General features: G+C 35.4%; 1 protein-coding gene, 1 long non-coding RNA gene and 2 pseudogenes across 2 annotated transcripts; 3 read left to right on the top strand and 1 right to left on the bottom strand.

Annotated features, from left to right (window-relative positions):
• Positions 1-3,445: 3,445 nt before the first annotated feature.
• On the bottom strand, positions 3,446-4,765 carry LOC140182600 (uncharacterized). The gene is made up of 2 exons (XR_011878523.1): positions 4,409-4,765; positions 3,446-3,768 (listed from the first exon to the last, which is right to left on the bottom strand). It is a non-coding gene; the product is annotated as an uncharacterized lncRNA (long non-coding RNA).
• Positions 4,766-4,932: 167 nt separating this feature from the next.
• LOC140183186 (uncharacterized) lies at positions 4,933-7,961 on the top strand. Its single transcript, XM_072231207.1, has 7 exons — positions 4,933-4,939; positions 5,031-5,119; positions 5,509-5,882; positions 6,064-6,464; positions 6,582-6,973; positions 7,170-7,377; positions 7,510-7,961. Exons 1-7 carry the CDS (start codon positions 4,933-4,935, stop codon positions 7,959-7,961), a joined length of 1,923 nt encoding a protein of 640 aa, XP_072087308.1.
• Positions 7,962-16,203: 8,242 nt separating this feature from the next.
• On the top strand, positions 16,204-22,765 carry LOC112786237 (pentatricopeptide repeat-containing protein At3g09650, chloroplastic-like; annotated as a pseudogene).
• On the top strand, positions 21,367-32,774 carry LOC112786238 (flowering locus K homology domain-like; annotated as a pseudogene).
• Positions 32,775-72,089: the final 39,315 nt, after the last annotated feature.

Raw genomic sequence — 72,089 nt, forward strand, 5'->3', positions numbered from 1 at the left:
GATTCTGGTCTGATGAATCAAGCATGCATTCCTATTAAATTTCATAACTTCTTCTCAAATACCTCAATTGATGAGGTGGTATTTCTTCCAAACCATCTTTTTAGCTTGGCTGCTCAACAAACCTACACTTTATCAATTTCTTCCTACTAAAGATACAGTTAATCCAGAAATGATTTCTTGCATATGCTTCATTACTGACCATCAAATTCGGTTAGGTTCGTTGGTAATTGTTTTAGATCAACTAATTATTTATGTTGTACACAGGTTCTTAACCACAAGTAGTTTCTTTAGTGTATCATGACAATTTTTTTTCAGGTGCTCCCCTATAATTTTGTGTACAAAGCATTTCTGTCCCGATACAATGGGATTAGTTTGGTACAAGTTCCATAAAAAAATGTATACCACCTGGGGTTGAAATGGATCAAGGAGAAGATGTACTTTGAGGTGTTAATCACAACTGGCTGGATGGATTTTGCTATTGACAACTCTATTCATCCTGGAAGTGTGGTTCGGTTCTCTGTTTCACCAAGTGATGAGAAGATCATGTTTGTTGGGATTTTAAGCTCATGAGTATAATGTGTCTACATTTCATGCATTATCACCTGGGATTTATGTTTGCGCTAAAACATTTTGATTTCCTCTTAGGGACTTAAGAACGATGTTTGTAATTTATAAGTGCATATGTCAATGCTTTGAGAATGTTTTGCTATAGTTATTCATGTGTTGTTTATCATTAAATATTGCAAAGTATATTTAAGTTTCTGTTATGCAATGTCATCATTTTTAATAAATGTATTGATATAACTTCCCTTAACTAACACAAATTATTATGAGGGAAATAGATTACATTTCTAACATATTAAATATATTAATTTTTGTTTCTCATGTGTTAAGATGCCTGACCATAATTTTACATCAGCTATAGTGGTGAAAGTATATACTTATTTTTTAATACCAGTAACCACTAGAACAAAGTAAATCAATAGAATTTCGTATTACTATATTGTCCCTTTATTACCATTAAGGCTCATTTATCTTCAATTTCCATCCCTATTGGATAGGTAAGAAGATCATATAAGTAAGACTTGCCTTTTTAGACCAAAAGCTATAATTTCTATACCATTTTCCAAAAAAATATTTTCTATATAGATTGTTTCTATTTGCATTTTGCATCTGATTTTTCCCTCCCAAATATTATCTGGAGTTTGTTCAACTCTATCTTTATACACATTTTTTATGGTTAATGATATGGTGCTCACATCATTGAAGTAGTATCACAATCATCATCATCATAGATAGGCCAGATTCTTTATGGTATAACTCTATAGGAGCAATATATGAAACTTTTCTCACTAACAACATGGGTTCAAATGAACCAAGGATCTCTCCGAAGCTTGCTAGAGCTAGGAGGTTCATTATTATTAAAGAGAAGAGGATTATGAGTTCTCAATCCCCAGGTAACTATCAATACTTATACTTAAGCGTCTAACTTTCTTCCATGGTACTTTATGGATAATATAGAACACTTTTCTTTAGATTTTTTTATTAAATTTTATATATGAAAGGAACGGATGATTATACAGTTTTACCCCAAAAGAGGAATGCAACATCAATGACACAATTTAATTGCAACCAGCTGAACATCAAACAATGTAATTTAATTGAGAGTGTAGCAAATACTCAAGCAGATACACACCATTTCACATATAGCAAATATTCGTCTTCAAATCCTAATACACATACCACTGCCACTCTCAGGACCCCACTAGCGAATATCTTAAATAGTGTGTTACTTGATCTGTGTGTACTAACACAAACTCCCTTTCCATCTTTTATATGATCAATAATTAAATCTATTATATCAGTTTTAACCAATAATAATTATTCATCTGTTTTGTTATAGCAAACATTCTGTATTCTTTATCAGCAAAACAACCTCAACGATACATCACTAGGCGCAAGGTGTGTAAAACTATTAGGACAAAGGATAATATAAGGTGCTCTTTATCAGGGGGAATTCGATCCAGCTCACAACCATCAAATGACTTGACAATAAATCAAAGGTATGTCAAAAATTACATTTTCAATTATGTTACATTGCATGGACTAATACATATTAATTTGGATTATCTATAAAAAATGTCCTAAAATTATTTAAGCGCTGATAAAAATACACTCGAATTTTACTATCAACAAAAATACCTTCAACAAATTTAAAAACACAACAAAAATATCTAACAGTCAATATATATTTTCAAAAAATATCTTAAAAATTGAATTTTGATACAACTTTTTGCAATATTAAACTTAAAAAAAAGACATTATTATACTTAAAATTGGGTGATTTTTCGTTAAGTGTATTTTTTTTATAATTTTTTTTGTTCAACCAATAATACTTTTAAAAAATCAAAAAATAATATATACTTAACAAAAAATCACCAAATTTTAAGAATAATAATATCTCATTTGTCTAATTATTCTTGCAAAGAATCGTATCAAAATTCAATTTCTAATGTATTTTTTGATAAATACATATTTAAAGTTAGTATTTTTGCAAGATTATCTAACATTAAATATGTATTTCTCAAAAAATACACTAGAGATTGAATTTTGATACAATTTTTTGCAAGCATAATTAGATAAATGAGATATTATTCTTAAAATTTGGTGATTTTTTATTAAGTATATATTTTTTTTGTAATTTTTTTGTTAACTACTAATAATACTTTTAAAATATTACAAAAAAAATATATTTAGAAAAAATTACCAAATTTTAAAAATAATATATCTCATTTTTTAATTATATTTGAAAAAAATCACATGAAAATGTAATCTCTAAGGCATTTTTTGAAAATATATATTTACTATTGGTCATTTTTATCACGTTTTTAAATTATTTAAAGGAATTTTTGTTGATAGTAAAATTCGGGTACATTTTTATCAGTATTTGAATAATTCGAGGATATTTTTGGTAGTTAACCCTATTAATTTACAATTTACTCAGTTGGTATTCATTTTTCGCGATTATTATCCTCTTAAACATGATATAGCATACTTCACAGTGATAACATTCTAGCTCAGCAAACACCATCCACCATGTCGATGGATGCATTTGTATTATTCAAGGATAGTATTTTTACTACAGGCCAGTCATCTAATCCATCTAATCTTGTTTTTATGACCAATACAAGATACGACTATTATCAATATGAAGGTAATAGATTTCTTAAAGTTAATTATTTTGTCCTGTTATGTCTTTTATAAAATTCCCTAAGTGATAGTTGTTCTCTTTAGCCAATTATCTTTTATAAAATTCCCTAAGTGATAGTTGCTCTCTTTAGCCAATCATCTAATACAAAAATAGACATAAAATAGTCACTACTACAAAAATATCTTAACTTGACACCATAAGAATATCAAGAAATATACTCGGCTAACAGAATAATTAAGAACATAATTTGATTACAAAAAAGAAATATTCTCTCAAATAACATGTCCAACTACAGAAACAAGGAACATTAAGTTCTTTATATGATCCTTTCTCACAATGATTCCATACATTTAATTAAACTAATGATCCGCTAATTTTTCACTCCAAAATTGACCAACTCAATCACTGATTAGACCTTACTAAATTCACAATGATTTCCCCCCAACATTGCTCAGAACAAAGAATCCACATATTCTCCAACATTGTTCATAAGCAAAAAGCAAAATCAACACAAATAAAATTGTGACAATCACCATACATTTCCAATCCGCTTGGCACTTCGGTACCTCATAAATAAAATCACAAATTTAAGACTAATCTAGAGAAAAAGCAGGAAAGCCAAGCCAAAAAATTGAAACTTGATTTGAAATTTGAGGAAAGAATCAAACAGTCACTCCCTTTGGAGGAAAAAATCCCAATTTTTCGGAGTACGAAGTGAAATTTTGGAGAAAAGGGCCAAATGTTGCAAACAAAAGGGAAGAAAAAAACCCAAGTTCTCTTTTAGTTTCCTATTTATCCCAGAAACCTTAGGACTTTTGCCTTTTTTTGTTTTATTTTTTTATCCAAAACTATTAAAATAAGCCTAAAAATAACATAAGAATCAGGCTTTCACACAGACTCTGGATTTCACAACAATCATGAATTCATACAAAGAACTTCCAGTCTTTATCTTCTCTTCCTCCACAAAAATTAGGATTTCACACAAAGCATTAAAAGCTTTTAAGAATAGTTATATAAAAACGAGTAACTCAAATCTCAGCCAAAGTGCCAAGAATCAACAAATTACATTCAAGTTATAATCATCGACAAGTTATAATCAACAACAATAAAAATAAATAGATTCCTAAAAATCACTTTCTCACTTAATCAAATTATAACCCAATAAATGAGTAAGAGAAAAAAAATAAAAAGAACTACCTGATGCACCAAGTTGCAAAATGCGGGCAGAGAAGAGAGAAACCAAGATGTTCAACCATGGCAAACGGAGGAGGCATCAGTGACAGCGATGAAAGATGCACAGTAGCAAGGATCGAGACGCGATGACCCAGTGCATGCGAGACATAGACAGAGACGACGAGACAGTGCAGGCGAGCCACAGCGGAGGCAACGATGCAGTGACGGAAACGCATAGGGGCAAGACGAGACAGGCCACTCAACTGAGTGTGAGAGCGTGCCTCTGCGGAGGCTCAACGGGATAGAGAAAAGTTCAGCTTCAGGAATCATGGGGCTTCACGGACGGGAGTTGGGGTTAGGACGTTAACTAATGGTCTTTGTTGAAGGGGGTTAGAAAAAGTAGAGCGAACCGGCCATTCTTTTAAATTGCCAATTAACTGGTATATGACCAACCGCTCGGTCCAAATCGATTCTTAAGGGTTCTTTATCCTCCACGGTTGGATATTTTAATTGGACTGATCTTTTGACCGGTCCACAAGTTTTTCGGCATGACCGGTCGGTTTGGTTCGATTCTTACAACTATGCTCTTTAGGTTTGATATCTTTGAATAATATATTAACTTCTTTTTTGTTTTTGTTCTTTCCAGCTGTTGATGGATTCGGTGACTTTACTATTGGGCATGATTATGAGGCTGAGTTACCTGGGAAGGAGATTCCAGGTAATGTAAACTATTTGGTATATTGTATATTTATTTGGAACAACACAATAATAAGTGAACTGTCTTAAAAATGTATTACTTTGCTCTTTTTTATAATTTAATATTCAATTCAAATGAATCATGCTGAGTCATCCTTATTATTGCATGTTATTTTTGACTAGATGAGTATGATATTCCTCAATCACAAAGTGACTCATTGATTGAAGAGGAAGGTTAGTTATTTAACAACAATTATCGATATATGAATCTAGATTAAGGTATATCACATAATAACCATGATTTAGTTAAACTCATAATTAAGTTACGGATAATTTCAACAGTTATATTTACGATCATATTTCAAGAATTAATGAAGTTTTATTATGCATTAGTTATCTATGACTTAAACCATTTCTCATTATGATAGATTTATAGGACGCTGGTGACCCTATTTGTTGTTGTACATATTGTAATGCGAAAATGTGGGAGCAAGAAAGACTATCTCGCACAAAGGGGAATGCAATACCACTTTGGTTCATGTTGCATGGATGGGAAGGTTCAACTCCCTTTCCTTACAAACGTTCCCAAAGTTCTTACAGACTTGCATCTAAAGGATGATGAGAAAGGACGTTTGTTTATGAAGAATATTAGATCATTCAATTCCATGTTTTCATTTACATCTATGGTTGGAAAAGTTAATTATGGCATTAACAATGGTTCTGGTCCTCCAAGTTTTGTATTAAGTGGTCAAAATTATCATTCTATTGGAAGTTTGGTCCCTAATGATAATGAGAGACCTAAGTTTGCCCAACTTTAAATAAATGACACAGAGAATGAGGTTGATAATAGGATCAATGCCGTTAGGTAAAAATTATACAAATCTATGTTATGTGACTAATCTTCTTTTATGTGTAATATGATTTGTACTTTTTAATGTAATACTAATAAAAATTACTCACACCATTTTACTTAAATTTTATAGGTCAAATAAGAATGTTTCTAATATTGAAAGGGAAATTATCTCAACCTTGAAAGACATGTTAGATGCACACAACCCTCTCGCCAAGATGTTCCGTTATGCCAGGGATAGATTCAAGTTAGATAATGTTCCTGATGTTAGGCTTAAGTTGATTTGGAAAAGAGATACGGATGGAAGGAGGTACAATCTGCCAACAGTATCTGAGGTTGCTGTATTGGTTGTCAGTGATATTGATGACTCAATTATTGACAGAGATATCATCATTGAGTCAACTGCAAGACAACTAAAGAGGATTGATGTATTGCATCCTCAGTACCTTGCCTTACAGTATTCATTACTTTTTCCCTATGCAGAGATTGGTTATAGGAATGATATAGAGACATCTTTTTGGTACAACATCGATGGTTCTAAAAAGAGGACAAGGATAAGCATGAGAGAGTTCTTTAGTTATCGTGTTCAGATGAGAGGAAAAGATTGCCCTATGTTGTTACAATCACGTAGGCTTTTCCAATAATTCTTAGTTGATGCATACACAATGATAGAGGTTCAAAGGCTTAATTTTCTTGGATTCAACCAATGCAAGTTAAGAGTTGAGAATTACAGAGTCCTACACGAATCATTTGCTAGAGGTGAAGCTGATGTTGTTGTCACTAGCCAACGTATTATTCTTCCGAGTAGCTTTACTGGTGGTCTTAGATACATGTTTAACAACTGTAAAGATGCATTTACCATATGTAAGTATGCTGGCTACCCAAGCTACTTCATAACTATCACATGCAATCCCGAGTGGACTGAGATTAAAAGATTGCTACAAGGAACTGGTTTACAAGCACAAGATCGGCCAGATATTGTATCTAGAGTGTTTAAGATAAAACTTAACAATCTGATCAGAGACCTAAAGATGGTAAATACGGTAAATACTTTGGTAAGATAAGTGGATGTAAGTATTACGTTACTTATATACATTATATATTAATTATTAAGAATCATAACCTTATTATTGAAGTACTCATATTTGCTTCATGTAAATAGATGTTTGCACTATTGAGTTTCAAAAAAGAGGGCTACCACATGCTCATATTCTTTTATTCATGCATCCATCTGCAAAGCCAAAATCACTCTCAGATATTGATAGGCACATTTCTGTTGAGATACCTGATCAGAGGTCTAGGCCTAAATTATATGCAGCAGTGGAGAAATTCATGGTTCATGGCCCATGCGGGAAGTACAACAAGGATAGCCCATGCATGATTAATGGCAGATGCAGTAAATTCTTCCCTAAGCCATTCCGTGTTAGGACCATTACTGATGAGATTGGTTTTCCGAAGGACACACCATAATCAATGTAATACATGCAATATGTAGAATCCTATATTTACTTTACATTAAAAATTTAAGAAATTGTTTTTTCACAATATCTGTGTTCTTTTGTACTTTTTTTGGATGTAGAGTTATGCTTAACAGATGAACAGATTCTGAACCTCACTCTCATAAAGGTTGAAGAACAGATGCAAGCAAATGGCAGATCACTTAGAGATTTTAAAACCATGCCATACCTATCTGAAGATGATATTGATGGTTTAGATGATAGAATGATTATTGATGAGCTTAATTTTGATCATGGTATCTTACATTCACAATGCAATAAGTCAATACAGAAAATGACTGATGAACAACGCCATGCATTTGATGAGATTGTTATGGCTGTTCAGTTAAATTTAGGTAGATTCTTCTTTTTATATGGATACGGTGGAACTGGTAAAACATTCCTGTATACAGCACTCTCAGCTACAATAAAAAGCAAGGGTGATATTGTTCTAAATGTTGCATCAAGTGGTGTTCATACCCTGGCCCAACACTACGGCCCAGGACCAAACGAAAGGCCCAATCCAAAGGATTGAGCCTCACCCTACGCCGACCTCTGACCTACTAAGTTGGTGCTTGTCACGACTTGCTCTAAAGAAGTCGAGAACGAAGATTAGCTGGCAGATAAACACTCATTCAAATGAGTAACTGCCCCTAAAATCTCTCTACCCACTTCCAAGAGCCATATCCCAACTTTCCTAAGATAAAGAGACGGTTATTCCTCCTTAGATGGTGGAACTACTCCAACGGTGGTTATGGGTTCACCACTATAAATACCCTGACATCCCCCAGGTATCACTAAGCCCAATACTCTCTAAACCTACTTATTCCCTTGCTAACTTAGGCATCGGAGTGTCTTTACAGGTACCACCCCCCGCTCATTCATACTCACAAGTCGACGGAGGCCCGAGGACGTGATTCTCTTCAAAGGCTCCCCCTTTTTGGCGATTGGGCCAACCTAACGAGTCCAGCCCATTAATCTCTGGTTACCCACCGTAACATTGGCGCCGTTGCCGGGGACCCGAGAGATCAACCAGTGATGGCAGACAATTCACCCGAAGATGGTCATACAGTGTCCGATTCTGAACAAGAAAACCTAGACACCGGAAACAACGACACGGACCTAACTCTTCATCAGGGAACCAACGATCAACAAAGAAAAGGCACCTCCGGGTTGAAAAACCCGAAGGTAAACTCCTCAGAAGGACGCGAACAGGGAAGGAAGGACCACCCCATGCCGCCGAGCTAATGGGGTTGGTCCATGGCCACCAAGGTCGTCTAGAACAATTGGAACAGGAGTTAAAGCGATAACGAGAGGCAGACCGAAATCTCAGGGAAGAAATAGAGCGACGAAAAGAGTTAGAGGAAAAACTCTTGAGGCTAGAATCTTCCCTTAGAAGTCGGAACTCCCGTAACGACCGAGAGAAATCGCCCCTGGGGGGAGAGGATCCATTCTCTGAGGACATAATGAGGGCAAAAGTTCCAAGAAACTTTAAAAGCCCTGACATGAACCTCTATGACGGAACCACAGATCCGAAGCATCATCTATGCAATTTCAAAAGTCGGATGTATCTGGCTGATGCTTCTGATGCAACTCGCTGCAAAGCTTTCCCGACCACCCTATCGAAAGCGGCAATGAAGTGGTTTGACAGCCTCCTTCCAAGGTCGGTCACCAGCTTTGAGGACCTCTCGAGAAAGTTCTTGATGAGGTTCTCCATCCAGAAGGATAAAGTAAAGCATGCCCCGAGCCTCCTGGGAATAAAGCAGGAGGTCGGAGAACCTCTATGAAGCTATATGGAAAAGTTCAACAAAGCATGCCTGGAGATTCAAGACCTGCCCACTGATGCAGTCATTATGGGGTTAGTAAATGGGCTTAGAGAAGGCCCCTTCTCGCAGTCCATATCAAAAAGGCACCCCACCTCCTTAAGCGATGTATAAGAGAGAGCTGAAAAGTACATCAATATGGAGGAGAATGCCAGATTACGAGAGTCGAGTTGGCGACCTGGGCACCCTCCCCCAATAAAAGAGAGGGAGAGGGAGCCCAAGAAAAAAGAAGAGGTCGGTCTCCACAGACCAAGAAAATATCACTCTTATACTCCTCTAAAGGTTTCCATGGTGGACGTATACAGAGAAATCTGCAACACTGAAAGACTGCCACCTCCCAGGCCCATTAAAAATAAAAGGGAGGAAATCGCAGCGAGTACTGTGAGTACCATAAGATCTATGGTCATTCAACAAATGATTGCTACGACCTCAAAAATGTGATAGAAAAGCTGGCCAGAGAAGGTTGGCTTAATAGATATCCCATGGAACGGTCGGACAATCACGGGAAGAGAAAGCGAGAGGATGGGGACAGAAGAGACCCACCACCTCAAACCCCCGAGAGACACATACATATGATCTCGGGAGGATTTGCGGGAGGAGGACTCACCAAGTCCTCTCGCAAGAGACACCTCAAGCGAGTTTACTAGGTCGGGAGTGAAGCTCCCGATCTTCCTACTATCTCATTTACAAAGGAAGATGGGCAATGAATAATCCCTGGACATGATGATCCAGTGGTAATAACCATGATCCTAGCCAATGCCCATCTCCACAGAACTCTAGTAGACCAAGGGAGTTCAGCAGATATCCTTTTCAAACCCGCGTTCGACAAACTAGGGTTGGATGAAAAGGAGTTAAGAGCCTACCCCGATACCTTATACGGATTAGGCGACACGCCAATAAAATCACTAGGATTTCTGCCCCTCCACACGACCTTCGGAAAGGGGGGAAAAATCCAAAACTCTGAGCATAGACTTTATAGTCATCGACGTGGGGTCAGCATACAATGCCTTGATTGGCAGAGCTACCTTAAATCGACTCGGAGCGGTGGTGTCTACCCCTCATCTTTGCATGAAATTCCCGACACCTGCGGGGATAGCAACGGTACGGGGAGATCAGAAATTGGCAAGAAAATACTACAATGAAAGCCTGAACCTGAGGGGAAAAGGCAAAGAAGTCCACACCATAGAGCTCGGTGGTGCAAGAGCCAAAGAAGAGCTGCGACCGCAGCCAGGAGGAAAAACTGAGGAAATACAGGTCGGCATAGAGGAAGGAAAAAATACCAACATCGGGGCCAACCTAGAGGAAGTCTTAAAGCAAAGGTTGACCAAGCTCTTAAGAGACAATTCCGACCTCTTCGCCTGGAAAGCTTTCGACATGCCAGAGATAGACCCCGAGCTCATGTCTCATAAACTCTCGGTGTATCCGGGGGCACGACCTGTGCAGCAGCGAAGACGTAAGCTCGGTCCAGAACGAGCCCAAGCGGTGGAGGAGCAGTTAAAAGCACTCTTAGAAGCCGGCTTCATCAGAGAAGTTAAATATCCAACATGGCTAGCGAATGTAATGCTAGTCAAGAAACAAAACGGCAAGTGGAGGATGTGCGTCGACTACACCGACCTGAATAAGGCATGTCCTAAAGACCCTTATCCACTCCCCAACATTGATGCTCTAGTAGATTCTAGCTCGGGATATCAATACTTGTCGTTCATGGATGCTTACTCGGGATACAACCAAATCCTGATGTACAAGCCGGACCAAGAGAAAACATCATTCATCACGCCCAGAGCAAACTACTGCTACGTGGTCATGCCTTTTGGATTAAAAAACGCAGGGGCGACATACCAAAGGCTGATGAACAAGGTGTTCGCTCCCCACCTCTGGGATTTAATGGAAGTCTACATAGACGACATGCTGGTGAAAAACTGGGAAGAAACCGACCTCTTAACAGACCTTTCGCAAGTTTTCAACACCATAAGGTCGCATGGGACGAGGCTAAATCCCGCAAAATGCGCCTTCGCGGTGGAGGCCAAAAAATTTCTAGGATTTATGCTTACCCAAAGAGGGATCGAAGCAAATCCTGACAAGTGCAAAGCCATCCTAGAAATGAAAAGCCCGACTTGCTTAAGAGAGGTTCAACAACTGAATGGCCGACTTGCAGCCCTCTCCAGGTTCTTGGCAGGGTCAGCATTAAAATCCCTTCCATTGTTCTCTCTACTAAGAAAGGAATGTCAGTTCGAATGGACTCCAGAATGCGAAGAAGCGTTTCAGGAGTTCAAAAGGTTCTTGAGCCAACCTCCAATCTTAACCCGACCTCTAGTTGGGGAAGACCTTGTCCTATATTTGTCTGTAGCGGACAAAGCTGTCGCATCAGCTCTGATAAGAGAGGACGAGGTCAGACAGCATCCAGTGTACTTCACCAGCAAAGTTCTACAGGGCCCCGAACTAAGGTATCACAAACTAGAGAAGTTTTCCTACTCCTTAGTAATAGCCTCACGGAGGTTACGACCTTACTTCCAAGCCCACACGATAAGAATTCGAACGAACCAACCTATGAAGCAAATTCTCCAAAAGACGGATGGCAGGTAGAATGGTTCAGTGGGCAATAGAGCTCTCCGAATTCGACTTAAAGTATGAAACTCGGACAGCAATCAAAGCCCAATGCCTCACCGACTTTATAGCAGAATACGCGGGAGACCAAGAGAAAAAGCCAACTATGTGGGAACTATACATAGATGGATCCTCAAACAAGACCGGAAGCGGTGCAGGCATAATACTGGTTAATGAAAAGGGAACCCAAATAGAGGTCTCCCTCAAATTTGAATTCCCAGCTTCAAATAATCAGGCAGAATATGAAGCCCTGATTGCAGGATTAAAGCTGGCAGAAGAAGTCGGCGCAACAAAAGTGATGATATTCAGTGACTCTCAAGTGGTGACCTCCCAGATAAATGAAGAGTATTAGGCCAAAGACCCAAATATGAAAAAATACTTGGAGAAAACTTTGGAATACCTCGGGCACTTTGCAGAAATCGAGATCAGGCATATAACTCGGGATCTTAATAGCAGAGCAGACGCCCTCTCCAAGTTAGCAAGCACTAAACCAGGGGGAATAATAGAAGCCTGATCCAGGAAACTCTCCAAGAGCCCTCTGTGGTGAAAGCAGAGGACAAACAAGATGTCCTTGAAATAATCGGTCTAAACCTCGGATGGATGAATCCCTTGGTCGAATACCTAAAATTTGACATCCTCCCCAAAGAGGAAAAAGAGGCCAAGAAAATTCGGAGGGAAGCACAATACTACACTCTGGTAAAAAATATCCTCTATAAAAGAGGAATATCAACGCCATTGCTGAAGTGCGTACCGACCTCAAGGACCACGGAAGTACTAGAGGAGGTTCATAATGGGATCTGTGGAAACCATCTCGGAGCCAGGTCGCTAGCCAGAAAAGTAATCCGAGCTGGGCTCTATTGGCCGACCTTGCAGAAAAATGCCACGGAATTTGTGAAAAAGTGTCAACCATGCCAAATGCATGCAAATTTCCACGTGGCTCCCCCCAAAGAGCTCATCAGTATAACTTCTCCATGGCCCTTCGCAAAATGGGGAATGGATTTGTTAGGTCCTTTTCCCCAGGCCCCAGGACAAGTCAAATACTTAATCGTAGGAATAGACTACTTCACAAAGTGGATAGAAGCAGAACCATTAGCCACCATCACAGCCCAGAGAAGTCGAAAGTTCCTCTACAAAAATATCATCACAAGGTATGGGATACCCTATTCCATTACTACAGATAATGGAACCCAGTTCACCGACTCTACCTTCAGAAGCCTAGTGGCCAGCATGAAGATCAAACACCAGTTCACCTCGGTGGAACATCCACAAACAAATGGACAAGCTGAGGCAGCTAACAAAGTCATACTGGCAGGTCTAAAGAAAAGATTACAAGACACAAAAGGAGCTTGGGCTGAGGAGCTCCCACAAGTGTTATGGGCCTATCGGACGACGCCACAATCTGCCACAGGAGAAACACCCTTCCGACTTGTCTACGACGTAGAAGCTATGATACCAGTAGAAATCAGCGAACAAAGTCCAAGGGTGACCCTCCATGATGAAATCGGTAACATACAGGGGCACAAAGAGGGGCTTGAATTGCTCCCCGAAGTCCGAGATCAAGCCCAGATAAGAGAAGCAGCATTGAAGCAAAGGATGACTACCAGGTACAACAAAAAAGTCATTCGAAGGAGTTTCACCCCAAGCGATTTGGTCTTGATCAGAAACGACACCGGAGTCAACAAATCGGGGGAAGGAAAGCTAGCTGCCAATTGGAAGGGACCATACAAAATTAGTGAGGTCCTAGGAAAATGTTATTATAAGGTGACCGACCTAAACGGCACCGAGTTACCTAGGTCGTGGCATGCTTGTAACATGAAAAGGTACTACAGTTGAAAGTGAACTCTACTCTCTGATGTACTCTTTTCCCAACTTCATGATTTTTTCCCAAAATAAAAGGGTTTTTTCTGAAGAAGGGTTTTTAATGAGGCATCACAGTAGAGGCTAAGGGACAATAGACTATCAAAAACCCTTAGTAGCAGTAAAGTACCTTCCCAAATAAATAAAGATCTTTTATGATATCTCTTATAAATTCCTTCTCGTATTTTTTCCCTTAAGCTCGACAAAGCGTGAAAATCCCATGAACCGACCTAGATGGTCGTCAGGATAAAACGACGAGGTACAAGTCGGCGTGAAGAGATTATAAAAGTCGATCATGATAAAGTCGGAAAGTATCTGACTTACAAGTCGGAAAACCGAGACACAACGAAATGCATCGCAAAAATAACCTAAGTCATAAAGGCTCAATAAATCCAAAAATTGGGTATAAGGAATATCAAAAAGAGACCAGAAAACCTATCGAAAACACTAAGGCAAAGGCTGTCCCAAAGGAAAACTTAAGAGAAGGGGCAGTCAGCCAAGAAAAAGGTTTTTAAACGCAAAGATCAAAAAAGGTTTTTTTTTTTCCGAAACCTAAGACAGAAAAAGCATGCACACAACAGACAAGAGGTAACTTAAAACCCTTATCGAAAAAGGGTATTTTTTAACTTAAACCCTTATCCAAAAAAAAAAGGGGTATTTCTAAATATTTTGTTTACAGCATTAAAAAGGCCAAGGAAAATGTCAACAGACCATCACCACACAAATAAATAGTTTAAAAAAGAGGGGACCCACAGGCCGGGCCCCCATATAGCCAGAATCAAATTTTTTCAAAGAACATCACCACCAGAGCCAAGAGGAGTCGTCGGAGCATCACCAGAGTCAAGAAGAGTAGTCGGAGCGCCATCAGGACCAGGGAGAGAAGTATCCATAGGAGATGGAGTGGAGGTTCTGGGAGCTTTCGAGGAACTCGGAGCATCCTTTGGTCAGGGAGGAGACTCCATTATCCTTTACCCCCGAGTCTTCAAATCTGACTTGGTGACATATTGGGGAGAGGGAGGAGAGATTATAGCCCCGTCAATGATGACCTTGTCCGGATCCAAGGGAGAGAGATCCAGGTCGGGAGCAAGAACTCCGACCTGTTTCTTAAAGATCCTCCATGCTTCCTCGGCCCCTCAGCAATGGAGTCCTCCAACTCAGTATAAGCATTCCGAGCATTCAACAAATCCTTCCTCACCGCCACGAGGTCCTCGAACAAGCTCGAATAACTCTCCTGCGCCTTTAGCCTCAAGCCCTCCTCCATGTTGCACTGGGCCTGCAACTTCCTTTCCCTCTCCTGGAGGCCATCCCTCTCTTCCTTCAATTTGGCAACCTCCTCCCTCAGCACCTTCTCCTGCCCTTGATATAAGAGAAGCCTCCCCTCCAGCTCTTCAACCTTTGAAGGTGAACTCAAAGAGCTGAGGGGAACCTTCTCAAAAATATCTAGGAACTTTGTACACACCCCAGCCGCCCTGATACTCTCCTGAGCCAGAATAGTAAGGTGGTTTCGAACGGAAGCATCATCCATACCTATACGAGTATGAGGATAGATGTACTTCCGAACAAACTGAGGCGCATCCACTTTAGCCTCACCTTCAAAAGAAGAGTTAGACTCTAAAGTCTTGCGCTTCTTCTTTTCTGGCTCAGGGGAAGATCGGGGAGGAGGGGACGGCTGAGAAGAAGCTAAGGAAGAAATAACAATAGGTCGGGCAGGGGGTCCCCAAATTGTGGGAAGGAGGGGGAGGAGAAGGAAGAGAAGAGCTAGTTACCCTGGTGCCGCTGACCCTGGCGCGAGATTTCGCCTTGGCCTCCTGAACTCGCTGGTAAGACTCCCTGGAATTCTTCTTCGCCATCTCTGTAAAAAATAATTGGTACCCAAAGTCAGCAAAATAAGTCGGAAGAAACAAAGTCGGAAATATAAACAATCCAAAAGCTACCTAATTGTGTCTGGACGAAGGTCGGAGCCCCCTGGAGAAACTTTTTGGTATCCAGATAGGGGGCCCTCCCCCACACTTCTCGGAGGAACCCCACAATGGCTGCCTCCACTTCATCCAGGTCATCCAAACTATATTTCTCACAGGGGGAGGCCTCTAACCAGTACAGAGGAAAGCGAGGGGAAGAACTCTCATCCAAGAAAAAGGGGTGGTGACCCTCTACGGCTTGAACTTTGAAAAAATAATTTTTGAAGTCGTGAAAAGATTCATCAAAAAGGGTGAAGACTCTTCGACCTTGTATAGCTCGGAAAGACACCCACTGTTGCTTGTTGTTTTGCCCACTAAAGGGCTTAGTCATGTGGAAGAGGAAAAAGAAAACCCTCAAGGAAGTCGGAAAGTCTAAAGCGTGGCTAATGAACTGGTAAATTTTCAAAAAACCCCAAGAGTTTGGGTGAAGTTGGGTAGGAGCAACACGACAGTGACGTAACACAGCCATTTCAAAATCAGAAAAAGGAAGAAAAACACCCAAACGGGTAATCATGCTCTCATACATATAGAAAAAATGAGGGGCTGCCTCAGCAGCCCTCGCGAAGCAAACCCGGTCTTCAGGACCCGGGACAACCAACTCATACTTCGGCTCATCCTCATCAAAAGTACAAATTCTATGATGAGTACGGAGGTTAGTAATAAAGTCAGTATCTACAAAGGGTTCCTCCCCCAGAACGGTAACGTCCACCCATTGAGCAAGGGTCTCTATGGAAGACATTCTTTCCTAAAAAGGTATGACGAAACCTACAAAGGAAAAAAGAAAAGGATAAAAAACAGGGTCTTTAAGGGGCCTGGAATCAAACAAAATCACTGGAAGCCTATCCTCCTCTCTAAAATGAAAAACGTGCAAACAAAAGCACTTCATAAAAAGAGAGTAGAGAAAAACTAACCTTTGCTTGAATAAAGAATAGGGGCAGAGAAAGGTGAATTCCTTCGAACAAAAGCTTCTTCCGAACAGAGGAGAGGAAGTGTGAAAGTTTTCAGAAATGAAGCAAGGAAAGAGAGGGAAAGTATTTATAAAAACGTTGGGGGCATAATGGTAAAAACGGAAGCCGTCATTTAAAGAGAGGCACCGTTCCCAATGTAACTAATCCCCGCGTATGAATACACAAATCCCTAACGGACGCGATATTTGATTAGACGCGATTGTTGAAAATTTTTAAAACACGTCGGTTCTGAAACATCACGTCGGTTCCTTATCAGGTCGGCTACGATCCTGAGTTACATACTTGACCCTAACTCTTATAAGAAATTGGGCTCGAGTAGGGGCACTGTTCATACCCTGGCCCAACGCTACGGCCCAGGACCAAACGAAAGGCTCAATCCTTTGCCCAATCCAAAGGATTGAGCCTCACCCTACGCCGACCTCTGACCTACTAAGTCGGTGCTTGTCACGACTTGCTCTAAAGAAGTCGGGAACGAAGATTAGCTGGCAGATAAACACTCAGTCAAATGAGTAACTGCCCCTAAAATCTCTCTACCCACTTCCAGGAGCCATATTCCAACTTCCCTAAGATAAAGGGACGGTTATTCCTCCTTAGATGGTGGAACTACTCCAACTATGGTTATGGGTTCACCACTATAAATACCCTGACATCCCTCAGGTATCACTAAACCCAATACTCTCTAAACCTGCTTATTCCCTTGCTAATTTAGGCATCGGAGTGTCTTTGTAGGTACCACCCCCCACTCATTCATACTCACAAGTCGACGGAGGCCTAAGGATGTGATTCTCTTCAAAGGCTCCCCCTTTTTGGCGATTGGGCCAACCCAACGAGTCCAGCCCATTAATCTCCGGTTGCCCACCGTAACAAGTGGTATTGCTGCTCTTTTACTACCTAATGGGCGCACTGCTCATTCGAGGTTCAGGATACTACTTAATATTAACGAATACTCTGTTTGCAGTATTAAACAAGGTTCATCATTAGCCCGTCTGATTTGCAAGGCAAAACTTATCATATGGGATGAGGCTCCAATATTGAGTAAGTACTGTTACGAAGCTTTAGACAAGTCGCTGAAGGATGTCTTGAGGTTTGAAACTAACTACAATCAAGATGAATCTTTTGGTGGTAAGGTTGTGGTATTAGGTGGTGATTTTAGACAAATTCTACCCGTCATTCCTATGGGTTCACATCAAGACATCATTCAAGCATCAATAAACTCATCATCTCTATGGAATTGATGCAAAGTATTGAAACTCACCAAGAACATGAGGCTTAATAGCGGGATAAACTTACTACACCAGGTAGAAGTCGATGAATTATCAAAACGGATTCTCTTGATTGGAGATGGTTTAACTAGTGACTTAACAGATGGTGAATCTGAGGTATTGATTCCAAATGAGTTAATCATACCTGATGAAGACAATTCTTTCGAAAGGTTGGTACGATTTGTTTATCCAGATTTATTGTCTGGATGTAAAGAACCTGATTATTTCAAGGAACATACCATCTTTGCACCTACGTTGGAAGTAGTGAATGAGGTAAACAACATCACGATGGAATCACTACCAGGTGAGGAAAGGATTTACTTGAGTTCTGATTCATTATGTGTAGAGGAGGGTAACATGGAGGCTGAGTTGGATACATTTAGTACGGATGTTTTGAATGCAATAAATTGCTCAGGGATACCTCCACATAAATTAAAACTAAAACCTGAAGTACCTATCATGCTTCTTAAAATTATTGACCAATCAAATGGTCTTTGCAATGGTACCAGGTTACAAGTCAAAAGGATGGGCAAGCATGTTATTGAGTGCATGATTTTGACCGAAAATAAATTAGATCAGGTTGTATTGATACCTCGAATGAACATGATTCCAAATAATGAGACTCTACCATTTAAATTTCAACGAAGACAATTTTTTATGATGGTTTCTTTTGTCATGACAAGACAAATTCTTACCAGGGTTGAATTGTTTTTATAGAAGCCAATTTTCACACACGGACAACTCTATGTTGTATTATCAAAGATTAAGTCAAAAAATGAAATTAGGTTACTGATTCAGAATAAAATGGGGATGAACTCAAACTCTACCATTAATATTGTGTATCGCGAGCTGTTTAATAATCTTCATTCATAAAGGTTGTACTCTAAAAAATATCTTTTTAATTGTACCATTTGTTTAATCTATTTTGTATCAAACAACCAATAATAAACCATATTTAGCTTCAGTTTTCTTGATTTATGGCCGTACATGATACGGGCTATTTCACTAGTACTTATCTAAAATGATCAAGATATTTCACAATATACTTGTCTATTGAAATTTTCTTCTTCACCGTCTTGAAAAAAATAAACCTGCAACTCCAAAGAACAAGAAACCTTCAAATGAAAAAAAAAAAACGGTGGTGAAAAGAAAGGCATGCCAGGAAGAGAGTTAACCAATTTATTAGCCTTTCAGCTTCTGAATGATGAGTGAGATGAGAGAGTGTCAATGTGCATCTGGAGTCACGGACCACACAGCGCTCCTCGCATGCACGCCACGGGAACATTCCAACAAATCGGTATTATTGATTTCCATCTGAGCTCCCAGCCAAGATCTTCGATCCAACGGTTGCTGGCTACCCTACTCCCTCTCTTTTCACGCGGGGCCTCTCTTTATCTCTCTCGTCACGTGTCACTTCCCATCAAATCGTTACTCTCATCTTTCTAAGCTGATCCTAGCCGTTGATTGTTGATCCAACACTTCCTGATTATTCTTCCTCTTCACTTCGTCAACGATTTCCTACAAATCGACGGTAACGTCAAGGCCTGGTCAGCCGTCGTCAGCCACTTCGCTTCTTACAATGACAATGGCCCTGCCGAGGCTTTCCGTCTTTTCAAGGGCATCACCCGCCGTCTCCGAAAACTCTACAGTGGCGACGTAGTCGCCGCAGCATCAATGCCTGACATTGCTGCACTCAATCCGGTGCTTAATTCCTATGCCAATTTGGGTGACTCTAACATGTTCTTGCAGGTATTCGATGAAATGCCTCAATACGACGTCGTTCCTGATGCATTCAGTTACAACATTTTGATGAAGCTGTGTTGTAGAACTGGTAGGAAGCACTTGCTTGTTTATGTTTTGGAGAGGATTCTTCAATTAGGGATTCCATTTTGTGTCACAATTTTGCATTGCATTGTCGCCTCTTATGTTGATCTTGGCGATTTAGAAACTGCTGAGAGATTAGTTCTGGCAATGAGGGAAGGAAGAAGGGATCTTTCTAGGATAATAAGGGAAAGAGAAAGAGAAATTGAGTTGAATTTAGAAGAATTAAATGAGAGTGATGATAATGATGCCGACGTTGACGCTGAGAATGTTTTTGCGAAATTGCTTCCGAATTTCATGGAATCTAACGGTTGCAATGATTTGCCGTTGTTGCCAAAAGCTTATGCTCCAAATACTAGAATGTACACCACCCTGATGAAAGGTTATATGAAAGCTGGGAGGGTTACTGATATTGTGAGGATGCTAGAGGCAATGCGCCGGTAGGACGATGCTGGTAGCCATCCTAATCATGTTTCTTATACCACCGTGGTTTCGGCACTTGTGAAGGTTGGTTACATGGATAGGGTTCTTTCTGAAATGATGAGGATTGGCGTGGCGGTGAATCGAATAACATATAATGTTCTTCTTAAGGGTTATTGCAATCAATTTCAGATAGATAAAGCAAGAGAGTTGATTAAGGAGATGGTTGATGATGGAGGTATTCAGCCTGATCTGTCGTCCTATAACATACTGATTGAATGGGTGCATATTGGTTGATGACAGTGTTGGGGCTCCCGGCTTCTTCAATGAAATGAGAACAAGAGGGATAGCTCCCATCAAGAATAGTTACACAACACTGATGAAAGCTTTCGCATTCTTTGACCAGCCGAAGCTGGCTCACAAGGTCTTTGATGAAATGTTGAATGATCCTCGAGTGAAGGTGGATGTGATCACATGGATCATGTTTGTTGAAGGGTATTTCAGGTTGAGTTTGGTTGAAGAAAGCAAAGAAAGTAATTCAAAAGATGAAGGACGAGGGGTTCCACCCTGATGTGGGAACTTACGAAAGCTTTGCAAATGGAATCGCATTGGCAAGAAGGCCAGGAGAAGCACTTTTGCTTTGGAATGAAGTGAAGGAGAGGTGGGAGATGGTAAAAAATGGTTCAAAACATAATTCTTGTGTTCCTCCTTTTAAGCCAGATGAAGGGTTTTTAGATACCTTGGCTGATATATGTGTGAGGGCTGCATTCTTTAGAAAGGCTTTGGAGATTGTGGCTTGCATGAAAGAAATTGGTATATCCCCAAAAAAGACCAAGTTCACTAGAATCTATGTGGAGATGCATTCAAGAATGTTCACCAGCAAGCATACTTCAAGGGCAAGGCAAGACAGGAGAATAGAGAGGAAAAATCTGCTGAGGCTTTTAAGTTTTGGCTTGGTTTGCCAAATTCTTATTATGGAAGTGAGTGGAGGTTAGAACCTATTGAGGGCTATAATGATAGCACCTCCTCTGGTTTGGTTTAATTGACTGGTCTCATTAGAAGGCGATCTCAAAATACATATATAAACACTCATTGGATTTAGAGGAATGTCACGATGTTAGTAGGGTGGCCAGTGTGGAACCCTCTTGAACTTTTCTGTTACCATAGAAATATACCTATAGAATGTAGAAACCAAGTTAATAAAAAAAAAGAGAGAGAGAAGAATAACAAGACCAAGACCAAGTGATAGAGAACGTGGAGCATGAAGAAAACAAAGGGCAGGAGGTGGCGAAGGGTGAGCCCGTCGCGCAGGCTGCAGCAGGAGCACCACCACCAGAAGTAGCAGCACCAGTAGGGGGAACTGGTGGAGATGGTGGCGGCGGCGAGAAGAAGTGGCCCGCGTGGCCTGGCAAGAGTGTCTTCCGTATGTTAGTTCCTGCGCAGAAGGTCGGATGTATTATTGGACGTAAAAGAGAGTTCATTAAGAAGATTGCAGAGGAGACACATGCTCGCATTAAGATTCTTGATGGTCCTCCAAGAACTTCTGGAAGGGCTGTAAGTAATCCTAATTTCCCTTCTATCAATTGGAAGTATATTAAGTTGAATGTATGTTGGTGACTCGTTAAGCTCAAGCTTCTTTATTATTGCCCTGGAGGGATGGTTTTGTTGTTGCTTAAGCTAATTACTATTGATGGAGAACTATTGATATGGGATCTCTTCTTTGTTCTTTCTGATGCTTTCCTTACTCCATTTGGTTAATGATATTGATTATTAGAGCAGTTGATGGGTGATGATAATATCTAATTTTTTACCATGGATTTTACTAGTGATTGTGGTTATTGCCTGCATGTTGCAATTATAAACTCCAGTTTATCATTTTTTCATACTTTTTATGTATATCAGAAAAAAAAAAGAAAAAAGAGTGTGAATTGACATGTAACTATGTAAAACTCTAAAGATAAATTGACATATAACTGTGCAACTATGAATTGACACATTTCATTTACATACTACAAGCATAGTTCTTTTGGAAGAAATGGTACATTATCTAATGTGATTGAAAGTCTGCCAAAGATGTTAGAGAGGAGAACAGAGTGTGGCTCTGTCTCCTTGTCAATCTTTCATAAAAATTCAGTCTTATGTTTTAGTAGGTAGATGTTTACATGAAAGTATAAAAACAACCAAGAAAATCCATCAATAGCTTGCATGGTCTAAGGAATAACCTTGCTAAATGTACTACAATATTAAAGAAACCAATACAAAGCAAATGAAGTGAATTCCAAAAAGAAGAATGCTGGCAAGAATCCATAAAATATTAATTAAATTCTAACAGAAAATGAATCTGTGCAGGTTCATTGTCCCAATTTTAAAGGCAATAACTCAATCATCATTTAGATCCCAATCTTGAAGAACCAAAGATCCAAATGCAAGGATCAGCTTTGAGCGTTGCAAAGTGCTAAAAATTTTATTTGTTTGTAGACATTTTGTATCAAAGTACCACGAAGCTCTGCATTTCATTTGGTAAATTCAGAACCTCGTTGATTGATGTCATGTTGCATGCAGATTGCAAGCATTGAAAAAACAGCTTATTGCTTGCTCTTATACAATATTAAATCATATATTAAAACTGAAGTATTTTTATTATCATACATATTAAAAATTAAGAAACTACCTAAGTCCTAACTATATCAATAATTTTTCATCTCAACACACAGAGCTTTCCTATGTATTAATGATTTTTCTTTTTTTCTTTTTTTTTTTTTTACCATAGTAGTTCTTTAATAGAAATCCTGGCGATACTGATTATATAACAAGGTAAACTGCATTATTCTAAACCAAGACTTAGCCATGAAAAATAATTAGAATGAACTTCCACTTTGCCATGTGTCTTACATCTTGTGTCATGTTACACAAATAAGTGGTGAAGTAAAGAGTTTTTTTCCACTGAGACTTCAACCTTTCGCAAGTTGTGGGTTTAGTAAACTGTAAATTATTAGCTGGTTTAGTTGATCAAACAAAAAAATAATACCCCTTGCGCCGGTTACTTTGGTAGAGGCAAGGGATATTATAAATATGGTTGAAGGGAAAATTGTTCTATTTGGCATTTTGCTGACAAGTGAGGATATTTAAATTTTATCATAAAAGGTGGATCATCCTTTGTTCTAAATCCTCTAAACTATTTAAATTTTATCATTGAAAAATGCTTCTTGTATGCTTTTGTGCTGAGACTTTAGGTGGCTGATGTGTGAGCATCTTTTTTATCTTTTCTTAGTGAATTTACATGTGAAATTGTTGAATTAAATCAAGATTTAGACATTTTAAGCCATCATGAATGCTACTTTGAGTTGTTTTACAATTTGATTTATTATAAGTAGCATTCGGACGAATTTGGCCGAGTTTAAAAAGAGGCAAATGAGTCAATTCCAAGCTGCCCAGCGTTTGGCGCCGAAACACAATAAAACTCACTTTTGCCATTGTCAGTGGCACCAAATGCCACATCCCAGCGTTTGGCACCAGGAGCATTGGAATGTGTGCGAGATTGATACGTACGTGGCGCCAAACACCACTTAACTCAAGTTTGACGCCAGTATGCTGATAAAGAAGGGCTTCCACATGAATCGGCACAAAATCTTTAGGATTTAATTAAATCTTTTATTTAGTTTTGAATTAAGAAAAGATATTTTTAGGTTTTAGAAATTATATTTTATATCAATTAGGATTAGATATAAAAGGAGAAGATATCTTGGCTTAGGGTTTCTTCTTCTCTTTTTTCTGTATCCGCACTTTTACACTTTTGCTCTGATAGGATTTTTTCGCGCCATGAGCAACTAAACTTCCATTGCTAAGATTAGGAGCTATGTTTATTTGGATGGATTAATACTATTGTTTTCTACTTCTGATTAATGCATTTATTTACATTCAAGACTCAATTTTGTTCTTCATCCTACGGATTAGAGCGTATTGGAAAAGAACTCTTTTTTAAATTGAATTCTTGTTGAATTATGAAAAAGTTATATCACCTGAATAATAGCTTGAAACTGAATTCTCATGACTCTCTAATTATTTGGATTTTTAGAGTTTTGTGTGGCTTATAAACTAGGATTTGAACTTAAACTCTCTAATTAGATTAAGTGATAAAGGAATTGGCGATTAATTGAGTTAGAAGAGGATTAAATTACCAAGAAATTGGAATCTAATCACTTAAAGTTTGCTGTGAGTTAAATCTTTGCATAATCAAGGTAGGTAATAAGAATTGTTAATCCGAAAATCTGAACATATCCAAAACCTTAACTGTTTTCTCACACTATTTTCACCAACCAATCACTGTTTACTTTCTTGAATTCTCTGATTATTGTTTTATGATAATTGGACTTCAAAACACTCCTTTTTGCTTGTCTGACTAGCTTAATCATTCAACTATTATTGCTTGATCAATTAATCCTCGTGGGATCGATCTTCACTCACCTGAGGTATTACTTGGTACGACCCAGTGCATTTGCCAGTTAGTTTGTGGTATTCAAAATTTCGCACCAAGTTTTTGGCCGTTGCCGAGGATTAACTGTGATTGACAACTACCCATTGTTTGATTACCTAGATTAGACGTTTTCTTGTTTTATTTTGTTTAATTTTTCCCTCTAAATTTTCGAATTTCCTTGAGTATTCTCCCTTTGTTTTATTTATTTTATTTTCTTCTTTTCTCTCTTTTAATTTTCAAAATTTTATTTTAATTTTCTCTTTAATTTTTAAAAATTTACTTTTTTATTCTAGTTCATTTTATTTTATTTCTTTTACTCAATTTACCTCACTGAAAATTCTCTTCACTCTGACGTAGAAATTTTTATTTTTTTCTGTTTTTTATTTGTTTATGAGTAGAAACAGAGATAAGAAACCTCTGCTTGAGTTTGATCCTGAGATTGAAAGGACTCTTAGAAGACGCCAACAACAGGCTAGAGCTTACAGAGCCGCTGAAGGTCTCAAGGATAATTCTGAGAAAGAAGTTGAAGAAAGCACCATGGATCCTAACAACAACAACAATGTTGTTATTCCTAATTCTCCTAATGCTCTTGAGTAACCTAGAAGGACTCTGTGCTCCTACACTGCTCCAAATCCTACTTTCTATGGTAATAGCATTTTTGTGCCCGTTGTGAATGCAAACAACTTTGAGTTGAAGCCTCAACTCATCACTTTGGTGCAATAAAATTGTCAGTTTTATGGACTCCCGCAGAAAGACCCAAATTTGTTCATCTCTAATTTTCTACAAATCTGTGATACCGTGAAGATCAATGGAGTCCATCCTGATGTCTATCGGCCATTGCTCTTTCTGTTTGCTGTACGGGACAGAGCCAAGCAGTATCTTGACACACAGCCTAAGGAGAGTCTGAATACATGGGATAATGTGGTCAACAAGTTCCTGACTAAATTTTTTTCACCTCAAAGGCTGACCAAGCTGAGGACTGATGTTCATACTTTCAGTTGGAGAGAGAGTGAAACTCTCTATAAAGCTTGGGAGAGTTACAAGGTGATGCTAAGGAAGTGTCCTCTTGACATGTTTTCGGATTGGATACAGTTGCAGATATTCTATGATGGAGTTACTGAGGCCGCCAAAATGACTTTGGATAATTCTGCAGGAGGATCTCTTCACATGAAAAAGACCACTGAAGAGGCTCTAGAGTTGATTGAGATGGTTGCTAACAACCAATATCTGTATTCTTCTGAGAGGACCACCGTGAGGAAATGAGTCATGGAACTAGATGCTCTGGATACCCTTCTTGCCTAAAATAAAATTATGTCTCAACAGATAAATGCTATTTCTCAACACTTAGATGGATTGCTAGTCTCAGCCATTAATACCCATGATGTCTCTTATGACATGAGTGGTGGCTTTCCTCAAGGTGAGAACTATGATTATGGTCAATTTTTTCCTAAACAGGTCAATTACATGGGCAATTCCTCTAGACTCCCCAATAATGATCCTTTTTTCAAGACTCATAATCCGAGTTGGAGGAATCACCCAAATTTTGGGTGAGAAAATCAACCACAGAGGCACCAGAATTTCAATAACAATCAGGGCCATCAGAATAATTTCAGTCAAAGTAATTTCAACAACAACAATCCACCATCCAGTTCTCAGAAGTCCTCTGACTTGAAATTTATAGTTGCAGAGCTCTCCAAGAGTACTCATAATTTCATGCAGGAAACTAGAGCTTCACTTAGAAACTTAGAGGTTCAGATAGGTCAACTAGCTATAAAAGTTGCTGAAATTGATTAGAGGTCCACCAATACCTTTCTTAGTAACACAATTCCAAATCTAAGAGAGGAGTGCAAGTTTATCACCTTGATAAGTGGATCAATGGCAGATAAGGAAGCACAAGTTACTGAGGAACCGGTTGAAAAAGAAGCTCCAGAGAAGGCACAAGCCAAGGAGAAGCACGCCCCTGAGAGGCACCCTGATAATCCTTTTCCGATTGATCTTGAGCAACATAAAGTAAAGTCCCCAGTGCCTTAATACAATTCAAAGATGCCATATCCTCAAAGGCTCCAAGGAGAGAATAAGAAAAAGCAATACTCCAAATTCTTGGAAATATTCAAGACCTTGCACATCAACATTCCATTCATAGAAGCCTTTGAACAAATGTCCGTATATGCAAAATTCATGAAGAAATTATTGTCTAACAAAAGATCCCTGAAGAGAGGCTAAACAGTAGAGATGACAAAAGAGTGTAGTGCAATTATTCAAAGAAACTTGCCAGCAAAGAAAAAAGATCCAGGGAGTTTTCAAATTTTCTGCACCATTAGCAACACGACCTTTGATAGAGCTTTATTTGATTTGGGGACAAGTATTAATTTAATGACATTGTCTGTGATAAAGAGACTACAAATTCAAGAGATGAAGCCCACACAAATAGCTTTATAGATGGTAGATAGATCTAGGAAGCATGCACATGGAATGGTTGAAAATGTTTTGATCAAAGTGGGGAAGTTCTTCCTCTCAGTGAATTTTGTTATTCTTGACATGGAGGAAGATGAGACTACATAATGAGCATCAAGTTAAGAGCCCTTATTGATGTTAAAAAGGGTGAATTAATGTTAAGAGTACATAATGAGCATCAAGTTTTTATGTTTTCAAGACCATGCATCATGCAAGAGAGGCGGAACATTATACGAAGATTGAAGCCATTGATCTAAACTTGAAGGAAAAACCAAATGAATCACTCCCAGAAGTACATTCTCCATGCTTGAGTAGAAAGGACAAGACAAGGAAGGTGCAACAAGTTGAGAGCTCAATTGAAGCTAACAAGATTTTGCGACCAAAGCCTTCCTTTGCAATCAACAAGAAACCCCTTGACAACAAACCTAAGTTTGGTGTCGGAAAGGTGGCAGTACCTCTGGAAGAAGGTCCCAAGAAGAAATTACCCAGGGGATGGAGAAATAAAAGATCCTCACTGAAGATTTCTCCCCAGGGTTGAAAGTGGTATTGACTCGTAATCTAGTGTTGACTTATACAGTAAACAGAATCCTTTCTCTTGAGCATATTGAGCTACTTCATGGGGTTATAGGGAGAAAATTCACAGTGAGAGGAGAGGAGTTGAAGTACTATGAACAACCCCCACCTTAACAAGAAATCAACTATCAAGCTACTGACATTAAAGATGCACTTGTTGGGAGGCAACCCAATCTTCCGTATCCTTAGATTTTCTATTTGGTTTGAATTTATTTAGTTTGTCTTAATGTCTTATAGTTTTCCTTCTTTTTATGTGTGTTTTAGTCATGTAGAGTGTTTAAAATAAGAACAGGTACAACCAGAAGGGATTTCAAACCACCCTGAAGGAGAGTGCATTCGACCAGGGTGGTGCCAAACTTGAGAATCTCAAGTTTGGTGCCAGCAATGCACAATTTGAGGGAGTTTCTTGCTACCAGGGTGGCGCCAAACTTGGAAATATGAATTCTGGCGCCAGAATTGAAGCGTTCCTTGGTGAATTTTGCTAGAGGGGTGGCGCCAAACTTGGTGATATGAAGTTTGGCGCCACATATGCGTAATTAGAAGAGTTCCATTCGGAGGGGGTGGCGCCAAACTTGACCTTTCTGGAGTTTGGCGCCACATTTTCATTAAAAAAATGAAATAAATAAAATTTTAATTTTTCTTGTCCTTATATCATTCTCGTCTTCTTCTGCAATATTTTTTTTTTGTTTTTACTCATCCGTGCTCTCTTTATGTCCCTCCCCATTTTCAGTTTTTCTTTGCTTGGGGACAAGCAAACTTTTAATTTTGGTATTGTAAAGCGAGCTCTCTATTTATCTTATCATCAATGGCACCAAAGGGAGGTGAATCATCTTCACGGAGGAGCACAGTCTGAAAAGCGAGATACCTACCATGATGGCTGAGGTGGTTCAGTTCCCTTTTCACTTCCTATTTTCCTTCTGTTATTATTATGATATGTTCATGTTTTCTGTTGCTTGTCTTTATCTGTTATATGATCTTTAGTATTTTTAGTTTCTTAGATGTTTTAGTTTGATTCAGTTGTTTTTAATTTGAAAAGATGTCTCATGTACCACTCACTGAACTTGAATCCAAAAAAAAAAGAAAGAAAGTGATGTAATGCATGAGAAATTAAGTTTATATTTAAGAGTTGTCTTATTTGCTTAGATGTGGTGGTGTCTATTTGTGACTTTGAATGTATGATAAGAACAATGCATATTTAAATTTGGATCAAAGGATGTTGATGCATGAGGAACTGAAATTTAGAGAACTATTATGAATTCTCTAAATTAAACAAGAAATTAATCCTTGAGGCAAAAGAAACAGTAAAAAAAAAGAAAAATAAAAGGATAAAGTATACTTTTTGTCCTTAAAGTTTGTGAAAAGTTTCAAAAATATCTATAAGTTTTATTTTGTTTCAATTTTGTCCCAAAAGTTTTCGATTTGCATCAAATATACCCCCAACGGCTGAAATTTAAAAAAATAAGACCAATCTAACAATAATGCATGAAAATTATGCTTGATTTATTTATGTTGAGGGGTTATTCTTATGAAATTGTTGTTGAATCGGTCTTAAATTTTTTGAAAAATTAGCCGTCAGGAGTATATTTGATGCAAAATTGAAAACTTCTGGGACAAAATTGAAGCAAAATAAAACTTAAAGATATTTTTAAAACTTTTATCAAACTTTAGGGAAAAAAATATACTTTACCCAAAAAAAAATAAAAGGCAAGGTTCAAGGCTCTGAGCATCAATGGCTAGGAAGGTTAAGAATGATTAAAAGCTCAAAGAGTTATTTTCTTAGCTATATGCTTGTGGTGTAACTGTGTCAAGGAATTCTTGAGACAGAATACTTAGAGTCAAAGCCAAGTACAATAAAGAGTATGCCAAAGGTTCTGAGCGCCACTGACTGAAAAAGTTCAATAGAAAAGATCCGAACTCAAAGAGTTCTTCAGTTAAGGCTTGTGGTGTTTCTGTGTAACATTTAGAGTCACGGCTAGGCTCAAGGTACAAAGCACCAAAGAAAAGACAAGAAAATGCTATGTTTAAGGATTAATCCGAAGTTAAAAAAGGCAATATCAGAGAATTCATAATACTATCTGAATTCTGATTCTAAATAACATTAGCATTCCTAAGCTTCAAAGGATAATGAGATGCCAAAACTATTCATGGTCATCGTGTGTTTAACACCACTCAGAAAGATAGACAGGAGCTTAATTGAAAACTCAACTCTCATGCAAATTCACATCTCAGGTTTATATTGTTTTCAGTTGCTTGAGAACAAGCAACAATTCAAGTTTAGTGTTGTGATGCGTGAATATCTTTCTTATCTTTTTTTAGTGAATTTACATGTGAAATTGTTGAATTAAATCAAGATTTAGGTGTTTTAAGTCATCATGAATGCTACTTTGAGTTATTTTGTAATTTGATTTATTACAGGTAGCATTCGGGCGAATTTGGCAAAGCTTAGAAAGAAGCAAAGAGTCAATTCCAAGCTGCCAAGGTGGCGTCAGACGCCACATCACCGGCGTTTGGCGCCAGAACAAAATAAAACTTACTTTTGTCATTGTCACAGTGGTGCCAAATGCCACATTCCGGCATTTAGCGCCAGGACCGTTGGAATGCATGCAAGATTGATACGTACGTGGCGCCAAATGGCACCTAGCTCAATTTTGGCGCCAGTATGCTAAAAAAGAAAGGCTTCCACGTGAATTTGCACAAAATTTTTAGGATTTAATTTAATCTTTTATTTAGTTTTGAATTAAGAAAAGATATCTTTAGATTTTAAAAATTATATTTTATATCAATTAGGATTAGATATAAAAGGAGAAGATATCTTGGCCTAAGGTTTCTTCTTCTCTTTTCTCTTCGTCCGCACTTTTACATTTTTGTTTTGCTAGAGTTTTTTCACACCATGAGCAACTAAACCTCCATTGTTAAGGTTAGAAGCTCTATTTATTTGGATGAATTAATACTATTGTTTTCTACTTTTGATTAATGTATTGATTTACATTCAAGACTCAGTTTCGTTCTTCATCCTACGGATTAGAGTGTATTAAAAAATAACTCTTTTCTAAATTGAATTCTTGTATGTTTAATCTTGAAAAAGTTATATCACCTGAATAACAGTTTGAAACTGAATTCTCTTGACTCTCTAACTATCTGGATTTAATGTGATACGTAACATATAATCATATCATCTTTGGATTTTAGAGTTTTTTATGGCTTATAAACTAAGATTTGAACTTAAAACCCTCTAATTAGATTAAGTGACTAAGGAATTGACGGTTAATGGAGTTAGAGGAGGATTAAATTACCAAGGAATTACTATCTAATCACTTAAAGTTTGCTGTGAATTAAATCTTTGCATAATCAAGGTAGTTAATAAGAATTGTTAATCCAAAAATATGAACATATCCAAAATCTTAATTGTTTTCTCATACTATTTTCACCAATCAATCACTGTTTGTTTTCTTGAATTCTCTAAATACTATTTTATGATAATTGGACTTTAAAACATTCCTTTTTGTTTGTCTGACTAACTTAATCATTCAACTATTATTGTTTGATTTATTAATTCTCGTGAAATTGACCCTCACTCACCTGAAGTATTATTTGGTACGACCCAATACACTTGTCGATTAGTTTTTGGTATTCAAAATTCCGCACCAGTGGCATGAAACATTCTTGAGGTTGCTGTATTTTATTGTTAGTTAAAGATATTTTTTCTTTCTTCCATATATTATATGCAAGCATTGGACAAAATATTTAGGATCATGATTTTTGTTCATATTGATCAAGTAATGGTATCAACAAAAGATGAGCCTGATTCATCTCTTCCTCCTGCCGTGGATGGCTTATTGAGGGTTCATAAGAGGCTTGATGGTTTAGAGAATGATTTCTCCCATGCTTCTTCAGGTGTGGCTAGAAAGATTTCTACGAAACTATTGGTGGCAGCATTACAAGCAGGAAGTTTAACTGGGAAGCAAGGAGGAACTATAAAATCTATCTAAGAAGAATCAAATTCTATAGTTAGGGTTCTTAGCGCAAGTTCTTGTTATATTTCTTGTCACTTTTGTTTATTATTATCAATTATTATTTTTGTGTGTTGTTGCATAAGTTTAGGGGGGATTGTTAAATCAAAACAAAAGAATCTATTTTTGTCAGATATTTTGCTATTTTTTTTCTTTTAGTCCTTGGTTAGACTGTGACATTTTCTAGTTGCTAAGCAAATAAGCATATGTATGTCTTACTATTCTGCAAAAGGTCTTTCTATCTTTGCTCTTCAAGATGATAGGGTGGTTGAACTACTAGGGGATCCCACTGGGGTTCACAAGGCAATTGAACTTACTGCATCCCATCAAAAGAATTTTTTAAGTTGCCGCTCTGTAACTCCAATTTTTTATATGAATGTAAGTATGTATGTGATTTTATGTGAATAATTTATCTTTTTGACAAACTGATGAGGCATTTACATAAACTGTTATTTCTCTTATGCAAATGCTAAATCCTCATCGAGTGGGGCACATGCCACCTCATCAATCATGGGGTCCACCTCAGGGTCTTCCTCCAAATGCTGGTGGTGGTCCTGGTTTTGGACCTACTCCTTAATACATGCCACCTCCACGACCACTTGATAGTGACTATCCACCAGCTCAAATCCCACTTCCAGTGGAGAAACAACCCCGTCACGGTATGTCTGCCTATGGAAGAGATTCTTCAATAGGTATTCATGCGTCCACAAATACTCAATCTGCACCTTCCTAGTGATACGAGTACCTACTATTTGCAAGTTTGGTCTCTTGCACTATCCAAAAGTGAATGGAAGCCATTTAAGACTTTTTTTTTTTTTTTTTGATGTTTTTAAATAATTAAAATTTAATACATATAATTGATTAAATTATATTATTTTTATTAAAATTAGATCAGATAAATTAATTTGGTAAAAAAATTGATAAATTATATCTTGAATCGATCTAAATTAATATTTTTTATAAAAAATAATTACAATATTTTTATTATAAAAAATAACTACAATATTTTTTTATATATATAAGAACCATAAATTCTAACCCTTTTCTTTTTTTTGTATCATTATAGGATTATAATTTAGAATTTTTAAAATTAAAAAAATATATAATAAAAATATTTTAGTCATTTTCTATAATAAAATTATTGTAGTAATTTTCTATATATATAAAAAAAGAATATTAATTTAAATCGGTTCAACGTTTGGTTTATCAATTTTTTGACTAAATCAATTTGCTGATCTAATTTTAACAAAAATAATATAGTTTAATCAATTATATGTATTAAATTTTAGTTAATAACAAACATCTTTAAAAAAAAGACATTTTAAGCATCTTTATTGGAGTGTCTCTCAAAATGAATACATCTTTTAGTTGACCTCAATAGTTTAAGGATTATTTATAAGTTATTAGTTTATATTTTTGGAATGTTTAATTTAATTGGATGTATTTTGATTTTATTTATTTAGTTAATAAATTGAGCTTTAAGTTTATGAGTTTAGGTTTTTTCTTTGTTTTAATTTAATAAAAAGTTATAAATACCTCCTAAATTATTGTAGTCGTCATATAGAGTGATTAGAGGAGTGCCAAAGCACTTTTTGATTTTATGATGAAACCATGGGGTGGCCAAGTGAGGTTGAGTAATCTCTTCGGTTTAATTCTCAAACTATGGTGTGGACAAGTTTGTTGAGAAGTCATTTTCTTTGTTGCATCAAGAAATTAAGTAGAAAATAAAGTAATTTTCTTTATATTCAATTTCAACTTATCCTTTTATTTTCTATTTTCTATTTTTTATTTTTAATTTTAATTTAATTTTTATTCAAATTCAATTCATATTTTTTTATTTTGAATAAAAAGATGAATTGAAATTGAAAATAGAAAATAGAAAACAAAAGAATAGGTTAAAATTGAATACAAAGAGAATCATTCTAACTTGTCCACACCATATATAGTTTGGGAAATGAATCGAAAGAACTCACTCAATCTTCTACCCAATTTTTCGATGTAACAAAAAAGAGACTAACTTAACCTCACTTGTCCACACCATGGTTTCATCACAAAACCAAAATATATTTTGGCACTCCTCTAATCACTTTATGTGACCACTACAATAATTTAGGTTGTATTTATAACTTTTTATTGGGTTAAAATAAAGAAAATCCTAAGTCCACAAATATAAAACTCAATTTAGTATCTAAATAAAGAAAATCAAAATACATCAAATTAAATTGAACATTCTAAAAATATAAACCATGATTCTAAAAATCAGACCGATCGGTCTAATCGGTCTAACTGTAAACCGATAGCAATCGGGGTCCAATTAGCCTCCTGAAACTCTTAATAAAAAAATTGGTGGAAAACCACTGAACCATTCTCGACCGGTCGGACCGAATCAGGACTCTGCCGGTATTCACTTTTCAATCAAAAAATATAAAAAGAAGCCCGCCTCTTTGTCTCTCTCACTCACCTACGCATTTGCTTCCCTCTCTCAAAAAAACTTAGCCTCCAACCCTGCTTTCTTCTTCAAGCTGTGTCACCGCTATCACAATCTGCACCGCAGTCGTCTGCACTACACCCATGGTCGTCGAAACGTGTCTGCTCGCCACGCTTTCTCATCAGTTTTGAGCTTTCGCGTCTGTTCTGAGGTTCCGCCGCCTCTGTATCGTCGTGCTTCCACTGCGGTGCTCCCTCTTCGTCGCTTGGTCGAGCTTGCCTCAAGCCTTCGTTTCTGCTGTAGCCTGTTGTTATCACCATGCTTCGACGTCTGTTTTGGCTAAACTTCCGCTGCTGTTCAACCCTCATCTTGGCTCCCTTTCCCTTATCTGAAACCTTGAATATCTTTTTTGTTCTTTTTTTTTTAAGTAATTTCTTACTTATCTCTGTTTTGAGTTTTCTTAAGTTTCTTGAATCAATATAATTTAGTTTGTTCGTTCATGATCAATGATTTAATTGCAGACTGATTTTTATTATTGATGATGAGTAATGAACATTATTAAATATTATTGAGCTATTCTTGTTATAAGTAATGATTTTCTTAGGTTTCTCTGTTATGAATAATTTAGATTATTTTATTTTACAATAATTATGGAACTGTTCTTATTGTTCAGGTGTATTTTTTTTATTTAATTGTTCAGTGTTGTATTTATTGTTGTTGATTATTGCTGTTTGTTCTTAATGATTGTGATTATTGATGTTTGTTTACTGTTGTGGTTGTTTTTATTGTTCTTGATTGTTGTTGTGGTTGTTCTTATTGTTCTTGATTGTTGTTATTTTTTTTATAATGCTATTTGTTTGCTATGTTGTTGTTTTTGCATTCTTATGATGTGTGCAGTTTATTTTTTGCATTCCTTAAATTGTGCTTTTATTATTTAATTGAAGAATTTCTTTTAACAAAGTTAAAAGAGATGTTTAAGAAGAACGAAGGAATTACTATTTGAGAGTGTATGATCTAATGAAGTAGTTGAAAGTTTTTTTACTATGGCTCTTATCTTTTAATTTTGATGATTAATAATAAATTTTAATTTATTTTTATTTAGATATTTGATATTTGGATATTTATTTAATTTGTACTTAAATGAGATTATAACACTTTAAGTATGTAATATTTTTAATTTAGATAACATTTTAAAATTTATAATAGAATATAATTATGTTTTAGTGTGTTTATTTATATTTTATTTATTATTTTATTAAAAAATAATTATTTTAATTGAATCACAATTAAATTAATAAATTAATAAATTAATAATTAAAATAATTCGATAACCGATCTGTTTTTTAAAACATTGGTTGAAACCGTGAAAGTGCTTTTTACCTCACACTTCTAAAATCTAGATAGTTGTGTAAGACTAAGGATTTGTTTGGAAAGTTTCAAAAGTAATTTTTTTGAGTTTTTGACTTATAAAAAAGTAGTAGTATTAATGTCTGGTGCAATTTTTAAAACTAAATTGCAGCTTTCTTAAAAGCTATTTAAAAACTTATAGAGAAGTTGAAAAAAATGACTTCTCTCATCATATTACTATTTTTTATCACATTTCTATAAAATAAATATTTTTAAAACTAAAAATTTAAATACAAAATAACTTATTTATAAACCACTTTTAAATAACTATTTATTGTTTAAGGTGTTTACCGAAACTGAGCTTAACGAAGGTCTTGTTACTTATAACTTATAAGGATGTGTTATTTAGGTTGTATTATCCAATTTGTCGGTGTGTGGTCATATTTAATGGAAGAAATATTTAGGTGTTACAAGTTATTAATAACTCTTTATAATAAAATCAACTTAGTGTACATGATTTAAATTAATTGAAGAGATGATATCTTTTATTTACTCTAAAGAGTATAAAAGGTGACTTTATTTAACTTAGATAAAATACTAATTACTTAGATATTATTATTTTAATCAAATAATAAGGATAAAGCTTTTATCATTATTGTTTTAGAAAAAAATTAAAAAATATCGTTAATATTTAATTTATTTTAATTTTATTTATAATATTTTTAATATATTTTAAGGAAAAGTTTAGGGGCCAGCAACTTTTTTAAATTCTGGCCAGCATGTAACCAGCAAGAAAAAGTGAATCATTGGATGAAATCTCACACCATTAAAATCATTATTGATGGTTATTTGATGGCTACAAATCACAAAGGTTGCTAGCTCCCTAACACTCCTCATATTTTAATTCTATCCATACAGTTAATGATTTTTTTTATAATAATATTAAAAAGATAAAAAATTTAAATTTATTTTATTTAATATTTATTAATTTTAATAATAATTAATAAATATTAAATAAAATAAACTTTAGCTATTTTTTATTTAATAAATATTAAATAAAATAAATTTTAATTATTTTTTATTAATTTTTTTATTGACAAACATTTCAGTTTCTTTTAATTCTATCTCTAATTTCATAGGTTCAGTTTAATTTATGTCTCACAAAATCTAAGACAGACACAAATACATAAACACTGAAACAAGCACACATACATAAAGATATTGTTAAAAAAATTGTGTTTGGCAATTATAATAGATAGAATATACATTATTTTAAAAAGTCTATTTTATCTTTAATATATGAAAAAAAATTCATTAACTTCATCTCTATTCCTTCGTCTTCTTCTATCAACATGTTTCTTATTTCCAACAAAAAAATTACAAAATTAAAACTAATTTATAATTCATTTTCATAATTCAATACAAATTCACACAATAAAACAAAAGAAACAGATCTACACATTAGAAGAGAAAAGAGCAAAGAGATGAAGCATATCTATAAATCAGATGAGAGAAGAACGAAGAGATGAAATAGATTTAAAACTGCAGACATCAACGGTGGCGGCATAGGACCTTTGCAAGATGGTGATGACTGCGAACAACCTTCTTCGTGCCTATAGTTGTGATAGTGTATCCAATAGAGAGAGAGAGAGAGAGAGAGAGACCGACCTTGTTCTTGGAGGATGAAGGTGAATAATAACAAAGATGAAGAAGAAGATAGAAGGGAGTCCTTGTTCTTGGAGGGGGAAGGTGTGCGAAGAAAAAGAGAGAAAGATGAGGCTAATGCATAGTTGTAAGAACCGGGTCGGATTGGCCGGTTCGACCAAAAAGTCAGTAAACCAGTCCAATCTAGTGATACGACCATTTAAGGATAAGGACCGATAAAAACCGGTCCAACCGAGCCGTTCTAGAAAAAATTCTAAAATTATTGAATGTGATTTGAATTTGAATCCTTTTTATTATTTCATGCTCCATTTACCATTAAACTATATTATTCCTTATTATTTATATATTAATTACTAATTATAGAAACTAATTAGTTAATTATTGAAATAAAAAATAGTTATTTTAGTATAAAAATAAAATTAAAAATTTTTTATTATGAAAAGATACTAGAATTTTATATACTTATTTAATGAAAACGGGATTATAACTTGTTGATTATAATTTGTTAAAATTTGATTGTTTTTAAAATATTAGTGAAGATGTGTATTTTAAATTTTACTTTTAGATTTTTAATTATTTTATATTTTTATTTATGTAGAATTGATTTTGGTTTAATCAATAACTTATCGGTTGAACCAATAAATTAATAAATTAGTAATATAACTAATTTGCTCTCCAATTCAGTTCTAACAACTATATACTAATAGCATTAGAAAAATTTTTAAAAGTATCAACGATAAAATAATCTAAAAATATAATTTCATTTGCGTCTCAAATAAAAAATTATATCTTGCCTTTTTAAATAAACACAAATTACATATGATTTATGAGTACTCATATATAAGTCAAGGTTGTGAGAACCGGACCGGTTAATAAACCGGTGAGGTCACTGGTTCAATGGTTCACTGGTTCGACTGGGGTTCAACCGGTTTAATTAAATATTAAATAAAATTATTAAAAAACCTAAAAATAATTTTAAATATATAAATTCAATAATTTCTAACTTATTAAAACTTAAAATTTCACATAATAAATTATCCATTACTTAATATTAGAAGTTCACAAACAACTTCAAACATCAAAGTTTACCTCTGGATGAACCAGTTTGAGAATCTTGAACATCATTATCTTGTGGCTATGGGTTACTTTGTGATTGTTCCATCTGTAACAATCAGAAAATCAAAGACCAGAAAATAACTTTAGAAAATCATGAACAAATAAATAATTCAGCAACCAAAATCATGAAGCAGCAAACAAATTCATGAAGCCAGCAAACAAACAACTAACCTCAGAAAATGAAAAATCAAAATCAAAATCAAACAAATAAAGCAGCAAACAAATTCATGAAGCCAGCAAACAAACAACTAACCTCAGAAAATGAAAAATCAAAATCAAAATCGAACAAATAAAGCAGCAAATAAATTCATGAAGCCAGCAAACAAATTCATGAACAAATAACCTCAGAATCATGAAGCCAACAAACAAACAAATCATGAAGCCAGCAAACAAGCAAATAACCTCAGAAAATGAAAAATCAAAATCAAAATCGAACAAATAAAGCAGCAAACAAATTCATGAAGCAGCAAACAAATTCGTGAAGCCAGCAAACAAATTCATGAACAAATAACCTTAGAATCATGAAGACAGCAAACAAACAAATAATGACGCCAGCAAACAAAATCATGAACAGATAACAAATAAATCAAAATCGCAAACAAATAAATCATATAATCAAGCACAGAAAATCAGAAGGCAGCGAGGAGGAGTAAGTGAATAACCGAACAAGAACAGAGTCTTACCGGCGGTGAGTAACAGCGAGGAAAGAGGAGGCGAGCTCGGCGATGACGAAGGAGGAGGCGAGCTCGGCGACGAAACAGGACGCGGTGGTGGTTGCGGCTCTCAACACCGTCGCTGCTGTCACTGCGGGATGCGGTGGCGATGGTGTTGCTGAACTGCTGAGCCCAGATCCCTCTTCTGGCTTGTGGAGTTGTGGGTGATTTCTGCTAAAAAGATTAGGGCTTTGTTTAGGCAATTAGGCATTTAGCCTTTCTTTTCTTTTTTTTTTTTAAAGAAAAATGACGCCGTTTAACACTTTTTCTTTCTTAACCAAAAAACGCTAAAAAACCGAACGATTCTCCCGGTTTACTGGTTAACCGTCGGTTCGACCGATTTTTTTACCGATTTTTTGCTAGACGATTTCTGACCTTACCCGGTTAATCCGGTTGAACTGACTGGTCCGATTCGATTTTCAGAACCATGTATATAACTATATCTCTCTTAATTTTGTGTCTTAATAACTAAACAATAAATGTATCCATATGTATTTCTATGTCTTGTCTTCAAAAACAAACGGCAATAAACTCTTCTCCTCCTCTTCCTCTTCATCCTCGGTTTTTCTCACTTCATCATTGCCACCACTCCCAGCACCCTTCACACCACTCAAAGCCCTGTCCTACACCATCCCAAATTCACCATTATGACTCTGCTATCGTCCTTCAACTGTTGCCACCATCACAAACACCCCCTTCTCATACTCACCACAACACAACACCTGGAACCCCCTCACTCCATTCAAAAGTCAACCTATCATCCCACCCCGCTCTTGCTACTATCATCTTTTCACTTTTCGCTAACCCCTCCAAACACTCATTCACAATCGACCACAGTGACGGAGTGTGAAACAAAATTTTGAAGGGGCCAAAATTTAACATAAAAATTTAATAATAATATTTATATTAAAATAAAATTTATAAATATAATTATTCTTTAAATTTGTTACTAATAAGATAATAAATAAATAATTTTACAAATAAAAAATATAAAATAATTTATAATGCATAGTACTTTTTAAAGTTTTAGTGACTTGAAATTTTCAATAATTGAATCAAAACTAAACTTTTCAGCAATTTATAATATTTATTAATTTTTTTATCAATTTATACAAATACAATAATATCAATATTTATTGAATATTCTAATATTTTTTATCATATAAAAAATTAAATTAAATAAATATTTAAACATAAAATAATATTAAATTAAATAAATAAAAGATATCTAATTTTTTATATTTGAACTCAAAGGTAGAGAGTACGCAATAAAAACAAAAAATGAGGATTAAACATGGGGGAATGGATCCTCTCAATAATTAAAAAAATTGAGAGTGTAAAGTGTGTCTCTAACCCTTTATTATTTTCTCTCTCTCATATTTATTTTTTGGTCCCACTTATAAAATTAATAGTGGGAGATCACACTTTATTTCCTTAATTTAAAAAAAAAAACTTTAGAGGATCCATACCCGAACCTAAATGCTTTAAGTCATAATAAAGTATGTGACCTAACTGAACTAATTTTTTATTTTTTAAAGAAGTACTACTAATTTTTTATAAAAAATTTAGGAGACCATGTCTCAACTAAGCTCCGTTCCTGCCACTACGTGCCACCAACAACAACCACTTACAAATTAAATTTCAATAATATATTCGACAATAGAATAGAAATAGAAATAGAGATCGTTACAATGAGTGATAAAGGAGGTAGCCAGGTAGTTGCAGCAGCAACAAATGATGGATGATGCAGATGCAGGGACAGCAAATGGTGGAGGAGGTAGATACGAGGGTGGCGCATAGTGGAAGAGAAGATAATTGTTGTGGCGAGTGGTGGAAGAAATCGGGATGGTTGCAAGGGTGGTACATAGTGGAAGAGAAGATAATTGCTGTGGCGAGTGGTAGAAGAAATCAGGATGGTTGCAAGGGTGGCAAATGGGGGAGGAGGCGGAAGCGGTATTTAATGCATGGTGGATGAAAAAGGGAGAAGAGGAAATGATGATGTGTTGGTGTTGGTGTGTGGGTGCATGGCTTGGAAATAAGAGGGTTCGTAAGAGAGAGAAAGAGAGTTGTGGGAAGAGAGGGTGATGATGAATTGATGATGAATAGATTTTGGGAATAAAATTGAAAAAAAAAGATTAATTATTGATCATACAAATATTTAACATAAAGATAAAAATAAAATTTATCGAAAACTTTAGAAACAACCAAGAAATTGAAGATATTTTTTATTTTATGGTACATGATGAGTTATAACGAGATAAGTCTCAAAATGGTCTCTGAAGTTGCACTTGAGTCTCATAGTAGTCCCTGAACTTAATAGTTACCCATATTCGTCCCTGAAGTTGCACTTCGGAACTCAGATTCGTCCTTCCTGTTGGGAATAAATAGTATGACCACAATCCAATCAATCATGTGTCAAATAATTTGTTATTGTTATTATATTAAAATATTAATATAATAAGATCCCGAAAAGATCAATATATATATAATGGTCTTCATTGTATGAATATTAATAGATCTCATTTATTAAATTATATTATAGATGGTGCATATAGAGATATGACCATTGAACTGACTCACTTTGAGAATTCCTAATGGTTATCATTACCGTATATTTGTCAATAGGATATTCTCAAGATGAACATAGTAATAGAGTTTCCTTTGACTTGCAACTGTCATAGTAATTAACAATGTATTTATTATACTTTGATTCCGGACACCTAATACCCTAGGGTGCTAGTTGAATGGATACTGGGTATAATTTAAATACTTGTAGAATTAATGATTAGTCAATAAGGAATCCGTCAACTCTCGGTAAAGAGTTTGAGCTCTATGATTATAATGACTGAGATGAATAAAACCTTAGCCAAGGGAATTGAATGAATGAAGAAATAAATTTCTTAGGTCATTCATAGTTCACTATAATAATGGTAACAAGTTAGAGTTTGACAATTAAACCATACTCTAAGGGATAACCAAGAGCTGAAAAGATGGAAGAAATTATACTTTGTTCTTCTAAGGTTCTTAGTAAAAATATATTACTTCATACTATCGGGTTGTTGAGGAGTGTTGCTAGACGCCAACCTTGATTAGTAAATTTAATATGACTAATTTACTACCCGCTTAGTATTGAACCTATGGGGTCACACACTAACGAGTGTTCTAATCTTGTTGTAGAATTATTTAATTATTATTTTGATTTGATCAAATAAATAATTATATTAATTCAGATGGAATATTATATTATTTGCTAGCACTAATAATATAATAATATGATAATTGAGAATACTAAATGAGATTTAAGAATAATTAGTTATTCTATTTCTAAATTTGAATTATAAATTTGGATGATATCCAAATCGATTACGTTTTAAATTGTTATGATATGATTCATAAAATTTAAAGGATTCAGATTTGGAATTTCAAGATATGATTTAAATTTGAATTGAGAATCAAATTTAAAATCAGTAACAAATCTCATACTATATATGTATGTCAAGAGTAGAGGAAAGAAGAGAATAAAAACATAAGGTTTTATTCCTTTACCTTTATGCACATAAATGTATGTGAGCCTAATTCTTAGAGAAGAATTTTATGGTGTGCAAAGAATTGTAAGAGGTTTCTCAATTTAGATCAGATGTCCATTGGTCAAGGAGTTGACAGCAAAGGTTAGTCTCGGTGTGGATACGCATAGAGTCTTCGTACAATCGAAGAATAAAGTTTTTACTAAAGCGTCTAAAGGTATTTAGATCTAATATATATTAAATTATTGAAATAAAATTTAAGCACAAAATAGATCTTTAGGATTACTTTCCTTTCTTTCATTGCGTGTTATGAACACAAGGTAATCCTTCTGTGGTATCAGAGTTTTGGCTTTTTTGTATTTAAATTTTTATTCCTATTTTCTTAAAGTTTGTGAATTAATAGGATTAATTCAAATTGTTTTTAAACATGTGATGTATTTATTTTTATTGAGATGGTTTTCTAATAAATTAATAGTTAATTTATTTTAATTATTTAATTGTGATTAAATTATCATTCTTTTAATATAAAAGTTATATTTATAATCAAATATTTTGTTTGATTTTATTTATATATTAAATTTTATTGTGATTTTCATCACAATAAAAGGAATAAGATGCAAAATATCTTTTGTTTGTTTCTTATATATATAAGTGTATATATAAATGTCAAATTTGATTTGATAATTTTTTAAAGCTAAATGTTAGTACATGAGAAATTAAATTTTTTATTTGATTTATGTGTTTTAAATACAATAATTTTAGAAATTAATTTTTCTAATTTTCTTGATTATAAAGAACGACCTGACAACCAGGAGTTTTATTTTCAAGATAATAATCAATATATACATTTGATGTATTAGGGATTTAATTTTATATTTTACCTAGACAACCTGGGAGTATAAAATTTAATCTCTATGAGTACGTACTGATGAAAAATTCTCTAACAATAGAGATAAATCCTAAAAGTTAGGAGATTGCCAAACAAATAAATTTATCTCTTGTTTACAAGGAGCAACCTGACAACCAGGACACTTATACTCAAAGATAGAATTTATTTATGCATATGATGATGTATAAGGAGAATTAATTTTATGCTTGAATCTAGACTACTTAGGGGTATAAAATATAATTCAGTTAAATAATTTTCTGACAACCAGATAATTATTTGAGATTATAATTGTATGTGATACAATTTAATCAAATTTATTTGAAATAGGTATGAGTAATAACTTGACAACCAATGTACTCATTCATGATTCTAAACAATTTTAACAGAAATATAGATTTCTTAATTTACTTTCACATTTTAAATTTTAAATATGTCCATTTTTATGTGGCATACTTGAAAGTAATATATTAGCTAACATCTGAGAATTGTTCTCATGTATAAAAGGGTTATCATGGAGATGATAATTCTATTAAAATAATATCCTCCAATAAAATTGATTTTGAAATGGTCAGAACTTTTGAAGTATTTTTAATATTATTTTACATGGGTTGTTTTGACAACCATAAGTTCTAATTTCAAAGGCATCTCCCTATTATTTGTTACTGAACATCTTGAGAAGATGTGGTGCCCAAAGTAAGATAGTATGACTATAAAAAAAATGTTTAAATGAGTGAGAGTATTGGGCGATATATTTTGATATAAATAACTTTAGAAGTTGGAATGTCATTAGGCAAATGGTTTTAGCGAGATTTGTTCTTGCAAGTATTTTGGAAATTTATTTTGTTACAAACAAAATTTTCTTTAATATGATTAAGGTTTGTAATCTTTTTGGAAAAACTCAATATTAGTATTGAGGATGCGAATCAAAATTGCTCTTTAGGGTTGGTTTGACCAATAATAAAAATATTGAGTATTTTTATTACAAGAGTTTAAAGTAAAATCTCTAACATCTAATTTATATTCTATTGAATAGAGAATGAGATTCTCTCAACGTATAAATCCTAGTACTCTATGTACTCCATCATATTTAAAGAAACATAGAATTTGATTTAGCTGAGAATCACTGTTTGTTAAATATTTAGACTACGTTTTAGAAATGTTGCTAAATTAACAAATTTCTCACTAAATCAATTTTGTTTATCCATATGAGATATGAAAAAGGCATAAGCTGAAACTCAAGACATTAGAGTTTAGAGATGTCTTATACGTGTTAAGAGATTGCACAACAATAGAATTGATATTAGGTCCAATACATGATATTTATTGGTTACTCTAAAGAAATAATGAGATTATTTTTATCACTCTTCTTATGACAAAGTGTTTGTGATAAGAGGTTAAACTCCTTTTTAGAAAATGAATTCTATTTAAAAAAAAGAGTAGGAGTACAATTACTTTTATTAGAATTTTATACCACTCAATAGAGGTTATACTTTCTCCTGAAAGTATAAAAGGTTTTATCGTCAAACTAACTTTTCGAAAAGTAGCCTATTTGTATAATGATACAATTCTATAAAGATAGATCTAATAGTTACTTATATTTTTTATAATCATGTTCAATAAGGATTGTCCTTAAAATAAAATTATGCACTATTGTAGTGGGAGATTTCATATTTTGAGAAAACGTGATATTTATTAAATTATTATGCACTAGGTGTATTTTACAAACGGTCAAGCAAACATGCTCAAGAACAAATGTGTTTAAGGTCAAAAGGGTTTTGATAAACACAAATGTGCATTGAAAGATTATACACATGATTGATTGGCTCTAGTGTAAGTGGGAGATTATTGAGATAATAGTATGCCCAAGATCCAATCTATCATGATTGGCTCTCGTGCAAGTGGAAGATTGTTGGGAATAAGTAGTATGACCACAATCCAATCAATCATGTGTCAAATAATTTGTTATTGTTAATTTGTTATTGTTATTATACTAAAATATTAATATAATAAGATCCTTGATTAAATTTAGAGATTTATTATTGTGATAGTGATCATAATATTGAGAGATAAATCTTTTATAATTTAATCTAAATTGTTCTTGATAATAAGATTATTAAAAAGGACATTAATAATCCAGAAAGATATATATATATATATATAATGGTCTTCATTGGATGAAGATTAATAGATTTTATTTATTAAATTATATATATAGATGGTGCATATAGAGATATGACCATTGAACTGACTCACTTTGAGAATTCCTAATGGTTATCATTACCGTATATTTGTCAATAGGATATTCTCAAGATGAATATAGTAATAGAGTTTCCTTTGACCTGCGACTGTCATAGTAATTAACAATATATTTATTATACTTTGATTCCGGACACCTAATACCCTAGGGTGCTAGTTGAATGGATATTGGGTATAATTTAAATACTTATAGAATTAATGATTAGTCAATAAGGAATCCGTCAACTCTCGGTAAAGAGTTTGGGCTCTATGATTATAATGACTGAGATGAATAAAACCTTGGACAAGGGAATTGAATGAATGAAGAAATGAGTTTCTTAGGTCATTCACAGTTCATTATAATAATGGTAACAAGTTAGAGTTTGACAATTAAACCATACTCTAAGGGATAACCAAGAGCTGAAAAGATGGAAGGAATTATACTTTGTTCTTCTAAGGTTCTTAGTAAAAATATATTACTTCATACTATCAGGTCGTTGAGGAGTGTTGCTAGACGCCAACCTTGATTAGTAAATTTAGTATGACTAATTTACTACCTGCTTAGTATTGAACCTATGGAGTCACACACAAACGAGTGTTCTAATCTTTGCTGTAGAATTATTTAATTATTATTTTGATTTGATCAAATAAATAATTATATTAATTCAGATGGAATATTATTATATTCTTTGCTAGCACCAAAAATATAATAATAATATGATAATTGAGAATACTAAATGAGATTTAAGAATAATTAGTTATTCTATTTCTGAATTTGAATTATAAAATTGGATGAGATCCAAATCGATTATGTTTTAAATTGTTATGATATGATTCATAAAATTTGAAGGATTCAGATTTGGAATTTCAATATATGATTTAAATTTGAATTGAGAATCAAATTTAAAATCAGTAACAAATCTCATACTATATATGTATGTCAAGAGTAGAGGAAAGAAGATTTTAAAAACACAAGGGTTTTATTCCTTTACCTCTACGTACATAAATGTATGTGAGCCTAATTTTTGGAGAAGAATTTTATGGTGTGCAAAGAGTTGTAAGAGGTTTCTCAATTTAGATCAGATGTCCATTGGTCAAGGAGTTGACAGCAAATGTTAGTCTCGGTGTGGATACGCATAGAGTCTTCTTACAATTAAAAAATAAAGTTTTTACTAAAGCGTCTAAAGGTATTTAGATCTGATATATATTAAATTATTGGAACAAAATTTAAGCACAAAATAGATCTTTAGGATTACTTTCTTTTTTTTTCTCTGCGTGTTATGAACACATGGTAATACTTCACTTTCGGCACATTCCGTCCACCTGGCACTACCAGAAAGCTAATCTGGACTCTTTCGTGACATGCTGGGCAGGTGGTGCGGAATTTATAACCATAAACTAACTTACTGGCAAGTGTACCGGGTCGTACCAAGTAATACCTCAGGTGAGTGAGGGTCGATCCCACGAGGATTGATGGATCAAGCAACAATAATTGAGTGATAAGCTTAGTCAGGCAAACAGAAACTAATGTTTGGGCAATATAAAAGACATTAAATAATATAAAGAATATTGAAGGATGGCAAGTAAATGATTTGGGAAGAAAATATGGAGAAAACAGTTAAAGTTTTGGAGTTATCTATTTTTTTGGATTAACTTTTCTTACTAACTATTTTAATCATGTATGATTTAATTTATGACAAACTATATGTGACTAGACTCTAATTCATTAGACCTTTCTAGTCTCCTCTAAAATTCATTAACTGCCAATTCCTTGGTCAATTAATTCCAATTAGAAGCTGCATGATCAAATTCCAGTTCATATGCCACAAAAATTCTAATTACCCAAAAATAAAAGGATTATATGTCACGTATCCCGTTAAATCGAGATAATTAAAATTTAGGAGAATATGTTTTCAAGCTGTTGTTCAAGTAAAAAGCTTTTCCAAGTTATACAAGAACTCAAATAGAAAGAGGGTCATACTTCCGTTCCACCCAAATTCATAAGATAAAAGAGCGAAAATAATTCTTAAATTATAAATCCATACATGAATTAAAATAGAAAAAGTAATAAAATCAATCCATACAAATAGACAGAGCTCCTAACCTTAACAATGGAGGATTAGTTGCTCATGGTTCAGAGTAGAAAACTAGGATTATGGAATGTAAATTTGCATAGAATTGGAAGCCTCTGAATGGAATAATGTTGAGCTGGAATTCCCCTATTTATATCTAATCCTAATAAATTTAAAAACTATCTTTTAAAACTAAAAATAATATCTTTTCCTAAAAATTAGGATTTGAATTTAAATTCGAATTAATTAACAAGTCTTTCGTTGATGGGTGGGGACCACTTACTTTGCAGGATCCACGCCTAACTTGGTGATGGGCTGCGCCTTACTTGGTGTGAATGAAGAAAGGAAAGACGTGTTGGGCTTGATGGCTGCGCCTAACTTGATGGAGGCCTAATCCTTATGCATGCTTATTACTATTTTGCGCCTAATTTGAGAAATCTCAAGTTAGGCGCAGCCTTGGCAGCGTGGTTGGAGAAGAAGTATGAACTATTATATATCGTTGAAAAACTCTAGAAGTTAGCTTTCCAACACCACTAGAATCACGTTCATTGGACCTATGTAGCTCGAGTTATTCAGGTTTGAGTGCAGAGAGGTCAAGGTTGACAGCATCATTCGCCTTCTTCTCTTTTTCTGCGGAAACTCCATCAAATCCAGCCAAATGCTACCTAAAATAAACAGAATTACACACGACTCAAAGTAACATCCATAGTGGCTAAAAGATAATTAATTCTTGATTAAACTCAATAATTTAAATGCAAATTCACTAGGAAAAGATAAGAAAGATGCTCACGCATCACAACACCAAACTTGAATTGTTGCTTGTCCTCAAGCAACCAAAACTAATATAGGCTTAGGATATGAATTTGCATGAGAATGAGAGTTCGATTAAGCTCATGTCTCTTCTTAAAGTGGGGTTTACAATTGCAATTTTGAATAGTTATGGCATCTCACTCTCCTTTGAATCGGAAGGATGTCACTGTCATTCGGAATTAGAATCCGGATAATATTATGAATTCTCTGATCTTTTGTAACTCAATTTAACCCTTGAACACAGCAATTTTTCTTTGATTCTTTTTTTTCTTTGGTGCTTTGCACCTTGAACCTAGCCGTGACTTTAAATATTTTGTCTCAAGCTTCACTTGACACAGAAACACCACAAGCACTTAACTGGGGAACTCTCTTTGAGTTTTGATATATACATTTTTTTAGTTACTCCCAGACAGTGGTGCTCAAAGCCTTTGGCATACTTTGTTAAATGCAATTGATCTCGACTCTAAATGTTTTGTCTCAAGGATTACTTGACACAAGAACACCACAAGCATGTGACTAGAGAAACAACTCTTTAAGCTTTTAATCATGTCTGACCTCCCTAGTCATTGATGCCCAGAGCCTTGGACCTTGCTTTTATTTTTCTTTTGTTATTTCTTTTGCTTCAAGGATTAAACTTTCATTGATTTCAGAGAAGTCATAATAGTTCTCTAAATTCCTATTCCTTATACATTAACATCCTTTTATTCAAATTTAACTATGCACTGTTCATATCATTTATTCAAAATTACAATTAATACCACCACATTTAAGTAAATAAGACTACTCTTAAAATTAACTCAATTTCTCATGCATTACACTCCCTTTTCTTCTTTTTTTTTTTTATTTCAAGCTCAGTGGGTAATACATGAGGCATCTTTCAGAATTAAAGCAAATTAACAGAAAACTAAACTAGAATCTAGGAATCTAACTAATAAAGGATCATGCAATAAACAAAGAAAAATAGCAGAAAATCGGAACATAACATAGTAAAAGCGGGAAGGAATAAAAAATGAAAGGAACTCAACCACCTTAGTTATCCTAGCGGTTGTTTTATTCTTCAGGTTGTGTTCCTCCGTGAAGATGATTCGCCTCCCTTTGGTACCATTAAAAATAAACAGAAAACTCATAAGTGAAGTGTCAACACCAAACTTAAAGGTTTGCTTGTCTTCAAGCAAAGAAAATCTGAAAACAGGGAGGGACATAAAAAGTGCACGGAGGAAAAACAAAAATTAATACAAAAAAAAGGAATATGATAAAAGAATAAAAAAGTTAAAATAAAGAATATATATATATATATATATATATATATATTTGTATTTTTTTTTGTTTTTGTTTTTTTTTCTATATATTTTTTTAATTTAATTATCCGGTTCCTGTTCTGAAATAGCTGCATGATCAGAAAATTAGTAAGAACTCAATCAAAATCAAATAAGGAAGAAAACTACTACTACGAAAAAAATAGCTAAGGATACAAAATTATTGGGTTGCCTCCCGACAAGCGCTTCTTTAATGTCACTAGCTTGACGGTCAGCTCCTCTAAGGAGGAGGATCATAGGGGCTCAGCTTTTCACCCCTTACTTTGAACTTCTTTCCTGTGTCTCCATAAATTAGCTCAATATGCTCCAGAGAGAGGATTTTGTTTACTGTATAAATTCACATTGGATTGCTAGTCAACACCACTTTCATTCCTGGGGAGAAACCTTCAGTGGGGATCTTTTTGTTTCTCCATCCTCTGGGTACTTTTTTCTTTTTGGGAACCTCCTCCTTGGTGGATGATGCATTCCCAACACCAAATTTATGTTTGATGTCAGGAGGAATTTTATTGATTGTCACCAAAGGAGGGTTGAGTTGCAGATTCTGCTGTCTGTCATCAGGGAGTTGTTGAAGGTTTGGATCAATAAGCTCAGTCTGCATGCACCTCTCTTCTTCACCTGTTGAATGTATATCTTTGAAGATATGAAAGACCAGTTGCTCATTATGCACTCTAAGCACTAGTTCACCCACTTCTACATCAATCAGAGCTCTCCCAGTGGCTAGGAATGGTCTTCCTAGAATTATAGAGGCATTCTCATCCTCCCCTGTGTCAAGAATCACAAAATTTGCCGGGAGGAAGAACTTACCCACTTTGACCAAGATATTCTCCACTAATCCGTGTGCAGGCTTCATAGATTTGTCCGCCATCTGTAATGCTATCTTTGTGGATTGTGCCTCTTGGATTTGCAACTTCTTCATCACAGATAAGGGCATTAGATTTATGCTTGCCCCAGATCACATAGGGCTTTCTCAAAGGTTGTGCTCCCAATGGTGCATGGAATTTGGAAGCTCCCTGGATCCGGCATCTTCCTTGGCAAGTTATTCTGAATGATGGCACTGCATTCTTTAGTCAGGACCACTGTCTCATCTCCCTTTAAACGCTTCTTCTTTGACAACAGCTCCTTCATGAACTTGACATAGATAGGCATTTGCTCCAGAACCTCAGCAAAAGGAATATTGATTTGTAACTTTCTGAAAACTTCCAAGAACTTTGAAAACTTCTTGTCCTTGGTCTCCTTTTGAAGTCTCTGAGGATATGGCATCTTAGGCTTGTACTCAGGAGCCTTTGGCAAAGTAGGGTAAGTGTCAAGAGAGTCTGAAAATGGGTTGTCCGCACGCTTTGGAAGGGCATGCTCTACTTCTTCCTTCTTCTCCTCTAGAGCTTCTTTTTCAACTAACTCTTCATTGACCTTAGTCTCAGAGCCAGCTACTTTACCACTTCTCAGTTGAATAACCTTACAATCTTTTTCAACTGACTCTTCATTAACTTGTACTTCCGTACTTGCCAGTTGTCCACTTATCAAGGTGATGGCCTTGCATTCTTCTCTTGGATTTGGAATTGTGTTACCAAGAAGGCTATTAGTGGTCCTCTGATCAATTTCATTAACTCTTGTGGCTATTTGACCCATCTGAATCTCCAAATTCTTGATTGATGCTCTGGTTTCCTACACAAAACTCTTCATCATCTCCCAATTAGCATCTTCTTGGGATTTAGAGTTTGCCTGATGAGGTGGTTGTTGCTGCTGAGACTAAAATTGGCGGTTATTGTAATTGTTCTGTTGGAAACCGCCCTGAGAATTATTTTTGAAGTTTTGAGGTCTCTGAGGTTAGTCCCTCCATCCAAAATTTGGGTGATTTCTCCACCCCTGATTGTAGGTCTGAGAATAGGGATCATTATTGGGATTCCTAGGACCACTTTCCATGTAATTGACCTGTTCAGAAGAAGGTTGAGCATAATCATAATTATCATTTTGCATAAAGTTACCTGCCATGTCATAAGAGATCTCTTGAGGTGGATTTTGTGTGTTGATAGCTGAGACTTGTATCCACCCATCTGTTGAGTAAGTAGATTTATTTGCTGAGACATAAGCTTGTTCTGAGCAAGAGGAGCATTAACAGCTTCTACTTCCAGCACGCCTCTCTTCTGAGAGGTCTCAGAGTTCACAGGATTCCTGTTAGATGAGTATAAATATTGGTTGATAGCAACCAATTCAATTAGCTCAATAGTCTCTTCTGGTGTCTTCTTCTTGTGCAATGAACCGCCTGCAGAAGTATCTAAGCTCATCTTGGACATCTCACCCAAGCCTTCATAAAAGATATCTAGTTGGGTCCATTTAGAGAACATGTCCAGAGGGTGTTGCCTAGTCAGTAGCTTGTATCTCTCCCAAACTTCATAAAGAGTTTCACCCTCCTTCTGCCTGAAGGTCTGAACCTCCAACCTAAACTTAGTCAACTTCTTTGGTGAGAAAAACTTAGTAAGAAACTCAGTAACAACCTTTTCCCAAGTATTCAAACTCTCCTTGGGTTGGAAATCTAGCAATAGCTTTTCTTTATCCCTCAGAGCAAACGGGAAAAGCATGAGTCTGTACACCTCTGGGTTCACTCCATTTGTCTTCACAATATCACAAATCTGCAGAAAATCAGATATAAATTGATTTGGATCTTCATGAGGAAGCCTATGATACTGGCAGTTCTATTGCACTAGGGTGACCAATTATGGCTTCAACTCAAAGTTGTTTGCAGCTATAGGAGGCACCACAATACTTTTTTCATAAAGATCCGCAGTAGGGGCAGAATAAGAGCCAAGCACTCTCCTTTGTTGATCATCCCCATTCGGATTTGCCACATTGGCATTAACAGCATTATTATTATCCATAGTAGATTCTGCAGCCTTGTAAAGTCTTGCTTGTAAACGTCACCTGAAGGTTCTTTCAGGTTCAAGATCAAAGTCTAAGAGATGTTCTTTGTCTCTGTTCCTGTGCATAAACAAATAGAAGACAATAAAAGATGGGACTCTCTACGTCAGAGTGCAGAGAAGTCCTTGTGAGGTAACCTGTGTAAAATAATAAAATAAAAATACTAAATAAAATAAATAAATAAATTTTAAAATTTATAGGTAGAATTAAGACAGAAAAAATTCGAAATTAACCAGAAAAATAACTAAAAGAAATTTAAAATAAAAATAATTAGATAATACCAAACTTAAATTCAGAAATTAAAAAAAATTTATGATAAAATCTCCATTTTTTTTTTGAAAATTAAAGACAAAAATAAAATAAAACTAATAGAATAAAAAAATAAAAAAATAACGAAAGGAAACAAAAACGAAAAATAAAAAAAATTGAAATAAAAAAATAAAATAAAATAAAATAAAATAAAATAAAATAAAAATAAACGGAGGAAAGAAAGTGAAAAAAAATTGAAAAAAATTGAAAAAAAAGGAAGTAAAAAGAACGAGGAAAACAGGGGGGTCGGAAACAAAAAGGAAACAAATAAATAAAAAAAACAAAAATAAATAAATAAAGGAAAAGCTGGGTAAACGAAAATCAGGAAAAAATAAATAAAAAATAATTAAAAAAATAAAAATTAATAATATTAAAATAAAACTAATTAAAAAAAATTATCTAATCTAAGAAATCAAACAACGAGTAATTGTTAATCACAATCAATTTCCGGCAACGGCGTCAAAAATTTGGTGCGGAATTTATAACCACAAACTAACTTACCGGCAAGTGCACCGAGTCGTAACAAGTAATACCTCAGGTGAGTGAGGGTCGATCCTACGAGGATTGATGGATCAAGCAACAATAATTGAGTGATAAGCTTAGTCAGACAAACAGAAAGTAATGTTTGGGCAATATAAAAGACATTAAACAATATAAAAAATATTGAAGGAAGGCAAGTAAATGAGTTGGGAAGAAAATATGGAGAAAACAGTTAAGGTTTCGGAGTTATCTATTTTTCCGGATTAACTTTTCTTACTAACTATTTTAATCATGTAGGATTTAATTTATGGCAAACTATATGTGACTAGACCCTAATTCATTAGACCTTTCTAGTCTCCTCTAAAATTCATTAACTGCTAATTCCTTGGTTAATTAATTCCAATTAGAAGCTGCATGATCAAATTCCAGTTCATATGCCACAAAATTCTAATTACCCAAAAATAAAAGGATTATATGTCACGTATCCCGTTAAATCCAGATAATGAAAATTTAGGAGAATATGCTTTCAAGCTGTTGTTCAAGTAAAGAGCTTTTCCAAGTTATATAAGAACTCAAATAGAAAGAGGGTCATACTTCCGTTCTACCCAAATTCATAAGATAAAAGAGTGAAAACAATTCTTAAATTATAAATCCATACATGAATTAAAATAGAAAAAGCAATAAAATCAATCCATACAAATAGACAGAGCTCCTAACCTTAACAATGGAGGATTAGTTGCTCATGGTTCAGAGTAGAAAACTAGGATTATGGAATGTAAATTTGTATAGAATTAGAAGTCTCTGAATGGAATAATGTTGAGTTAGAATCTCCCTATTTATATCTAATCCTAATAAATTTAAAATCTATCTTCTAAAACTAAAAATAATATCTTTTCTTAAAAATTAGGATTTGAATTTAAATTCGAATTAATTAACAAGTCATCCGTTGATGGGTGGGGACCACTTGCTTTGCAGGATCCACGCCTAACTTGGTGATGGGCTGTGCCTTACTTGGTGTGAATGAAGTGAGGAAAGGCGTGTTGGGCTTGATGGCTGCGCCTAACTTGATGGAGGTCTAATCCTTATGCATGCTTATTACTGTTTTGCGCTTAATTTGAGAAATCTCAAGTTAGGCGCAGCCTTGGCAGCGTGGTTGGAGAAGAAGTATGAACTATTATATATCGTTGGAAAACTTTGGAAGTTAGCTTTTCAACGCCATTAGAATCATGTTCATTGAACCTCTGTAGCTCGAGTTATTCAGGTTTGAGTGCAAAGAGGTCAGGGTTGACAGCATCATTCGCCTTCTTCTCTTTTTCTGCGGAAACTCTATCAAATTCAGCCAAATGCTACCTAAAATAAACAGAATTGCACACAACTCAAAGTAACATCAATAGTGGCTAAAAGATAATTAATTCTTGATTAAACTCAACAATTTAAATGCAAATTCATTAGGAAAAGATAGGAAAGATGCTCACGCATCAGCAGGTCACAGCTAGCTGACGTGGATTGGTAAACTTTTATGGTACAATTTGGTTCCTAAATCAAAATTAAAAATTTTAATCCCCAAATTTAATTATTATTCTCTTCTCTATAGTAGTAACTCCTCTCTTTTCTTTTCTTCTCTTCTCTTCTCCATATGGATGTGAAAGAGACTACAAATTACAATTTCATTGAAAGCACGCATATGTTTTGTTAATTAAAAGTCACATACTATGTCTGTGTATTTAACATTTTATACACTGATTTAACTCTAGTTTAATTAAAATATTTTACAAAATTCAATTTTATATTTTTATATGATTTTACAAAAATCTATCTCTTGTATTTATGGAATTAAAAAGTTACATTCGTTATTATTATATACTACATTACATTTTTTTCGAATCCTGTTCCAAAATAACTATGCATCATCCTAATTTAACTGGCATTCACATAGTATTAATATAAAGTGTTATATTATGGCATTTCAAATCATATGATATCTCCATTAAAATGACATGTCTAAAATTTTATTATAATTAAATAGGTATTTCAAATTAATTAAGGGTAATATTAGAGAAACAAAAAATAGCAAAAATTTACCTAATTTAATATTTATTATTTTAGTCTCTAATTAATAAAAAACTAATTAAGCAAAATAAACATAATTAACTTATTTAAGACACTAATTTGATCATATTAAAATATTAATCATATCATCTTTTTGTTTACAAATGTCATATTGACATTTTAACATTTTATATTAGCATTAGAGATGAGTTGAGATTCACAATTTATGAATTTAGGAATCAATTTAATCATTTTTAAAAGTCAACAAATTTTTATGAACGTTCATAATTTTAGAAACTAAACTTTGCATTATTTCTTTAATTATATATATCACATAACTTTTTTTATGTTATAATCTCACCATCTTTCTTACAGAAAAAAAAGGGATAAAAGCGGTTAAACTTGTTCAAATAATGGTTGTTAAGAAGACTCTAATTGTTGTTATTGTTATAAGATACTTCAACTAAAAATAAACAAAAAGAAAAATCTTGTGAATTTGGGATATGAAGATCTATGCCTGTAGAGAAAAGAGGGATTACTGTAGAGAAGAGAATGATGATTAAATTTGGGGATTAAAATTTTTAATTTTAATTTAGGAACCAAATTGCACCATAAAAGTTTACTAATCCACGTCAGCTAGCCGTTACCTGGCCAGCGTGTCACGGAGGAGTCCAGATCAGCTTTTCGGTAGTGTCAGGTGGATGGAATGTGCCGGAAGGACAAATCTGAGTCTTGGAGTGCAACTTCAGGGACAAATATGGGTACCTTTTAAGTTCAGGGACTACTATGAGATTCGAGTGTAATTTCAGGGACCACTTTGAGACTTATCTCGAGTTATAACTCAAAATTTTTATTTGTCTGAATTTTAAGTTTGTAACCGACGAATTTAATGATCTTCTTTATCGATTTAATAACTAGACAGTTACAACAATTAATGAATATTAAATATAACAAATTGTGATTGTTTTTGACTAATTTTTTTTATTACTAAATTTTTCAGTAACATCAAAGCTATTCATTAATCTTTGTAAAGAAAAAAGACACCTTCTATATCTCAACAAATAAGATATGATTAGTTTTATGATTTCTATATGCCTATAAATTATTTACTCACATTCTATATTCGTAAAATTCTTATACATTTTAAACCCTTATTGATTTGAGTGTCAAAAAGTCTTTTTAGGTAGCCCACACTCTGTGTTCTTCTCCATCCGAGGAATAACTCATCCAATCAAGAAAGACCTAAGATCATTCTAAAGTGGACAAGCTATACAAGAACATTTGGCACCCATCATGAGGCAAGTATATTTTTCTACTTTTAACTTTTAAGTAAAGTATCATTTTTGTCCTCAACGTTTGGGATAAGTCACAAACTTATCTCTAACGTTTTAATCGTCCTATTTATATCCCTGACGTTTTAAAATTGTATCTATGTCATCATTCCATCAATTTTGTTAAAACCCTTTAACGGAATATACACGTGGACAAGAATATTCTTTTTTTTTGGCGCTGGAATATGCCCAAAAAATCCAACCCAACATCCCTAACTAACCCGACCTGCATCCATATCTCCTAAGTTCTGATCAATGCTGCCTTCTACACTGAAACACCACTAATTCCTCCTCCTTGTTGCTAGAAATGTCCTTCCTCTTCGCAATCAGCTCCGGCAATGCCATCGACTACGATGACGGAAGATAGTTCGACCTATGTCGCTTCAAGAACCTAAAAAGATCTCTGTCACCGCCAAAGATCTCCTACGTGAATCTTATGCGCAACAGTCTTAGTTAACGCCAAAGACGAAGGTGTCATGACATGGATCAAAAGAGGCCGTTGCAAGAACATCCGGTCATTTCCCAAAAATGCCCTAAGAGATGCTTCCGCCACAGAATTTCCCAAACCCAGGCTCAAAAACTGTCGTCGGCCAAATTAATGAGTCTCCTACCCACGTGACCTCCTTCTTCCAATCCTCTGAAGAGGAAGCTCAGCGCCAATGCTTTTGCTGAAAACTTAGTCCCCCACCAGATCCTCCAAACCCTTTGTTTTTCTTGTTCATGTTCTTCTAATTCTCCTTGATGATGAGCTTTGCGACTTCTGCCGCATGGTGGTATTCGAGGAACCTCTCTCCCAGAGAGGGAGCGGCAGCTAGATGAGTCTGAGATAGAGATTGGAGCGAAGCACGGATCGAAGACCTTCGGAGAGAGAAGTGAGGTTGGTGTCAGGCCATCCTCGACCTCGGGTATCATCACCTTCTTTCGCCTCTACGAGCTCAGCCACGCACACGCCATCATTTCCCATTCTTGCTGGGACTGGTCGTTGTTTGGTTCTTGCTACTACTGCAGCAGCGCTGCTTCATCGGTAGGGTTGTACATTTTGTATGGTAATGATGCGACGGTGGAGTGCGAGTAAGAAGAGAAAGGGTTTTTTTTGTATTTTTTGTTATGTATTCCGAAGAATGAAGAGTTGAGAGAGGTTCTTTTATTATTAAAAGTTTTTTCTAAAAGATTTTTAATATAATTAACGGTAGAGTTAACGGTAGAATAACATTGATACGATTTCAAAACGTTAGGATTATAAATAGGACGATTAAAACGTTAGAGACAAGTATGGAACTTATCCCAAACATTAGGAATAAAAATGATACTTTACTCTTCAACTTTTTTATTTTTACATGATATCTTATTCAATATATATGCAAATATTTAATAATTAATTATTTTGAGTGAGAAAAAATTTATTAATAAATTTTTGTGGGTCGGTAATATACTCAAGATAATTGATCAATATATCCTTGGAAAATACAATTAATTCTATCAATGGATACACATCTTAAGTCACAAAAAAAAATGGATACATATCTTCAAATTTTTCAGTTCTATGCAATTAAATGCTATATGCATGCCATAAAAAATGGGTTAACTACCAATTTGATATCCAAAATATTCGGCCGCTGATAAAAACATTCCTAAAAGATGTTATCGAAAAAAAAATCCCTGAATGATTTGAAAATGCAACAAAAATTAACCAATAAACATTATTTTTTTTGTAAGTAACTAACAAACTTTTATATTTATCAAACGGCTTATCTATTAGATCTAATTTTTATGGCAATATTTGAATAAATATTTAGAAAGTATACAAACAAATTTGGAGCAAAATATGATCTCTAATTTTTTTTCAAAAAATATGGTCATTCATAATAAAAGCTTTTAAAAAAAATTCACTTGGCAAAAAATTACCAAATTTTAAGGATGAAAAATAAAAATATTTTATTTTTTTAATAATGATTGCAAAAATTTGCATTAAAATTTGATCTCTGAATTCATTTTTTAGAATATATATTTAATATTTAATTTTTTGTTGTGTTTTAAAATCTTTCGAGAGTTTATTTGTCGTTAGCATTTTTTTGGGTTCATTTTGTCAACGGTACAAATTTTTTAGTATCATTTTGGTAGTTTACTTCATGAAAAATTGTTCTCAAGCACAAAAATATCCCCCACATAATTGTCTTGATTGAATAACTCTTATCATTCAATTATTTTTTGAATAAATATCGACATAATAACCTAACTAAGCTTGAGAGATCACCATATTATTAGTCACGTTATCTTTTAACTGAGTTATAATTTATTTTATTTTGTAAGTTTAGCCCGAATCATATGATCGGTAAACAAAATATGAGACTAATCCATTATACTATAACTTTGTCTTTATGTACATTATGAGTCATATTTCGTTTTTATTTACCTTCATTAATCATTTGCCTGTAAAATAAACCTTTTTTTTTATCTAATCTCGACAAATATCACATGATAAGTTTTATAAATTTTATATCATATTTAACATTCTATATATAATTATATATTCATAGAATTATTATACCTTTTAAATATTTACTAACTTGAATATTGAAATGTTTTTTACAGGTATCCTCTCTCTATTTTTTTGGGCATCCGTGATAAGAAAAAAGAACTAATAATAAATAAGAAGATAAGAATTAAAATAGAAAAAGATAAATTAAAATTTAAACTGAAATAAAAATGATAGATTGAAACTGAATATAAAGAGAATCACTCTACTTTCTATGCAATTTTTTGACGCAACAAGAAAATGACTCCTCAACCAAACTTGTCCACGCCATAGTTTGGAAATTGAATCGAAGGAACTCACTCAACTTTCTACCCAATTCTCCGATGTAACAAGAGAGAACTTCACTTGTCCACACCATGGTTTCATTATAAAACCAAAAGGGAGTTTTTAAACATCTAAATCACTTTATATGACGACTAGTCGATTACAATAGTTTAGGAAGTATTTATAACCTCTTATTAGGTTAAAGTAACAAAAATCCTAAGTCCACTAACATAAAATTCAACATAGTAACTAAATAAACAAAATCCGAATACATTAAATTAAATTAAACATCCTAAAATATAAACTAATAACTTTTAAATAATACTTGAACTCTTTATACAAAAATATTTAAAGCACATATCATTCTCCTTCTCTTCAAAAAAGATTTTACTTCGAATCTTGTAGTTGGAAAAATAATATATTAAAGGGATAAATATAAGGAAGACTATTTTTTTTCATATTCTAATTATAATTAGATTTTTTATTTTTTACTTTATTAATCTCTTGATTTTAAAATAGATCGACCCAACATGTATAAATTGCCTGTCCTAAACCCCTAATTAGTTATTTGAATCAAATTTAAAAATTTAGGTTGAACTATATTCTATAAGTTGATTATTTTTAGGGGTGGCAAAGCGGGTCGGCCCGTCCCAACCTGCCCCGCCCCGCGTAGAGCCCCCATAAATGGGGTGGACCAACCCGCCCCGCCAACTAAAATGGGTTCAAAATGCTAGTCCGCCTCGTTTTATGACGGATTGGCAGGTCGGCGGGCTAGCCCGCTTGACTTTTTTTTGAAAAATAAAATTCATTAAAATTAACTAAAAAATAATAATTAAAAAATCAAATACAAATAAAAAATAGTCAAATTTTAATATAATTTTTTTATTATCTTTTTTTTTTAATTTTTAACTTCAATAAAATTATTCAAAATAATATTTGTCAATAGAACTATCTTTATTTTAAAAAATAAGTCTCATAATTTGAACAAATATACGAAATTATAAAATAAAATAAATAAAGTTAATAACTAAAAGAAGAATAAAAACAAAAACAAAAAAAAGTGTTTGAAAGTTCTATAATTATTAATTTTATAATAGTAATCACTCTTATTTAATAAAAAAATAAAAATAAAAATCTTCGGCCCGGTGGACCGGCCCGTCTCGCCCCGCCAAAATCCGCAAATTTGACGGTGCGGGTTTGGCAGATTTTTTTAATTTGGCGGGCTCCAAATCCTAGCTCGACCCGCCCTTTTTAGCGGGTTTAGCGGGTCGGCCCGACGGATTCAACGTGTTTTAGGTGCATACTATGGTGTCTATATATACTTGCCTAATTTACTAAAAAAAATAAAAATTAATATTTAAATTAAAAAATATAAAAATAAATAATCTTTTAATATTTAAAATTTACCATAAGTTCAACAATTTTCACACCAAAGTTATAGATACCACAATTTGCCTTATTTTTATAGAGGATATTTTGGAAATAAAATTAAAAAGGTTTAAAGTAAAGTGATCAGATTTATTTGTTCAAGTGAGAGGATAAGTAGCAGACACCATAGGAGCCTCCCTTCGGTTGTGTGTGGGAATGGCATCACTTGTCCTGTCACCATTCCTGGGATGTCAGCAGCAACAACCACTTCTGGGCCGATCAGCTTGGGATACCAAACAGCAACGTGTGCCTGTGATAGTGAAGGTGTTCACTACCAAACTTACCGTTTTCTGTACATTTCCAAAGTTCTCTTTTCCTTCCTTCTCACTCCTCCTAACTGTAGGTTCCCTCTAATCTTATCTTATGTCATCTCATATGAAGCACTCTCAATTATGTGCGTATCTTTCACACTGTTATAGGTGCTCTTGCTAAAGGAAATATTTTCGACAAATATGTTAAGAGGTAACAGTATTTTTAATTATTTATATATTATACTCTTAGTTCGATTTTTTTTTATTAATCATATCCTCTGGAGGCCTATGTGCCACTGTCATACTTACATAGTTTCAAATAAAAAATTTGGGTAATTTTGATGAAAAGTGATTTGTTTGTATTTTGAATAAAAAATCTAGACAAGAATGTGATGTATGCTTATATATGGTATGGATTTGTTGATTAGAAAAAACAATAGAAAGTGATGAACTCCAATTTGGCTTGTGTCGCTCTCTACTTCTTTCTGAACTTTAAATATTCGTGCAGCAAGTTAGAATTTATTGCGTACATCTTTTTATTTCTTTGTGTATATCAACTATTAGTTAAAGCATTCTCATGTGTTGTATTGTCAACTAGCCGTTAGCACCCTCTCTTCTTTTTCTCTACACAACATAACGTTTCAAACAGCCACCACTGCCTATGACTGGCAATGATAGGCCGGAAAGGTCCCCTAATGAGCACTCCTGACCACCACAGGAACATGAGAACCAAGCAAGGAACAGCAAGAAGATTAGAAAAGGGGAAGATGGGTTCTCAGGCACACAAGCGCTTGTCCCTCGTCATGAAGATTGGATGGAAGATAAAGTAGAGAATCAGAGAACGAGGTCCTATGCGGACATGGTCGCTGGAGCTAGAGCAACATCCGATGAAGACCTATCAGAGACCAAAAATGAAGAATTGATGAGTGACCAGGAGAAAATACTTGAAACAACAGAACCAAGAGAAGATGTAAGGAAAAAAGAAAAAGAAAACATATCAGTTGTGGATATGGGAAACGGTCTGTTCAACATTGTTATAAATGATAATGTTAAAAGAGAACTCTGGAAGCCATGGTGGAAATCCCTAATTGTTAAACTCATGGGAAGATAGATTGGATACGCAGCCATGAAAAGGAGGCTAGAAATGATGTGGGGCAGATTTGGTGGAGTGGATGTCATAGACCTTGGCAATGACTTCTACCTGGTGAAGTTTTATGCCGAGGATGACTTAGATCATGCTCTCCTTGATGGTCCTTGGAAAATATATGACCACTACTTGGCTTTAAGACTCTGGGAGCCAAATTTTAATCCCATTCTTACCTTGATTGACAAAATCACAACATGGGTTAGACTTCCAGGCCTTCCCATCGAACTCTACAATGAAAAGCGTCTAAGAAAAATAGGTGACCTCATAGACAGAATCTATAAAGTGGATTACAACACCTCGCATCTCTGTCGAGAAAATTCGCAAGGCTATGCGTGGAGGTGGACTTAACTAAGCCACTGTTAGGAAGATACATGGTAAATGGAAAGGAATATCAAGTTGAGTATGAGGGCACACACCAAGTTTGCTTTACATGTGACAAAGTAGACCATGAACAGAAAAACTGCGATATTTGGAAGGAATTAAAAGAGGCAAAAGAGCAGCAACAAAAGGAGAAAGAAGAGAAGGAAAAACAAGCAGCAAAAAATATGGAAACAGCAGCAGTAACTCAAGAAGCAGCAGGAAAAAATGAATAAGAGAAAGCAAAAGGAAATGAAGCCACAATGAAGCAGGAATCAGATAAGTACGGCCCATGGATGATAATCCAGAGACAAAGGAGAGTGAGGAAGGAAATGAACAAAGAGAAAGTTGGTGCCAGCCACATCAAAGAGAAAGAAAGCAAGAAAAATAATAAGTCAAGATATAGTGTGTTAGAAATAGAAGAGCCAGATGAAAGTGGAATGGAAAATAAGGAGGAAAGAGAGCCAGAAAACAACAAAAAAGCAGCACAAGAGGAGAAAGAACATAATCAAAGAGGCAAAGGAAAAGAGACAAAACAACCAAATAAGAATCAAAATGAAAAGAGCAACACAGAAAAAAACAAGAACAACCAGATAGAACTGACTCAGGCACAAAATCAACAAATACAAGCAGGAAAAAATCAGAACAACACAAAGAAAGTGATATACAAGGGAGAAAGCAACAAGAATAACAAGGAAAACAATATAGCTAAATACAAGGAGAACTGGAAGGTAGCGAATGATGACACGCAAAATCAAATTTTCCAAACAACCAACAACAAAGAGCAAGAATACTACAAAGTGGAGGAGGAAGAACTACCAGACCCTAGAGAGCTAGAATAGAGATCTGATGTGCCTATGGAAATAGACATGCAAAAGGAGATAGAAGACCTGATAATAGGAGTGGAGTGTGAAACTCCCAGAATCAGTGAGAGAGAGAAAGGCATAGCTGCAGATATGCAGCTAAACTAATTCCTTCCAAGGGTTTTAATGATTATAATGTCTTGGAATGTTAGAGGTGCGGCTAGTTGTGCTTTTAGACGCACCTTAAAAGAATTCTTAAGACAATACAATCCTGACATTGTGATCCTGTTGAAAACAAAAGTTAGCGGTAATAATGCTAGAAGAATTATCCAAGGTACTGGTTTTAACAATTTCATTATTGAGGAAGCTCAAAGATTTATAGGAGGAATTTGGATATGCTGGAAGGACAACAGTATCTCTATTACAACATTAGAATCTAACCAGCAATTCATACATACAAGAGTCCAGTGTCACAACCAAGATCCCTGGTGCCTCACAGCGGTTTATGCGAGTCCACAACCAAACAATAGAAGAGTGATTTGGCAGAGTATTGAAAGAATAGCAAGAAACATGGGAGAACCTTGGCTGTTAATAGGAGATTTTAACGAGATAAAAGATAGACTGAGAAAAAATGTGGCAGACCTATTGATCTTAGAATGTGCAAAAACTTTGCTAATTGGATTGATAGATGCGGATTAGTAGATCTAGAATTTATTGGAACTAGGTTTACCTGGAGAGGGCCGCAATGGGAAGGATACGATAGAGTTTTCAAAAGATTGGATAGGGCTCTATCTAATCTCTCGTGGAGAACCAAATTCCAAGAAACGGTTGTTAAAGTCCTGCCTAGAACCAGATCTGACCACCATCCTCTTTTGTTAACGAAAAATGAAAAAACATATTGCAGGAATGACAAACCTTTCAGATTCGAAGCTATGTGGTCAATGCACCTGGATTTCAGGCCGTTTTTGGAAAAATATTGGAAAGAGGACAGCATGTTCATTCACAACTTTAACAGTCTCAGGAAAGATCTAAGTAAATGGAACAAAATGGACTTTGGAAATATTTTCAGGACAAAGAGAAGACTTTTAAACAGAATCAATGGCATCCAAAAAAGCATTAGCTACAGGAAAAATCCTTTTCTGGATAATTTGGAAACAAACCTAAAAAGAGAACTAGAAGACATTATTGACAAAAAGAAAGTTTTCTGGCTCCAAAAATCTAGAGAGCAGTGGGTGGTTGAAGGGGATAGAAACACAAAGTTCTATCACACTAAAGCCATTATAAGAAGAAGAAAGAACAAGATTCACAAGCTTAGAGATGCTAATGGAAATTGGATAGAGGAGGAACAAGAACTGAAAGATCACATCATCAATTCTTACAAAAGACTTTACCAAGAAGAGGTAATCATCACTCCGCTACGGTTAGATAATATAAACATGCCTAACTTGGACCCTTTGGTTTGCAGGAATATGGAGATGATACCAACAGATATGGAGATCAAAAAGGCCCTTTTTAGCATTGGTTCACTCAAGGCTCCAGGAAAGGATGGATTTTTCCATCCATTTTCTTTAAAAATAACTGGGAGGTTCTAGAGCGCAAAGTGTGTGACTACATCAAGGATTGCTGGCGGAATCCCACCCTTTTGAAGGACTCTAACTCCAATCTGATAGTTCTCATCCCAGAGCTCCAACACCCAGAATTCGTCACACAATTTAGGCCAATAGCCTTATGCAATGTCGGACTTAAAATTATAACCAAAATCCTGGTGCAAAGGCTCAAACCTCACCTAAATGACAGAATTAGTCCACATCAATCAAGTTTCATACCAGGAAGGAAGATTCAAGATAACATCCTTATTGCAAAGGAGGTAATGCATTCTATGAAGAAAATAAGAGGGAAGAAGAACTACATGGCGATCAAAAGCGATTTTGAAAAAGCATATGATACAATCAATTGGAATTTTATTCAAGAAAGCCTCCTAGAACTAAAGCTCCCTGAGAAAATCATTCACATCATTATGGAGGAGGTTAGATCAATCAGTTACAACATCCTATGGAATGGAAGCAAAACAAAAAACTTTAGTCCTAGCAGGGGAATTAGACAAGGGGTCCCTGATGAATAGATTTTTGACGGTTTAGAATTTCACTAATAAAATCTCGTTGTAAAGTATAGTTTCTAAACCAAGCAATAATCCTTTCATACAAAAAGTTGTTTGTCACTAGTACAAACCCCTAAAATTTATAAACTGAAGTATTGGACCTCGGGTCGTTCTCCCTAGGAATTACAATAAAGTGTCTTGTTATTGGTTATGAGTTATTTTGGGGTTTTGGATAAGAAGCATGAAAAGTAAATGGCAATGAAAATAAACTAAAAACTATAAAAGGCTCTTGGAAAGGTGTGAGAACTAGAAGTCCTATCCTAGTTATCCTTGTCAATTGCGATGAGAATTATTCATTGCTACCACTTAGTTAACCCTTACTAATTAAAGGAAAGTCAAGTGGATGAATTGACTTGAGCCACAAGTCCTAGCCAACTTCCAAGGAAGGACTAGCTTTAGTGCACTCCAAACCAATTAGCAATCTCTCCAATTATCAATCAACAAAGGAATTAGATAACTCAAGTGTCACTAATTACTCTACCTAGGCCAAGAGGAACAAAATCTACACTAAAACTAAAAGAGACATTTCAACAAACACATAAAGTGCAAGAGAAGTAAACATTATTAAATGCAAGAATTAAAGGAATCTACAACTACAAAAACAAGAGATCAACAATAGAAAAGCAAAGAAGATGCATTTATTATGAATTACCTCTTATTGAATTGGAAGAATGTAGAAGGAACAATACTAGATCTACAACAAAATACAAGAACAACATAAAGAAAATTGCAATAAAAGAATGGAAGAAGAATCAATGTAACTACAAGGAATTGAGATGTAGAAGTAGAAGAACATGAATCTACATCTAGACCTAAGAACTAAACCTAATCCTAATTCTAGAGAGAAGGGAGAGCTTCTCTCTCTAAAACTCTAAACTAAAAGTGATTAGTGGTTGGGAATGATGGTTAGTCAAAAAGTGATGATGATCCTCCTTCCCCCTAATCCTTCATTCTTTTATTCCTTTCCCTTAGCAATTTGGCGCCAAAAATGGGTTCAGAAACCCTCTCAAATCGCCAGGCACGTGTTGCATTAGTGAGGTCATGTGCCCTCATCGACGCGTGCACGCACGGTACGCGTGCGCGTCCCTGGCTAATTCTGCGATGTGCGCGCGAGCGCCTTGTGCGCGCGCGCGTGCATGGCTAACTTTGCTTCTTTGACTTTTTATGCTTCTCTCCACTTGTATGCTTCCTTCCTTGCTTCCTTTGATCCATGCCTAGCCTATTTCAATCCTGGAATTACTAGCAAACACATCAAGGCATCTTATGGAATCAAAGAAGAACTAGAATTCATCAAAATAAGGCTTAAAAAGCATGTTTTTACACTTAAGCACAAATATGGGAGAGATAACAAAATCATGCTAATTCCTAGGCTAAATGTGACAAAAGGTTATCAAAATACTCTAAATTCAATGCAAAACAAACCGTCAAATTGGGGTTTGTCAACCTCCCCACACTTAAGCCTTAGCATGTCCTCATGCTAAAATAAGAAGGAACTAAGGGTTATGACATTTATTGAATGCAACTAAACTATATGAGTCCTATCTAAGTGCAATTATCTAAAGCAATTGGAAATGCTTAGTTCAAACAAATCAATTCCCAAGAGAGCATGTGTAAGCACAAGAGCTAGGCAATAAGGACTAAGTCCAAACCACAATTGTATTGAATTGTCAAAAAGAGTTCAAACTTGCAAGAATATAGATAATATGGGTGAACACATGTGATTGAACTTTTGAACCCTCACCGGATGTGTATCCGCTCTATTCACTCAAGTGTTTAAGGGTTAATTCACTCAATTCTCTTCTAATCATGTTTTCCAAAATTTGATTTTCTTCTAACAATCAACACTTATTCAATGCATGCATACATTCATCATGAGGTCTTTCATTTAGGTTGTAATGGGGTTAGGGTCAAGGTCGGATCATTTATGGTCAAGTGGACTAGGATTTGAATCTTTGATTAGCATAGACTTTCCCACCTAACCTATTTAATGACCTATACAAATGCAAGCTATTCTAACTACCCATTCTTCACTTTTTTTTCTTACATACTCATGCATTCTTATTTGATTCATAATACTTATGCATTGATCCCCTTTTTATTGACTTCACTTTGGGGCATTCTGTCCCTTCTTTATTGTATTATTTTTTTTTTCTTTTTCATCATCATCATTTTTTTCATTTTTCTTTTCTTTTCATCATTTTTTTCTTTTCTTTATATATATATTTTTCTTTTTTTCTTCTTTCAAACTAAATACAAGAACATCAATGCATAAGGTCTCTACATTTAATCAATACATGAATATGTGCCCAATTCCTAAACATAAAAGTGTACTGCCCCTTTTTATCCCATCCAATGTTCCCAAGCCTCACCAACTTTGAATAATAAAACACTCTCACTAGCCTAGGTCAATCAAAGATCCAAACAAGGACTTTTCATTGGTTTTCTACCTTAGGCTTGTAATGTGCTAAAATAAGAATAAGTTGGTTAAGCATAGGCTCAAAATTGGCTAACAATGGAGAGTAAAAAGTTGGCTATTTGGGTAAGTGGCTAATGAAAGAATGGCCTCAATCATATAAATGCACAAACACAAGAAATAAACGGATATATAGAATCAAGCAAATCAAGGATCACAATCATGGAAAGAGAACAATTTCACACAAGAATGGAAAATAAGTGGTTATAAAATGTAACCACATCAATAGGCTCAAGTCTCACAAGCTTGTGTTCTCAATTCAATACATGCTTCACAAGGTATGAAATTCAAGCAAGTTTCAAAAAAAATTCTCTTTCAATCAATTGGGTCAATGCCCTATATTTAAACTTCTTGAAAAGTCTTAATGTTTGACTAAGCATTGTTGTGATTGAAAAGTTCAAAAATTTTCTTAGTTCACCCTTTGCTTTTTCACTTAGAACCAATATATTATGCAAAAAGGGTGACTAAATATTTGCAATCCAAAGTATGATTTCTAATCACAACTACAAACTAAAAACAAAGATAAACAAAATGTATAAAGAAGAATCCAACTAAAAGTACGGAATCTATCATCCAAAACATCTAAAAATATCCAAAAGCATCAAAATATCTAAAATCCAAAATAAGCAATAAAAGTATCCAAAGCAAACTAGAAATGCATCAAAATATATACAAAGATGTGCAAAATGAGATAACTAGGCCGAAAAGTTCACCGGTTCCCAAATAATGCTACCGGTGCCCTCCCCACACTTAAAACCAAGCATCGTCCGCGATGCTAAACCGGAGGATCAGTGGGAGGTACAACGATAGGCTCAGGCTCGGGCTGTGGCTCTGGGACCTCATGAGTCTATGGTGGCTCTGTAGTGTCAGGGGCAGCTGGAGGTGCATCCCGCTGAAGTGGCTCATCCGCATCCTCCTCCTGATGATCCTGCTCATCGGAGGTCGGAGAGTCTGGAAGCGGAGGTAACTCAGCGCCAAGGGAGATGAGTGCCTGATCCATCCGATCCAGTCGGCGTCTGACATGGAGCCTCTCGCGCTCCAAGAACCGAAACAGACGCTGAACCAGTAGGTAAGTGGGCTCGGGTGCTGAAGGGGGTGGGGCTGCTGTCGAAGAAGATGGTATAGCTGCCTCGACTGCCGCTCTAGCTCGAGAACGGCGGCTGGTCGAGGGCCTCTCGTGCACCCACACACCCCAGGGAATAGTAACTTCCTTGTCGTCGTCATCTGGAGGTGGTGGTGTCACGTCATTGTCCTCCTACGGGACATCAGCTAGCTCAGCTAAGCTAGTAACCAGTGTCGGAAACGGTAACAAGCCGCGAATATGAGCTCTCCACATGCTATGCCTAATCAGTCGGGGAAAATATACTTCCTTCCCCTCCATGACACACCCAATCAAGACTAGCATATCCATCGGAATCTCTGAAAAGTGAGTGGTAGGAAAGACATAGTGGGCAAATATTTGTTGCCAAGTCCTAGCCTCCCTAGTCAGATGTGCAAATAGCATGCCCTTGGGCTTTGTGTTGCTCGAATCCATTACCCAAGAAGCATCTGGTGTAGCAATCACGCGCCTAAGTGCCTCATAGTCGAAATTCATGGAGAGGAGAGCTACCTCTGCCTGCTGGTAGGCACAAGTCTCAGGAGTACCAACTCTGTAGAGCAGTGCATCCCTCAAGGCATCCTCAGTGATCATAATCTCTCTACCCCTCAAGAATACTGAATCCAAGCCCGGTCGAAAGAAATTGCAGTAAAATTCCTTGACCCACGAGATGTTAATCCGTCCCAAGTCCCTATCGACGAAATCCAAGCCCAGCTCAGAAATACGGGCGTTTATGGCACGCCTCACATCATTGGGAAGATTCAGCTTCTTCTCAATATTCAGATTCTTCTTTGCATGACGGGAAAGGCGTAGCTCACAGTAGAGATTTGGAAATTTGGTTGGATCAGTGGACGGGAGTAACTGATTTTCTTTCTCCTCCTCATTCAGCGGATTCCTTGCATAGTTAGCAGATGGTGGGGGTGTAGAGGTCTTGGAGCGCTTCCTTTTTTTTGAAGCAGAGGCTATAGCTTTTCCTCTATCCGACATCCTGAAAAATATGATAGAATATATAAAATATTTAGCATGTAACACAGAAGGCATGTTCAGGATACAATTATCAAAGAGCAATCATGATGTTGCACTGAATATGTAAAAGTGAACAAGTAAACATAAGTGAATGAACCAAGACTGGAATCTTCATTAAAGGCAACATCTCATATTCAAAAGGCAATAATATCATCATATTTTTGAAAGAATTGTTAAAGAGGGTTAAAGGTGAGTGGAAGTAAAACGGTTAAAGAAATTAGTAAGTTAGAAAAGTGGATTAGCGATATGATGATATATAGGCTCAATTGAACGAGAAATTGCGGTTCATGTTCACAATGATTGTGCGAATCCGGGAAGTCAAAAAGGAAATGGAAATTTGCCCAAAACTGAAATAAAGATCAAGATGAAACTAATTTCCTTGAAAATCGGACAGCATTCCGGCTTAAAATTGGACGTTTCCGGACAGCAAAATAGCACAATTAGCACAAAAAATAACATCAATCACGCACAGCAGCAACAGATATTATTTGGCAACACATATTGCATGGAATATCAACCCAAAACCAACATACCGTACCCAAGGAAGCAAGCAGCAGATATGCACATACGGAGCAATTAGCAGGCCTAGAATCCTCTATCCAGCCCTAGCTACCTAACAGCAATTATATCTATCTAACCTAACATACAAAATTTGAATTTAGCTAACTAACATGCAATTCCAGGAACTAACATAAATGAACAAATAAAAAGGAAAAAACAGAAAAAGAAATAACAGAAATGGAGCAGGAACCTGGGAGCCGGGAGAAACTGAGAATGGAGAGGGGGACTACGATAGGGCAGGGGCAGCAGAGACAGAAACTGGCACCGCCGTGAACGGTGGCGGTGAAGACGGCTGGCGCGGTGGTTTGGCCGGAGGTGTGAGAAACTGAGGGGAGGAGGGACGGTGATGGTGAGAGAAGAGAATGATAGGAGAATGTGCAGGACGAACAGAGAGGGAGCGAGCCGCCGGTAGTGATGACGGGGTGGCGGCGGAGGGGTTGGTCACGGTGAGATGGGTGAGAGGAGTGAGAGGGAGAGAGAGGACGGGTGGTGGTGAGAGGAGAAGGGAATTGATGGCCAAGGACGGTGATGGAGGTAGGTCGTGCGGCGGCGGTCGCGGTGAGTGGCGCTCGCCGGAGGTTGCTGGGAGTTGAGTGGTGGGGGAAGAGAAATGGAACGTTAGAGGGGAAGAGGTGTGTTGCGCGAATGCGCTAGGGTTCGCGTCTCTGGGGTAGGTGAAAATTCGAATCCGCGCGTGCGCGCGCCGTGCGCGTTCGCGTCCATTGAGAGAACGTGGGCCCTACGCGTGCGCGTACAACGCGCTTAAGCGGGGGGGAGCAAAATAGGAAAGGACGCGTGCGCGTACCGTGCGCGCACGCGTGCATGGAGTTGGGCTAGGGGCTTAGAGTTGGCCTAACTCAGGCCTAACTCTCTGGAGACTGGCCTGGGAGTCGCGCACCAGACCTGCGCGCGCGCGGCATGTACGCGTCCGCGCGCATTGGGGGAAAGGGAGATTCATGCGTGAGCGTGCAGTGCGCGCTAACGTGGCAACACGCAAGGACGCGCGCGCAGTAAATGCGCGTCCGCGTACGTTGACGAATTGTGAAATGGCGCGATGCATGCGCTCGCGCAGATCGGGTTGGGCCTGGGGCCTAAAGGTAGCCCAGAAATGGCTTAACTCTCTGGGGTTTGGCTCAATCATT

This window comes from Arachis hypogaea, chromosome 20, assembly GCF_003086295.3.
Source record: "Arachis hypogaea cultivar Tifrunner chromosome 20, arahy.Tifrunner.gnm2.J5K5, whole genome shotgun sequence".
NCBI classification, from domain to species: Eukaryota; Viridiplantae; Streptophyta; class Magnoliopsida; order Fabales; family Fabaceae; genus Arachis; species Arachis hypogaea.

What these genes read in the sequence shown, in the direction of transcription:
- LOC140183186 (XM_072231207.1), top strand. An exon ending in AATGATAATGAGAGACCTAA is followed by an intron (nt 5,883 to 6,063) that starts GTTTGCCCAACT and finishes TAAATTTTATAG; the next exon opens with GTCAAATAAGAATGTTTCTA. An exon ending in GACCATTACTGATGAGATTG is followed by an intron (nt 7,378 to 7,509) that starts GTTTTCCGAAGG and finishes TTTTGGATGTAG; the next exon opens with AGTTATGCTTAACAGATGAA.